This window comes from Mirounga leonina, unplaced genomic scaffold (genome assembly GCF_011800145.1).
Source record: "Mirounga leonina isolate KUSES-001 unplaced genomic scaffold, KU_Mleo_1.0 Mir_53, whole genome shotgun sequence".
Classification (NCBI taxonomy): Eukaryota; Metazoa; Chordata; class Mammalia; order Carnivora; family Phocidae; genus Mirounga; species Mirounga leonina.
In genome coordinates, this window is record NW_023270807.1 from 36,924,501 (window position 1) to 36,996,589 (window position 72,089).

The 72,089-nt window shown below is 35.9% G+C and overlaps 1 long non-coding RNA gene across 1 annotated transcript; it reads left to right on the forward strand.

Moving 5' to 3' along the window:
- Positions 1 to 20,937: 20,937 nt before the first annotated feature.
- LOC118000685 lies at positions 20,938 to 24,658 on the forward strand. The gene is made up of 3 exons (XR_004676523.1): positions 20,938 to 21,032; positions 23,347 to 23,416; positions 24,621 to 24,658. It is a non-coding gene; the product is annotated as an uncharacterized LOC118000685 (long non-coding RNA).
- Positions 24,659 to 72,089: the final 47,431 nt, after the last annotated feature.

A 72,089-nucleotide genomic window follows, 5' to 3' on the forward strand; every position in this document is an offset into this window, starting at 1 on the left:
TTGAAAATGTCAAGTTTTATTGAGAATACAGCAACAGGGACACAGTCAAACTGTGAGTAAGGAGGAAAATTAATGAAGATATTTTGGAATGTAATTTGCAGTATATATGAAAAAAATGAATAGCATAGAATTAATCCCACAATAAAAATTCACACATCTGCAAAAATATATGTTAAATGACATCCATTCCACTGCTGCATGTGTTATGGGAAACAGTGAATTTAATTAAACCTTCACTAATGTCCAAATGGTAAAAAACATTTTAGCATATTCATACTATGAAATATTTTGTGTCCCTTATGAGATGAGATCAATCTAAACTTACCAAAATAGAAAGATATGTATGTCATATTACATGAAGGCATAGCATGCATACAGTGCTTTAATTTAAATATGAAAATAAGTCTATGCCTGAAGATAAATCTACACGTATAGAGAGGCCTGGGAAAAAGCACACTCCATCCCTGATGGTGGTTACATGTATAAAGGGGAGTGACAAGAATAGTTGGTAAGGGAAAGGATCTCATTTTGCTTTACTTCTATACTGTTTAATCTTTTTTAAGGAGAATGTTTTAATTTTAAAAGATTAGTGCAAGTTATGCACTGAGAAAAAAATATCTGTCCTTGGTCAAAGCAATTGCATTTGAAACAAGAAAAAGACTCTTTTTTTTTTTTTTAAAGATTTTATGTATTTATTTGACAGAGAGAGAGATAGCAAGAGCAGGAACACAAGCAGGGGGAGCGGGAGAGGGAGAAGCAGGCTTCCTGCTGAGCAGGGAGCCCAATGTGGGACTCAATCCCAGGACCCTGGGATCATGACCTGAGCTGAAGGCAGACGTTTAACAACTGAGCCACCCAGGTACCCAAGAAAAAAACTCTTAATTAGAGAGAACAAACTGAAGATAACCAGGGCGGGGTAGGAGAGGGGGTGGGCAGGGGGATGGGTTAAGCAGGTGATGGGATTAAGGAGGGTACTTGTGATGAGCAGTGGGTGCGGTATGTAAGTGATGAATCACTAAATTCTATATCCAAAACTAATATTAGACTGTATGTTAACTAACTGGAATTTAAATAATAACTTGGATAGATTTCTCATTAAGGAAAAAAAGCAATTGCATTTGGATATTCGACTACTCATTGTTATGAAAATAAAACTCAAATATTCTCAGGGCGCCTGGGCGGCTCAGTTGGCTAAGTGACTGCCTTCAGCTCAGGTCATGATCCTGTAGTCCCGGAATCGAGTCCCACATCGGGCTCCCTGCTCGGTGGGGGGTCTGCTTCTCCTTCTGATCCTCTTCCCTCTCGTGCTTTCTGTCTCTCATTCTCTCTCTCTCAAATAAATAAATAAAATCTTTAAAAAAAAAAAAAACCTCAAATATTCTCATTGAGTTAGCTAAATATCTACAGTGTATATTTTGGAATTTGGACTTCTAATAGTTCTTTGCAGAAAAAAAAAAGTTCAATTGTAAATTTAAGACTCCCACTGACAAGTTTCTGGAGACTCTATTTTTCTTTCAGGCAGTCAGTCTTGATTTTATTGATCTTTTGACTGACTTACTAGTCTTAACCAGAAGGAACCAAAAAATAAAGGTGTAACTGGTATCAACAAGATAGAGCTGACATATTTATTGGTGTAGGTCACACAAAATCTGTGAATCACTTGTCTCTTTGCCTGACAAAGAAATTCCTACTTAACTTGTATTCTTGTTTCTGAGACAAGAGGTATGATATTCTGTACATATGGATGTACACACATACACATGTGTCATACACAAAATTGCTCATATAAAGAACTTGAAAATGCACATCTGAAACGTCTGGAAAAATAAGATTCTATTCTGTGCTTATCAGTGTGCTAACATAATAGATCTGGACCTAGACTGTAGAGATTGTGTCCTCTCCTTGAGTTGTAGATAAAGAAATGAGACAAGGAATTTAGGAGGTTTGTTCAAGGCCATGTTAATTATTGGTCTATGGGCTGGATAATACCCTATGTCTTCCAATGTCTATCCCAGCATTTTAATGATTCTAGCCATTTTTCTTAATGATAATGGAAGACATGATTTTTCTTTTGTTGCAAAGATCATTTTTATTTCTTTTTATAATTTTATTTTCTTCCAAATTTTTGTTTAAATCCCAGCTAGTTAACATACAGTGTAATCTTAGTTTCACATGTAGGATTTACTGATTCATCACCTACATACAACACCCAATGCTCATCACAAATGAGTGAAATCATGTATTTGTTTTTCTCTGACTGACTTATTTTGCTTAGCATAATACTATTTAGCTCCAACCACTTCCTTGCAGATGGCAAGATTTCATTCTTTTTTTTATAGCTGAGTATTATTCCATTGTATATATATATCGTATTTTTTTTATCTATCCATCAGTCAATGGACATTGGGCTCTTACCATAATTTGGCTATTGTTGATAATGCTGCTATAAACATTGGGTATATGTACCTTCAAATCAAATTTGGTAAATACCTAATAGTGCAATTGCTGGATTGTAGAGTAGTTATATTTTTAACTTTTTGAGGAAGCTCCATACTGTTTTCCAGAGTGGCTGCACCAGTTTGCATTCCCACCAAGAGTGTCAGAGTGTTCCCTTTTCTCTGCATCTTTGCCAGAATCTGTTGTTTCCTGATTACTTAATTATTAATTTTTATAATTACCAATTTTAACAATTAATAAATAATTATTAAATAATTAAATTTAAATAATTAAATAATCATTAAATTTAAGTAATTAATAAACAATTATTAAAATTGTTGATTTTATTATTAAAATTTATTTATTTATTATTATTATTAAAATTATTAATTTTAGCCATTCTGACAGCTGTCAGGTGGCATCTCATCATAGTTGATGAGTGATGTTGAGCATCATTTCATGTGTCGGTTAGCCATCTGGATGTCTTCTTTGGAAAAATGTGTATTCGTGTCTTCTGCCCATATTTTAACTGGATTTTTCGTTTTTTGGGTTTGAGTTCGATAAGTTCTTTATAGATTTTTGATACTAACCCTTTATCAGATATGTCATTTACAAATATCTTCTCCCATTCCATAGGCTGCCTTTTAGTTTCGTTTTTGTTTCCTTTGCTGTGCAGAAGCTCTTTTTTTCTTGATGAAGTCCCAATAGTTCATTTTTGTTATTGTTTCCCTTGCCTCTGGAGACATATCTAGTGAGAAATTGCTATGGCCAATGTCAAAGAGGTTATTGCCTGTGTTCTCCTCTAGGATTTTGATGGTTTCCTGTTTCACATTTAGGTCTTTCATTCATTTTGAATTTATTTGTGTGTATGGTGTAAGGAAATGATCCAGTTTCATTATTCTGCATGTTGCTGTCTAGTTTTCCCAGCACCATTTGTTGAAGAGACTGTCTTTTTTCCACTGGATATTCTTTCCTGCTTTGTCAAAGATTAGTGGACCATACAGTGTGGGTCTATTTCTGGGTTTTCTATTCTGTTCCACTGATGTGTGTGTCTGTTTTTCTGCCACTACCAAACTGTCTTGATGATGACAGCTTTGTGTTATAACTTGAAGTCCAGAATTGTGATGCCTCCAACTTTGCTTTTCTTTTTCAGGATAGCTTTGGCTATTTGGGGTATTTTGTGGTTCTATACGAATAATAGGATTCTTCTAGCTCTGTGAAAAATGCTGGTGCTGTTTTGATAGGGATTGCATTAAATGCGTAGATTGCTTTGGGTAGTATAGACATTTTAAGAGTATTCATTTCTCCCAACCCATGAACATGGAATGTTTTTCCATTTCTTTGTCTCATGTTCAATTTCTTTCATAAGTTTTGGAGTACAGATCTTTTACCTCTTTGGTTAGGTTTATTCCTAGGTATCTTATGGTTTTGGTACAATTGTAAATAGGATCGATTCCTTGATTTCTCTTTCTGTTGCTTCATTATTGGCATATAGAAATGCAACAGATTTGTGTCCATTGATTTTGTGTCCTGTGACTTTACTGAATTCATGTATCAGTTCTAACAATTTTTTTGGTGGAGTCTTTCAGGTTTTCTACATAGAGTATCATGTCTTTTGCAAATAGTGGAAGTTTGACTTCTTCCTTACTAATTTGAATGCTTTTTATTTCTTTTTGTTGTCTGATTGTTGAGGTTAGGACTTCTAGTACTATGTTAAATAACAGTAGTGAGAGTAGACATAGCTGTCTTGACCCTGACCTCTCAGTTTTCCCCCAATGAGGATGATATTAGCTGTGGGTCTTTTGTATATGGCCTCTATGATGTTGAGGTATGTTCCCTCTATCCCTACTTTGTTGAGGATTTTTATCAAGAATGGATGCTGCACTTTGTCAAATGCTTTTTCCATACCTTTATTTTATTAATGTGGTGTATCACGTTGATTGATCTGTGAATATTGAACCGCCCCTGAAGCCCAGGAATAAATCCCACTTGATCATGGTGAATTATTCTTTTAAGGTACTATTGGATTCAATCTGCTAATATCTTGTTGAGAATTTTTGCATCCATATTCATCAGGGATATTGGCCTGTAATTCTCTTTTTCAATGGGGTCTTTGGTTTTGGAATCAAGGTAATTCTGGCTTCATAGAATGAGTTTGGAAGTTTTCTTTCCATTTCTATTTTTTGGAACAGTTTGTAAAGAATAGGTATTAACTCTTCTTTAAATGTTCGATAGAATTCACCTGGGAAGACATCTGGCCCTCGTCTTTTGTTTGTGGGAAATTTTTGATTACTGATTCAATTTCTTTGCTGGTTATCAGTCTCTTCAAGTTTCCTATTTTTCCTATTTCAGTTTTGGTGGTTTATATGTTTCCAGGAGTTTGTCCATTTCTTTTTTTTTTTTTTTTTTAAGATTTTATTTATTTGAGAGAGAGAGAATGAGAGAGAGCACATGAGAGTGGGGAGGGTCAGAGGGAGAAGCAGACTCCCTGCCGAGCAGGGAGCCCGATGCAGGACTCGATCCTGGGACTCCAGGATCATGACCTGAGCTGAAGGCAGTCGCTTAACCAACTGAGCCACCCAGGCGCCCCGAGTTTGTCCATTTCTTCCAGATTGCCCAGTTCATTCGCATATAACTTTTCTCTTATATATTGTTTGAATTTCTGCAGTGTTGGTTGTGATCCCTCCTCTCTAATTCATGATTTTATTTCTTTAGATCCCTTATCTTTCCTTTTTGATAAGTCTGGCTAGGGGTTTATCAATTTTATTCATTTTTTTTTCAAAGAACCAGCTAATGGTTTCATTGATCTGTTCTTGTTTTTTTTGTTGTTGTTGTTGTTTGTTTTGTTTTGTTTCTAGATCATTTATTTCTGCTCTAAACTTTATTATTTCTCTTCTTCTGCCTGCTTTAGGCTCATTGGTTATTCTTTTTCTAGCTCCTTTAGGTGTAAGGTCAGGTTGCATATTTGAGATTTTTCTTGCTTCTTCAGGTAGGCCTGTATTGCTATATACTTCCCTCTTATGACCACTTTTGCTGCATCCCAAAGGTTTTGGACTATCATGTTTTCAATTTCATTAGTTTCTATGTATTTTTTTATTTCCTCTATAATTTCCTGGTAACTCTTTCATTCTTTAGTAGGATGTTCTTTAACCTCTATATATTTGTGGTCTTTCCAGACATTTTCTTGTGGTTGACTTCGAGTTTCATAGCGTTGTGGTTTGAAAATATGCATGGTATGATCTCAGTGTTTTTGTACATGTTGAAGCCTGATTTGTGACCAAGTATGTGATCCATTCTGGAGAATGCCCCACGTGCACTTGAAAAGAATGTGTATTCCACTGTTTTAGCATAAAATGTTCTGAATATATATCTGTTAAGTCCATCATGGTCAGTGTGTCATTCAAAGCCATTGTTTCCTTGTTGATTTCTTGCTTAGATGATCTGTCCATTGGGGTAAGTGGGGTGTTAAAATCCCCTATATTATTGTATTATTATCAATGAGTTTCTTTATGTTTGTTATTAACTGATTTATATATTTGGGTGCTCCCAGGTTGAGGGCATAAATATTTACAATTGTTAGATTTACAATTGTTAGATCTTCCTGTTGCATAGACCCCTTTATTATGCCCTTCTTCATCTTGTTACAGTCTTTGGTTTAAAATTTAGTTTGTCTGATACAAAGTATTTCTACTCCAGCTTTCTTTTGACATCCATTTGCCTGATAAATGTTTTTCCATCCTCTCACTTTCAATCTGCAGGTGTCCTTAGGTCTAAAATGGGTCTCTTGTAGGCAGCACACAGATGGGTCTTGTTTTTTATCCATTCTGCCACCCTGTGTCTCTTGATTGGAGCATTTAGTCCATTTACATTCAGAGTGATTGTTGATAGATATGAATTTAGCGACATTTTATTCCTTGTTTTGTCTTTGTTTCTGGAGATTTTCTCTGCTCCTTTCTAGTCTTTTTTCCACTCAAGGAGTCCCCTTTAATATTTCTTGCAGGACTGGTTTAGTGGATACAAACTTCTTTAGTTTTTGTTTGTTTGGAAAACTCTTTATCTCTCCTTCTATTCTGGATAGGCAACTCTGTCCCCGGGGCTACTTGCCTGCCTTCTCTTAAGAGCAGTGCTCTCAGGGCTCCATACCAGCCATGCCATGGACCTCTAAAACTCCAGCTTTTGAGCACTGCTGGTTGCAAAACTCATGAAAATCAGTCCCTCTAATTTTCCCAGTCAATGGCATTGAAGAAGTGTTTTCCTTGTGAGATCCCCTGCATGTTCCTCTCTCTCTCTCTCTTTCTCCCTTCTCCACGACCAGGCTCCCACCCCTCCACAGCACCTTGATCCACTTCTCTCCCAAACCTCATCTCCACACCTCCTACCTTCCACAATGTGGCCTCCTCTCTTCCTCTAGTTGTGTAGTTTGTCAGTCCTCAGATTGATTTCTTGGGTATTCAGAATGATTTGATATCTATCTAGCTGTGTTCAAGGGACAAGCAAGCCCAGGGTCCTCCTACTACTCCACCACCTTAGCTCCTCCCCTGATTTTTTCTTAATGAGAGGGTTCCACTTGTGCTAGGTTGAAAATAAGGTTGTCTTGAATATTAACCTAATATACATCTTGGGAGATCCCTGCACCTACAGTAGTTTTTTTAATACAACTGTATGAGAGTTTTTTGCTATTGAATAATTTTAGAAAAGAGTATGAAAATTATATTTTTGGACTATTCTTTTTCTGCAATGCTATGTACATTGTATAGGCTATTCTAAAAGATAGAACATGTATGTGATTTGTGGTGATTTTTAAAAATTGTATTACTATTACTTAATCAACTTGATTAACCTGACTTTCAGCCATAATTTTTATTAGAATGTCTGAATCTCTTATCCACTTTCATTCAACAATATCTATTTATTCAACAAATAATATTATGTGTCAGGCAATTGTCTTCTAGAAGTATAACAAATAGACAAAATTCTTCACTGTCTAGAGATATACTCATCTTTCATACTTCATCTAAATCATCAAATTTGTAATGCCACAGGTCAGCTGTACCTTTTCCTGCCTACGCTTAGTTTCGTAAAATTTTGTATATCATTCTATTATAGTAATTATTATATTAAATGCATTTGTACACTTACAGCTCTTTTCCTTCTTTTAAAATGTGAATTCCCCTAGGGAAGCTTATGTGTTCATCTCACTCATTCCCTCTTTCTAGTACTGTTCCTAGGCTCTTCATGATTCAGTTTCTGACTTACATAAGATTTTATCTTTGCTAAAATAAAGGTGTAACAATCAACCCCTTTTTCTTGCTTGAGCTATTTAAGACATTCCGTAGGGCAGAGAGCATGACCTTGTGACATTCAGTCGATACTGTGTTTCTCAAAAAAAAAAGAATTATGTTGTGCTTCATATTTTCAATAAATATTAACAGTGTTGCATATAAGATATTTCTTATAGCCCATAAATGGAGGAAGAGTGTGAGACTGGAATATATCACAGGGAGCAATGGGGGGCTATAAGGCTAAGTGAACTAAGACTATTTTTAAAAATTAGCTCAGAAGGTAGGGATTAGGCCAGAAGTGACTCTAGGGGCAAAGGAAAATCCAAAAAGAAACTGAAGTGAGAGTGGAATGGAAGGGGAAGGGATAACAAAATTGGATTCATGTTTGCCTGATGACATCAGTGAAGGTTTTTAATTCCCGATCTCTTACCTGAAGAGGTAAGAGTAACAACAATTGCAATAAAGATAAAATAACTTTAAAATATGTCTTCCTGAAATCTTCCATGTTAATATGTTGGGTGTAAAATCAGTATTTGGTATTTGTGTTAATGTTCTTTGTTAATTAAAATCTTATGTAAACTACAGTATGTATAATTTTAATACTTCAGATATTCTTATGATAGTGGAAAGGTGGAATGTGTTAGAAGGTGATATGTTACTTGAACAAGAATGTGATGAAACAAACTAGCTAAGGGGATATTTATTACAGCCCTTATATGGGTTTTCCTTTTAGGGAAAACCACTTTTATATTATGTGTGTATTATTGCTTTAGTATAAGTAATGGTAAACTAACACAATTTTCTGACACCAAAATTCTCTGAAATCAATCTATGTCCATAAAGTTCCTTCCCCTCAGACACAAAAGACTATGGACATTCTATAAAAACAAACAAGATGATGTCACTTTAGATTCTGCTGGGCCTATTTCCATCTGTCCCATGCAATTCTGAATCCACCTGCACTAATGTCATGCTTTTGGTTTTGCCCAGTTACTTTTACTAGATTTTGCCCCTAGGAGCAGCATTTTTTAAGATTGTGCCTTGGTTGACCTTGTTTATTGCTGTATTGACCCAGGTAGCTCTACCTTGTTCAGTCCTTCAGTGTTCAAGTTCATTTTTAGTATCTCAAGTACTGTCTTTTGTGGGGGGCACTGAGCTTAGAAAAAATGATGATACGCGGCTTCCTTTCAAGGCTTCTGCTAAATGTTTCTTTGGCTGGGTCCAGAGTAGCAGTTAGTCAAGGCTAATTAAGGCCCACTATTAATATCCTATTCAATGTCCACATATTTATACTTGGGATTTATACTCTGATTTGTGGCACTCCCAGTCCTGCATGAGCTCCAGAAGTTTTTTGATTTATTGCATTCTTGTGGTCCTTCCCTGGCATTGGGAAGTGTCTTCTCACTCATGTTCAGATCAATCTACCAAAATCTCCAGGGGACTTTTAAGATCTTCAGAGCTTTCCATCTGGCTGGCAACTCCATCCTCTCATGTTTTCTGTCCTACAAATCTATTCACCTTTGTTCTCCCAGATCCCTAATTATGCCTTCACAACTTTAAGTGACTGCCAGACATTATCTGGGTTCATCTCTATTTGTGATGTCTGGAAACTTTTTCTAGCATTAAGCTATTGCAATCATTAGGCTCAATATTTTCATTCCTCTTCTCTAAGTATCACAATTCTGTGCATCTTGTAACCCAGTACCTTTAAAAAAAACCCATATTATTTCATATATTTTACCTAGTTTACTAGTTATTTTAGAGCAGGAGGATAAATCCAGTCTCTGTTGGTCTGGCACAGGTGGAAGCAAAATTTGCCTTCTCTTTTGTTAACATAACCCCCAATTTTGGATATGCCTAACTATGCTAAACTTTACTCACTTTTGTACATAAAATTAAAAAGCTGTGTTTTAAGAATGCTTACTCATTTTTTAAATTTTTTACTTTTTTATAAGGGGTGGGTAAAATAATATAGTGATTTTTTTCACCCTTTTGACCCTGTATTCTGTTAAGACTTATTTAATTTTACCTGTAGGTTCACGCCCTTGCCACACTCTACAGTCCCAAAAGGAGGAACTGAAGAAATTCTATGTTGGCAGCTCAATAGTCAGCCTCATGCAAGTGCTTTATGTATCAGCTCCTATTCTTCAGTGGGTGAAGGACTTACCTAAGCTAAACTAAATACTTTCTAATACAGACCCCATTGCTCTTATTCACTACCCACCCATGCATTCATCCACTGGACACACAGTTTTTGAGCAACTCCTAGTCATCCAACAATGTGCTGGGGACAGAGCAGGGAATAAGGCAAGATCCTTATCCTCGTGACATTTGCATCATAGTGTGAGGAGCAAATGAGCATGGACAGAAAAAAAAACAATCAATAAGAAAACAAATAAATGATCAAGATTGAGAAATACTGCAAAGAACATAAAAGGGGTGACTTGAAAGAGATTGAGGAAGGCCTATCTGAAAGGTGACATTTGAGCTAAGACCTGAATGGCAAGAAGGAATTGGTCATGAAAATATTCTTATGAGAGTCAGTTAAGTGCCCACCTCTTTTTTTTTTTACATTTTTTAAAATTTTATTATGTTATGTTAATCACCATACATTACATCATTAGTTTTTGATGTACTGTTCCATGATTCATTGTTTGTGTATAACACCCAGTGCTCCATGCAGAACATGCCCTCTTTAATACCAATCACCAGTAGTGCCCAGCTCTTGATTTCAGCTCAGGTCATGATCTCAGGGTTGTAAGATCCAGCCCCACATGGGGCTCCATGCTGGGCTTGGAGATTCTCTCTCTCCCTCTCCCTCTCCCCACTCCCCACCCCGCTTACTCATGTGTGCACAGTCTCTCTCTCAAAAAAAGAAAATTCTTATGAGAGATGATTCCTAGTAGAGACAGTAGTATCAGCTAGACACCTAAGGAAGCAATGAGCTTGATAGAAGAATGAAGATAAGGTGAAGCTTCATGATCATGGATTTTCTCCCTGCTAGAGTTCTGCCTATTGCCTTCTGATGCACACCTCAGAGACTATAACTTGTTACAAGCCCAGACTATCCCATGGGCTCGGGAATTGAAATACTAATCACAATTAAATGCAGCCCTCTGTTTACTCATGATGCTTTCTACCACCATTTTAGTATATTCCTCATGATTCTAATTCTGGTCAGTTGTTTATCTCTTTGCTCCCCAACAGTGCTGTGAAATCCTTGATTCTCAAGGGAAAAGTCTGTGTTATTCATGTTGTGCTTTAAGCCCTAGTTGGCTGCCACAGTATTTGTAGCTCATTAAGTACCAAAGAAAATCTTACATAATTCATTATTTGATTTTACAATCTACTGATATTAATGGCAAATAATAGTAGAAGGGTGTTGGGAGGAATTGGTGGCTAGTACCAGAATATATAAATGAGCCAAATGCAAAATTGTAAACTAAATTGAGATACTACAAAAACTTATATTACAAAATCTGTATCCCTTAGTTAAGTATATCTGAATTGCAGTAATATGAAAGGGTAACCAAGAATAACTGAACTGCCACATGTGGGAAAGAATTTGCTCATTACAAAAACATTTTGTAAGGCATTGCTAAATTTATAGGGTACATCTTGGTACAGAACACAGTCTTGTGACTCCTTGCAGGAAATTCTTAGAATATCCAGACAAAAAACCTTAAAGATAATCAAATATATAAAAACATATCTCAAAAAGGAATGTGATTCAGAAAAATAAAATAATTACTTGGAAAAGAGACAACATCCTACCCCTTTACCAAGGAAGGGATAGTGGAGTCTGCCCCTGCTGGATTTCTGTTGGTTAGGTTCTGTTGATTGACTTCAGCTAAAATTTCTCCAATTGTTAATTCACTTTGTTTTGATGTATATGCACTTACTTGAATAAAAGACAAGGGATGTTGCTTAGCCAAAAATCACTCATTAAAACTATATCCTCTCCAAGAGATTTTCACAATTGTCACAACACTTTTCTCCATACATTCATATTTTCTCTAATAGCACCCATTGTTGCCAATACTTTGAAACTATGCTTATTTTGAAATCAAATAATAATGGACATTTTACTTCAACTAAAACACATAAACAAAGTGTGCATAAACTGGCATGTCTTTAAAAAACAAGTCTATTTAAGTATCCTAGGCTGGTGGAGGGAATTTTGGATCAATGTCAGAGAATAATATATTATTCCCAAATCAGCCATGGACAACATTGTATGATCTTGAGAATATGCTCTCACTTTTTTTTTTACTTCAATCCACAAAAAGTACAATATACTGTGCATGTTTCAATTTTATTGTGTACTTTTACTGAGGTCATTAATAAAAGACCAAAATTGCTATAGTACCAACTTAATAAGGCACATAATAATAATAGCTAATGGAGATTGAATGTTTACAATGAGCTAGGCACTCTGATAAGAGTTTTGCATATCTTACTTCATAAACATATAATAGAAAGGTACTTTTGTTACCTCTAAAATTCACAAATGAGGATACCATGGCTTAAAGTATATTATTAAGTTGCCCAAGGTCATGGAACTAGTAAATAACTGAGCCAAAATTTCAGTCCAGTTGTTTGATTAAAGACATGCTCTTAACCGCTCAAGTAATGTGATTATACTAGATTTCCACTGGCTTTATACGCTTGTATCTAATCTCCCACATAGCACATTGCACATATTTGCAGGAGAGTTTATATGATTTGAAAGTATGGGAAGTAGCCAAAAAAACCAGAATGCTTCTCTGTGTGTAGCTAACTGATCTCTTCAGAAATCAAGAATGTTAGCACCCTCTAATCACCTTAAGCTTACTGGCCCTGACAACAGGAACAGATGGCCTGCCTGGGATTACACAATAGCACATAAACATTCTGGCAGGAAAGAAATGAGGATATATGAGTGAAAGTAACATCGCCATCACTTGAGAACCAACTCTACTCTTTTTCTTTCTCTTTTAGCAATTCCTTTGCTACATGAAAATATCATGCATGATATTTTCTGACATATTTGACATATTTTGGTAATAATCATCTTCATAAAGAAATGTGTGTTTAGATTAATTGAGGTGTGATGAGAATTTGTTTGATAAATCAAGTGCTTGTTATGTGCCCTGGCTTGTGAAGTGTGTAAAGCATTGGAATAGATGAAGGAGAAAGAATATAAATCTTCCTCTGGAAATACTGAAAATGTTTAAATATGATTTTTTGCTAAGGATAGGCATACTCATGCTTTACATCAACATCCATTTGGATAATATATGCCAACATTAAAATACAAAAAAAAAAAAAAATCAAAAGGACTTCTTTGGAAATGCCTACTACAAAATCATTTCCTTTTTTCTCTTTCTCCATAAAGTCCCACAACTCCTCAACTTTCAAAAGCAGCCAATTAATGTGAAAGAGGTAGCCATTTCTAGCTGAAGTTCATCATACTGTATCAATTATTTTACCTCCAGTTACTCTTTCATCATCATGAAGAAAACTAAATATGTATAAAAGGAAGTCATTCCTATTTTGAAAGAACAAATGGAGTACTTTATTTTTCATATTTCATCCACCTTTTCTTGCTACTCAGAACAAATGTTATTATCCAGTTGATCAGAATCTATTTAATTTTACCTTATTGTTATTTAAAAGTCCCTCAGGACTCTTACATCTTCTCTGTGAAAGGAGAATCAAAACAGAGTCAAATTTCAATGACAATTCTAAAATCTGCACTTCTTTTCCAAATAGACCTAAGAAATGAACAAGGAGAGGGCAATGCCAAAGTACACTGGGAAATTTGGTAGAGCACCCACCACTTCTGCAGTAATTAACTGAGATTGTAGAATAATAGTTACAGAGAATAAGAATGAGACATATTAACTTCCTTTTCACCAGTCTAGCATAAAACTTTCTATTTCATGTAACTATATTTCAACTCATTGTTTCCTTTTATTATTTCAATTAAGCTTTCAAAATGTTCAAGAATATTATGGGCATATTAAAAGTGTGTTGCTTTATGATGTTCTTTTTCATTTGAAAATTACTACCATGCATATTTGAACTTAAGCCCCCAAACCAAATCTTCTTGAACTGGAACAATTGGGGATGAATAAAATGCAGTGTTGTAATTATTTGGTTAATTGTTAATTTAGGGATCAAAAGTCAAATCCAAAATGTTATCTTGACTTTCTGAAAGAAATACACTTCCCTTTATCTAATTTTATAAGAAAACCTCTAATAATTTTTAAATAAATTAACATGAAATGAATTTAAAGTAAAGCTAGATAATCAAAAATAGGAAAAATCTTTCTAAAATTGTATAATCATACATTTTAAAAAGAATGAAGCCAGAGAATAGCACATAAGAAACTTTCAAGAATACCTAGAAAAAATTAGCACTAATATTAATATATCAAAGTATTACTAGTATTACCAATACAATGCATTACTAAGAAAACTATGTTAAGAATTTCATAAACACAGTACATGTTTTACAACAATATTACTGTATTTGGTATTTAAAAAAAAACCCAAAACTTGAAACATCCCTTGTAATAATTACTAGGTCAATTATCCTCAAATTATTCCCTAATGTTAGTCAATTCCAACAAAATCTCATTACCTTAGAGTTGTCTGTCTGCTGTATATTCTATGGCTTTTGGCAAATGTATAATAACAAGTACCCACTATAATAGTACCATACAGTCCTAAAAAATCTCATGTGCTACAGTTATTCATAACTCCCTACCTCTCCCTAAACCCCTATCAACCACTAATCTTTTTACTGTCACCATAGTTTTGCCTTTTCCAGAATGTCATTATAGTTGACAAGTATAGTTTTTTCAGACTAGCTTCTTTCAATTAACAATAGACATTTAAGATTCCTTCATGTCTGTTTATGACTTGATAGCTCATTTCTTTTTATCACTGAATAAATAGTCCATTGTCTGAATTTATTCATCCATTCACCTACTGAAGGACATCTTATTTGCTTCTACATTTTAGCAGTTATGAATAGAGCTGCTCTAACCATTTGTATACATATTTTTTGGTAAACAAAAATTTTCAACTCATTTGAGTTAAGACTTAAGAGCATTATTGCAGAATCACAGGGTAAGAGTATGCTGGGTTTAGTAAGAAACCACTGAACCGCCTTCCAAAGTGGCTGTAACATTTTCCAATCCCACCAACAATGAATTAGTTTCTGTTGCTCTACATCCTTGCGACCATTTGGTGTTATCAGTGTTTGGGGTTTGAGCCTTTCTAATAGTTGTGTAGTGGTATCTCGTTTTAATTCCCAATTCCTTAATAACTTACGATGTTGAGCATCCCTTCATATGCTTATTTTCCATTTGTGTACCTTCTTCTATAAGATGTCTACTCAGATCTTTTGCCCACTTTTTAATTGTCACTTCTTTTTTTTTTTAAAGATTTTATTTATTTATTTGAGAGAGAGAATGAGATAGAGAGAGCATGAGAGGGGGGAGGGTCAGAGGGAGAAGCAGACTCCCCGCCGAGCAGGGAGCCTGATGCAGGACTCGATCCCGGGACTCCAGGATCATGACCTGAGCCGAAGGCAGTCGCTTAACCAACTGAGCCACCCAGGTGCCCTTAATTGTCACTTGTAATACTTTTCTTCGTCTTTTGCCTTCAGCAGTTTGACTATAATATCCTTAGGTGTGATTTCTTATATGTATTCAGCTTGAGGTTAGCTTAACTTCTTGAACCTATACGGATATGTTCTTCACCAACTTTACGAATAGTGGATACTATTTCAAATATTTTTTTTCTCCCTAATAGTCTCTTTCTCTCTCTCTCTCTTATTTAATTCAGGGACTCTAATTATGTATATTGAAGATTTTTGAAATTTTCCCACAGAACTCTGGATATTTCTATTTTTTTTTCTCTGCATTGGCTAGTTCTATTCATATGTCCTGAAATCTTTTGTCATTTCAAATCTGCTATTAAGCCCATTCAGATATTTCAGATATGGCATTTTTTTAGTTCTAGAATTTCCATTGGCTTCTTATTTAAAGTCTTTATTGATGTTCTGATATTTCATTTCTCTCATGCATTAGAGGCAAATTTTCCTTCATATCCATAATCATAGATGCAATAGCTCTTTAATAATCCTTGTCAGCTGGGGTGCCTGGCTGGCTCAGTCATTAAGCGTCTGCCTTCAGCTCAGGTCATGTTCCCAGGGTCCTGGGATCGAGGCCCCCATTGGGCTCCCTGCTCCACGGGAAGCCTGCTTCTCCCTCTCTCACTCCCCCTGCTTGTGTTCCCTCTCTCGCTTTGTCTCTCTCTGTCAAATAAATAAATAAAATCTTAAAAATAATAATAATAGTAATCCTTGTCAGCTAATTCCACCATCTCATCTCAGGTTCAGCTTTCATTGATTGTCTTTTCTTTTGAGTATAGATAATCATTTCCTTTTTAAAAAATATATGGGAGGGTGTGGTAGATTTTATCCTGAGTCTTGTGAATTATACATTATAGACACTCTGGATTTTGTTATATTCCTTCAAAAATGAAATTTTTACAAGGAGTTATCTTGTCTTAGCTCAAATTCAGACTGCAGATAGTTTTCCCTGTGGTTAGTGACTATTGTAATTTTATCTCACTTCCTATAGCCTCATTGGGCTGCTTGTAATCTATCTAGTACATGTGTAGTTTAGGGGTTACACAAATAATTTTGGTCTTCCCTCTTTGTCCCTGTACTTTCTATGATCTCTGTTCCTTATTTTTCAGTTTTTGTGGTTGCATCAAACTCTAACCTCTGGTTTTTCAAGACTGGAATAATGAAAGTTTTTTTTAAATGTCTTTTAGCCACCTAACATAGCACATACTAGAACCTTAGTCTAAAAGGCATAAAAGTCCACATAGTACAGTTTCCTAATTCCAATTAATGACCCTAACAAATATCTCCTTTCTTTCAGTCACTCTCTAGTGCGCATAAATATTTTCTGTTGTGTCCAGAGTTTACAGTTTTTATCTGTGGGAGGTTTGATACAATAGGAGCTATTCTTCCATTACAGGAAACTGAAAACTTTGAAGCAATGTTTTTGGTAGAAAAAAAAATTGCAAATGAGTCAAATTCTATCAGCAGAGACTTGGTTACATTAACTGTGCCATAATCACAAAAAGAGTGTTGAACAGCACTAAAAATGAATGAACTACAGCTACATTCCATGATGTGGATGAATATTAGTGCATTACTTGATGTAGAACATATAATGCTACTGCAAATATAACATATGGTTATCTTGATGACTACGCAGCACAAAAGTTTAATATTGTTCCCTTTAATACTGCCATCAGTCTAGAGCAGGGATCAGCAAACTTTTTTTTGTTAGGAGCTAGATAGTAAATATTTTAGACTTTATGGGCTATAGTCTCTATCCCAACTACACACCTCTGTTATCAAAGCATGAAAAGAGCCATGACACTATATCTATGAATGGGCATGGCTATGTTCCAACAAAACTTTGTCTCCAAAAATAGGCAGGGTGTTAGATTTGGTCCATGATAGCTGCTACTCCCTCATCTAGATAATTCTCAAGGCTACCTTCCCTTTCTGCAGTGGCTCAGATATTGAGGATGGTTTAATATCACACCATCTCAACAACAAGACTCCTCCAAGATCAGATAAAAAGAGAGCATTACAGGCAATTGTATACCAACAATTATTATTGCAGCCCAGAATAACACACACTACTTCTGCTCAGTGTCTGTTGGTCAAAATTTATTCTATGACCTTAACCAACTATGAGAAAGCTGAGAAAGGATGAGAACATTTTTGAACACTAGAAATGTCTAATTTAATATAACATTGAATAAAAATGCAAGTCCGAGAAGATTATATATAACATAAAGAACATATTATAAAGTAAAACCAGTAAAAGTAAACCATATAATAGTTCCATGTTTAAAAATATCTAATGATAATAAAAGGCAAAAAAAGCAAATATGGAAAATTCAAAATTAGGCTTGGTGCTTGTCTTTTGGAGGACATAGAGAAAGAATACATAGTCACATTAAACTTTTGGTGTTACTTTAATTCTTGGACTGAGCAAGGTGCTCAAGAATATTTATTACTATGAAAGAAAAAATTCCATTATGGAAATTACCAATTCAGAAATTACATGTATAATAGTTAATTTTATGTGTCAACTTGACTGGATCATGGGATATCCAGATGTCCAGTTAAACATTTTTTCCTGGGTGTATCTGTGAGGGTATTTCTAGAAGAGATTAATATTTTATTTGGTAGACTGAGAGAATCAGATAGCCCTCCCCAGTGTGGGAGGACATCATCCCATCCATGGAGGTCCTGAATAGAACAAAAAGGCAAAGAAAGGTTGAATTCATTCTCTGTCTGATTGCTTGAGTAGAACACCGATTTTATCCCGATCTTACCCTGTTCTCAGTTCTCAAGATTCAGACTAGAAACTATATTGTCAGATTTTGGCTCTTAGATCTTCAAAGTATATCACTGGCTTTCCTGGATCTCCATTGTGCACATCTTGTGATTTCCTAGACTCCATAACCTTATAATAAATCTGTTCTTAGATACATATGTCCTATTGGTTCTGTTTCTCTGGTGAACCCTGACAAATACAATGTTACTTCTTCCAAAAAGTAAACCTTCAAGGCAAGTTATATCTTTATATTACATGCTTTCATTGCATATTACCTGTCTTCACTGTAATTTAAGAAGTTTCTGTGTAATTATATTTGTTAGATAACCATTGCCTCCACTACACTGAAGGCTCCATGAAAAAATGACGATGTCTGTCTTGCTATTATCACCTCAATTCCCCCAATAATTTCATCACAATCGATATTCAGTATATATATTTTTTTTCTTAAGATTTTATTTAGTATTTATTTATTTGAGAGAGAGAGAAAGAGCATGAGCAGGGGAAGAGCTGAGGAAGAGGGAGAGGGTGGAGGAAAGAATCTCAAGCAGACTCCACACTGAGTGCAGAGCTTCACACAGGGCTGGTTCTCAAGGCCCTGAGGTCATGACCTGAGCTGAAACCAAGAGTGGCCGCTTAACTGACTGAGCCACCCAGGTGTCCCTAGTATATATTTTTAAATGAATAAACTTGAAAGCAAAGAAGCTAAAATGAAAAAGAAAATTACCCAAATACCTCAATTCCTCAAAACAACTCTTTATAAAATGTAGGGTATTTCAGTTTAGTTTTTTGCTATGAATTTTTGCATTTTTACATAGTCACAATCTCACATTTACTTTCATTCGGTTTTTTTTGGTTGTTGTTTTACTTAACATGTCAGCATAAATAAGTCTTTTCCACATTAATATAAACTCTATAATCATAATTTCATAGGAACACACAATATTCCATTCATAAAATTTTCCATAGTCAGCTTACCCATTACTCTAGTAAATAGTGGAGATGTAGATTTGTTATTATTACTGTTTCTGTTGTTACTACGATAAGAAATATGACAATGAATATCTTTCCTCTGAGAGGTTTCCATGGATATCAAGTTTTTCTCTTAGGCTATATATCCATTATACAAATTTCTGGTAGAATTTCATGATAATTTTCTAAGTTTTTAATGATTATTGGAGAGGTAATATTTACCCTTGATTTAATTTAAAATAATGTTCAATTATAGTCTAATAACTAGATTAAGCACTTATTAGAATGAAAGGTTTCGAAGTTTTGTTCTTGTTATTTTGTACCGGGATATTTTGTGAGGGGTTTTCCTTTTTTTTGTTTTTTATTAGTGGATACTGCAAGTCTATACAAAAGGAAGTTACTGAGACTGCAGAGAACTTGTTGGACAGAAAGCCATGATAAATTTTAAAAAAAGATTGTGATGCTTTAGGAAGGTGGTATTGAAAGGCACAACTCCAGCTCGGCTGAGCAAAGCCCTTAAGGATAAATGCAAAATACGAGGGAAGAAAGAGTTATTTCCAAGAATGTTTATGTAAGAATGAGTTAAAAGATAGCCCCAAGCTATATGCACTGTACCTACTATTTTCCTAAGTAGAAGCACCCCAAATCTAGGTAGTAAGTGTTCAGTGTGTGCTTCCAGGAATATCTCTATGGACTGCAGACCTCTTATTTCAGCCCATAGCTGCTCATTTCCAGAAAAAAATAATCAATCCATTTTCTTTAAATGCTAAATGGAAGAAAATAAATCTGAACAGTGCAGAAGAGTAGCAATAAAATGCTTGACAAAGTTTTTTTTTTTAAGATCAGAGAATGTTGACACAAATTTGAGATGTTGCATAATCATTAGCTGTTATTTCTTAAACTCATGAAGAGAAGAAATAGAGATAAGCTTTAGAAGTTGTAAAAGGAAAAATATAACATATTTTGAAATAAACATATATTTATATGTTTAATAATGAGAATTAGAGTAGCTTACTTCATTTTAATATAAGGGAAAACATTAGAACAGAAAATAAATTTCATTTTATAGAGACATAAAAACACATGGCTTTGTGCTCAGGTCAGACTTAATTTAATGTCCTCCCATTTATACAGAGCAGGTATTTAATGGAGAAACAGAAATTGAAATCAATCTGGCTCTTGTTTGTGGTTTTAACCAATATCTGTTATCCTCAAAAAGCTAAGAAAAAATGGTCTATGCTAGTGGTTTTCAAATTATGAGCAGCATAGAATTCTTCCTTCAGATTAAATTTTACTCTAAAGACCAAGATTTAAAATGGTTAAAAAACATTGCTTCTCTAGTTAAACCTGGTGTGCCATGTCCTGGCTGTGGCCTCCTGGACCCTCTACCACACATTCAACAACTGCTGAGGGCCCTCAGTGCCCAGGATAAATTAAGCCCCATTGTTAGTCTGCACAATCGTTTGTAAAAGGTGATTGAAATGTGGATAGGGCATGGAAGGAGAGATATTCCTGCCACAAAACTTTATAAAGATCCATATCAATGACAGCTACTCTTCCTCTTTTTAAAGATGGTTATGCAGAATACATTTTAATGAAACAATTATCTCATATTTTTTTCTGTTTTAAATCAATAACTACTCTTTGATTAACATGCACCACACTCACCATGTTTTTGGTTTTTTTTTTTTAAGATTTATTTATTTATCTGAGAGAGAGAGCAAGAGAGCAGGGAAGAAGGCCAGAGAGAGTCTTAAGCAGACTCCACGCTGAACGCAGAGCCCGAAGCGGGGCTTGATCTCAATATACTGAGATCATGACCTGAGCCGAAACCAAGAGTCTGGCACTCAACTGACTGCACCACCCAGGCGCCCCTCATCACATGTTTTTTACACGTTATTGCTGAAACTACAAGGTAGGTATTTCCATTTCTAATTTGTGTTCATAAACTAAGGCTCAGAAAATACAAATCTGTAAGTTCAAAAGACTAGTGCAAGATCCATTATGCAAAAGTTGGTCTCTCCGATATAGAAACATGGGCTCTTTTCTATATAACATTTTGCCTTCTAATGAAATTTTACCTCTAGAAAACTCTTAAAATCACATCTTGTTACTTTTAGTCATTAATAAACAATTTTATCTAACATAGATACACTGAAAGGTAGACCTTTTTTTAAGCTTTTGAGCAATGTGATAAAAAGATGCTTATAATGTCTAAATTGTTGAAGTAAAAAAAAATGATTAATTGAATTTTTCATGAGAATTGAGATTCTTTTTCCAATCACTGACAGAAGACCCACTCAGAACTTAACCATGGCTAACACATCAAATGATAGAGGCAAAATTTACCACACTACTAGAGTTAATTGGTAAATCCACTGAAGAGCTGCTTGTTTTGCATTTTGATAACCTGTCAATACAATGAATAGATTTTTTAAAAATCTTTTTTTTGCATATTATGATCATCTAAAAGAAAGTTTGGATTTTCTTCATCCCATTTTGAAATCACATTTAATTAATTATATCATGGCAGTAGTTAAATAAAAGAATCACACATTGCTATGAATTCTCACATGTTTTAGAATTTAAACAGAATTCCTTAGTAATGATATGAAAAATAATATTAGTATTAAGTATGTTTATTAAAGCCCTGCTGATCTTGCAATAATTTTGCCCTTTATAGGATATTTGAATTCTTATTGGAGCATAGAGAACAGGACAATAGACATGAAACAGTGGACACAATTGAAGAAGGTTCTTGTGATAATATCAGAAGGAGATGCTATAAATGTTATGCTTTTCCCAAAAGGACCTATAGGCATTTACTAGAGCATTTATGTAGCAGGAAATGGAAAAAATCAGATATTTCATGGACATTTGGATTATTACTCCCTCTACACTAATACTAATCCCTGGGAATCTAGAACACTTTAGTCCATTGACCCAAGTGGCAGTTTATTGGTATCAGGTGATAAATGGAGACTTGACTTATATGCATTTATAGGCCTTTTGAATCAATTAAGTGGTGGTTACTCTGGTTCCCAAATTAAGAGGAAAATAATATAATAAGCAACTGAGAGAATTTCCATAAGAACTCTCTGTTCTGTGACTACTAGTGCTGAAAGAGCCAAGTGAAGTTCCTGATCCTCATACTTTGCATTAGTAGTATTCTCCAGAGACACAGAACCAATAGGATGGATGGATAGATGGATGGATAGATAGGTAGATAGATGATAGATAGATAGATAGATAGATAGATAGATAGATAGATAGATGATAGATAGATAGATAGATAGATAGATAGATAGAAAAATAGATAGAAGAGGATATTTATTATGGGAATTGGCCCAGGTTGTTTTGGAGGTTAAGAAATCTCACATTCTGCTGTCTGCAAGTTGGAGAGCCAGGAAAGCTGGTGGGATAATTGTCTCAGTCCAAAGACCTGAGAACCAGAGGACTGCTAGAATAATTTCTGGAATCCAAAGTCCCATGACCAGGAGCTCTGATGTCTGGGAACAGGAAAAGATTGAATTCCCAGCTCAAGAAATGAGAGGAAATTTACCCTTCCTTCACCTTTTGTTCTAACTGGGCCCTCAATGGATTGGATGACGCCACCCACACTGGTGAGGGCAGATCTTCTTTACTCAGTCTACTCAGTCAAATGCTAATCTCTTCCAGAAACACCCTTACACACATACTCAGGAATAATGTTTTACTAGCTATTTAGGCAACCCATTACCCAGGCAAGTTGACACATAAAATTAACCATCATATCCTCCTTTCAAAAAAGTAAAACATTAGCAGTATCACATGCTTGGTTAAGTCCTGGAGATTAGTCCCATCAATAAAGACAAGAGATAGAGGGATGGCGGTTATTCTAAGCACATTATGATTTAACATGCTTTTTGTCCTATGCAGAAGATAGGTAGATCTCTAAGAATTAATGGGTTATTATAAACTCAATTAACTACTGATTCCAATTGCTAATGTTATTCCACATTATATTCATTATCACATTATATTCATAATGTGTCTTCCTAAGCATATCAAGAAAACTCACAGCAAATTATATGCAAGTATTGATCTGGAATATGTTTTTCTTCCTCCATCCCAGAAATCAACAAAAAACAGGATTTGTGTGCATTAATTTCATAGGGGTAAAATCACATCTTTATTAACTTACTTCAGTGGCTTGGTACCACTCAAGACCTTTTTATCCTCTTCCCAAGGCTGCATCTTGATGACAGCAGGCTCATAAGACCTGGTGAACAGAAAACCGCAGATCTGCCAGATGACTTGGTAAGTTGCTTTCACCAGAGGGTGAGAAATGATTCTTATTAAATTACCGGGGCCTGATTCTTCAGTGAACTTCTGGGGAATTTAGGAGTCTTGAAATTTCAAGTTCCTTCCAAAAGGAAAGACAGTTTGCTTCACCTTGCACTCTTTACCAAAAAATTTAAACACAATGTGTGATCCATCCTTTTGTATTTTACAGGAAAAATATTATTGTTTTGGGTGTGTTGCTCTGATTCATTTACTAAGTAGCTCAAAATTCTAACAGTATGAGAGAAAAATAGAAAAAAAGAAGATATTTTAACTGATTTAGGCTGTACACCTATAGCTCTTTCACTAGGACCTTATGACATCAGGAATTCAGTATTGTTCAAAGTATCTGTGTCAGACCTGGATATTATGCAGTGGTTGTGGTAAGCTGTAACACAGAGAATCCTGTGGTTTTGAGGTAAAACTAGGACTTTATTGACAAGTAATTATTTTCCTTTAGAGAAATCATTATTGACTTGTTGCTCCTTGCCCTGGTAGAGGTTGAATATCTGATTATAGAACTAGATGGCCAGGTAATCTGACCTGTCCATCATGAACTGGGTGTTCCCAGATGTTAGAAACCAGAAAAGTCATGCATGCTCCTCAGAACTAAATCATGAAATATAAATGTGAACAGAATCTGAAAGCGCTAGTGTATTACTTTAACAAGCAGTTCACATTACCCCTACTGCAATGGAGACTCTCCATACTCTGGTGATTTTCAGTCAACCTCTTTCCCAAGCCATCTTACTGCTTGGCTAATGGATGCCATGACAGGGTCAGAGGTGATGTAGCAACAAGTACTTCCCCATTCCATGGCTCACTGGCTCCAGCCTCTGCTGGAAAATATCTAATTTTCCAGCAATAGTGAAAAGAGACCAAACCTAAACTTAGTATTCCCTAGAGGTCCCATCAGCCACCTGATTGTGGATTGAAACATTAAACGTCTTCATCATGAAGGGAATGATAATTTATCCTAATTGTACTAAATATTTACCTTGGAGTTAAATTGTCCTTCCATCTGACATGCTTTTTCTGAGCTTACTGAATGCCTTATTCACAATATTGTTTCTGACCAAAGAACTAATTTCACACAAACAAAATTAAGGCAATAACCTGACACTCACAGAAATTACTGCCTTACCAGGTACCTTATCAATCAAATCATTTGTGTTTACAGGGAGTTGAAATTGTCTGAATGGAAGTAAGATAGAAGAAAGCATCTAATAAAATTAAGATGCTGTCCAGTGTGAAGTATGTATATTCTCTGAACCAAACCCGGAATACAGGAAACAAAGAATAAAGGTATGTGTAGAGCTCTCACTCTCATACATAGTGAATCCCTCACAAGTTAATGTTTCCCATTTATGTCTCTGGGTCCTGCCACTTTGTCTTAGAGATCTGCCAGGAGATTTTAGAACACAAAATAAGTTATTCCATGTGGGGACTCTACAATGGTTTCATGAATTAGAGGCTAAGGTTTCATTTGTCCATTTCAAGCTCTTCCTGCTGTAGGACAAAGATGCAAAGTAGAGGATTATAGATGCCGATCATCAAGGGGAAACAAGTTTGCTGGGGGAAGGGTATAGTATATTTAGAAACCAAGGTCTGTCCTAGGGTGCCCCTAATCTGGTAGTAAAACTTATTGAAGGCTCCAGAAACTTCAGAAAGACTACAGAAACATCAAACAAGATCACCAACTAATTCTATTCCTGAGAAATAGTAGTTTGATTTATCTCATTATGAAATCAACCTCAATTTCCTGCCATACTGGCTGCAAATAAAGTGTTGAATAATTAATAAAGAAAGAAAGCAGAAATATCAGGGATGGCCTTCTGACAATTGTAGAAATATAGTGTCTTCATCTGGGCACCCTAGGAAATACACCAAGGGAAAGTTTATGTGCTAATGTTTTAGAGATATTCAATTCTGGGGAGGCGATATTGAAGGAAGAAAGAAAGAGGATAAGGAAGGAGGGAAAACAAATACTGGGTGGTGCATTTCTTAGCTTTTGCAGTTTAACAGAACACAGCTGGTTTCTTGGTAAAGAAGGGTTTTGGAGAGGCCATACGAAACCACCACCTCTAGTCCATTGTGGTTGGGAAGGGGGAGCAATAAATCTGCTGTAGTCTTCACCATCTCCTGGTTTCCACTGCTCAAAGCCCAACCCACAGGAAGGTTCAACCCCTCTATTCCAGGTTGTGTCAGCTAGCCCCTCTGGGTTGCCATAGGGAAACTCAGAGCCTTGGGGGTTTCATTTGGATGGACCTGGGCACTGAAGCTGCTTTCAGTCCCTAGCACTGCAGATTCAATGGAGCCTGGGCACAAGCCCAGCCCTTGACCCTGCAGGAGGCTGAAACTATGTGTCATGTTGGGATATGAAATGAAGTTGCAATAAGGAAAACTTTGTGACCTGCTTTAGAGCTGCTGTATCCTGAAGCCAGGCAGGCCCCCAAAACCTGGAGGACAGGAAGGTCAGAGTGGATCTGGTCTAGCACACAAACGTGATCTTGGACTCATGGCTTCGGGTGTCTATCCATAGCTTTCATTCTTTCAGTGTCATGAACAGATTAATATGATCTTCATGTATATTTCTTTTCTCTCCTTTCCCTGTTCTTTTTATACATAGAGTGTTATTGGTGGGGGTTAGCTTTAACAATTTAGTTCATAGTTTACAGAATATCAAAAAGCTAAAACTCAAGAAAGAATAAAAATACTATGAAAATCTGGACTTGAAGGAGGTTGCATTGACTGCTAAAACGCTTGTTAGTTACCTTTGGAGACAAAGGAAAGCAAAATTTTCTTGGTATAAGTAGTAGCTGCATTATTTGGAGTACATACATTGTGTTCAAGCCTGCAAGAGGGAGGGAATATTTTGAATTGGACAGGTAAAGAACTGACTCTAGTAAACATTTTTCTTATATTTTCCAACAACTTTTGAACACCTCTCACTTGTTCAGAGTATCTTCTATGTTAGATTCTTGCATTCCTAACATAAAACCCAGAAACCAACCTTCCTAAAGTCCCCTGCAAGTAAGGTGCAAGCATGGGACATACTCTTCTCTGATGAGGCACATTCTCAGGAGGCTTTCTAGGCAGAGCGTGAAGGAAAAAGGAGCTGCCATATGGAATCTAATCTAGCAAGCAAGCATGATAGTAAATCAGCTGTGGTGGCATACCAGTGGCCTTGCCTCATGCCAGCATTTCAAACTATAGTGCCCATGATCAACACCAAATTAACAAAGGAGTTGCCAGAAGAATGGTATGACCGAAAAATGTGAGTGTTGTTCTCGACTGAGAGCTTGACTTCCTGACTATCCCACAGATTTTGTGAGCTCCCAATATTCTTTTGAAAAAGCAAGTTTTGCCATTCGTACTAAGCCTCAGTATAGTTTTGTTATAATTTTTTTACATTACATATACTCATTTTAGAATCATTTGATATTTGCCTTGGTTTTGTAACTAGATATAGAAACCTTATATGTTTCAAGCTGAGTTTCTTCCTTTGTCAAAACCATACCCACATGCACACATGCATACACACATAGGTATAGTGACAAAAAATTTATCTAAGTATGTTATGAAGTATCAAATATGCTGAAAATACAATTTAAAAGCTCTCAACTGTGAAGTTCAAGTTGGATGGAATTTATAAGCCCAAGAGCTACCTGACCTACCATATGAACCTTCAATAATCAGATCACAGAATATGAAGACACAGCTGCAATTCAGTGCTATGTTAAGCAGAAGCAGAAATTACTATTCTATAGCATTTCGTGGTAAGCACCACTGCAGTGTGAAGGCAGATAGCCCAACTTTTGTTTAAAGTGAAATTTAAAATGTATATTTTGAGGTATACACACACCTGAAAACAGAAAATCTTTAAATTATACTGAATTAACTGCCGTTATCCAGAAAAAGGGTATTTCTAATAAACTAATTTTCCAAGCTTAGAAATATACTCAATTAGAATTATATCTTAAGAGAGCCTAGTTTGTATTGCCTCCAACTTTACTGATGGAAGCCTTCAATTTCTCCAATTGAATTTTTCCTTGAATAAAATGTTAATTTACAGTATTTTCAACCCTCAGGGAGACTGAAATAGAGAACTCCCTAATAATATGTAGAAGAGGAAATTTGTTATTTAAATCTGAATTTCATGTACTAAACAAATTTATATTTTCTTTTATTCATAGCTAAACATCATTTCAAAACCATTTGATTTCCCATCAGAAAGTCATTGGGTCAACTAAATAGAGAACTTTAGCAAAGTGATAGACATTACTCATTACAGGTGCATTCTATCCCCTAACCATCATGTGGTAGATGCTTTTTTGAGAAAATAAAGCCATATTAGAAACACAACAGTAGCCAGAAGAATAAAAAACAAACATCATACTTCTGCTTTAAAAACATATATAACATTTTCAGATTATAGAAATAATACATTAATGTAAGACAAATCTGAAAGAGATCACTTTTAACAAGAAAAAATTATAATTGTACCATTCATAGTGCATTGGTAATACTCTAGTTAGGTAAACTTCTGGTTCCTTATAAATATAAATATATGTGTATATACATTTTGGATATATATTTGCATGTATACATTTTTGAAAGATTTTATGTATGATATGTATACATGTATATAAAAATTTTTACATTATAGCATGAATTCTTGCCTGATCTAGAATATGTACCTTTTAGTTCATTGTATGGATACACTATAATTTACTGAACTGTTATTATTGGACATTTATCTTGTTGCTGATCTGTATTATGATAAATAATGCTAGAGTACAGATCCTGTTACATTATTTTATGTTTATTTTTTGTTTTATGTTTATTCTTATTATTAGAATAAGATTCAAAGTACTCAGAAAGAAAGTGGACAATTTTATGTTTTTGAAACTGTGTACCATATTTCTTACCAGAAAGGTTCTAGCAGTTTACATTCCAGTAGCAAGGTATTACAGTTCCATTTTCAGTACAACCATGCCAAAAATAGGTATTTTAATTTGTTTTCTAATTTAATTGTTGAAAAGTACAAACTGTTTTAATTTGTATGTTTGAAACTAGTTATTCTAATGTCAAAATTTAGGGATTTTTATTTCTTCCCTTATGAATTGCCTTTTACAATTTTGATCAGGTTTTTGTCATTTTCTTATTAATTATAAGAACAGCTCTATATATTAAAGATATTAATAGTTATCATGTATGCTGTATAAATTTTTTAGATTTTTTATTTCTTTTCATCAATTTTTATAACATCCTGAAGAAAGTATTTTAAAGTTTTAGCTGTCAATTTTTATTAATTAATTTTCATGGCTGTTAGGTTGAAAAAATTAGATCAAAAATTAATTATACTTACCTCTACTTTCTTATGGTTTCACTTTTTGCACTTAAATATTTTATCCATTTAAACAATATTTTGGTGTAAAGCCTCAGATAATTTTCTAAAATAATTAAAGAATTGCCCAGATCCAGTCATTGATGGATCCTTCCATTTAAATGTTAGATTTATAATACAAATATATTTGAAGATTTTTTAGCCTGTTCCACTATTTTGTCTATTTGTTCAGAAATACTATATCATTTTAATTATTATTTCTCTATAATAATATGTTAATGTCAAAAGAAAACATCTATCTCCTCAATTTTTTTCTCAGAATTGTCTTAACTCCTCCTACCCATATTTTTTCCCAGATGATCTTTAAAAATCACCTACCCAATTCTCAAAAATTTTATAGAATCATCAGTTACATTGACTTTCATTGAAATCCCACCTACATGTTTCTACAGTTTGTCAAGATGTCTTCAGTAAGTTTGAGAACAATTTTTCGTATTTTCACTTTATATAGTCACGCACTTTATTTATACCACGTGTATGTATAGTTTTTATGTGTGAATGTGTATTTATTTTATACATATATAGTCGGATTACATATAAGAATATGGGTGTATATAGAAGAATATATGTATGTATATGTGTGTGTCTATCTATCCCATTCTTGCATTAGTAATTTTTAGCATCTATGCATGTAAAATTTTATCAAATAACTATTTATTTTGAGAATGATAATGAAATTTGACTCTATTAACATGTTGAGATTTTGCATTATAATTATTTCTAAAATGTGCAGCTAGATTTAATTTGCTTGCACATTATTTAAGATTTGTCAGTTTTCGTAAGAGATTGTTCTATAGTTTTCATTTGTTTTGAGCTCCGATATCTGCTTTATGTTAATTTTGTAGAATATTTTGTACATATTCCTGTTATCTTCATATTCTAGATGAGTTTGCATTTCATAAGGAATATCTTTCACTTCAAAATTTTTAAAGAACTCATTGGAAAAATCTTCTTACCCCAGACTTTTTCCTTTCTTTGTTTTTTTTTTTTTTAAACTATTTTCTCTAGTTGCTGAATTAATTTTTTGAGGTAAATTTCTTTCACTTGCATTTAAAAGGAAAGCTGTATATTGGCTTGGTACAAATATTTTGAGGCACATTTGAGGGTGTGTGTGTATTTAAAATTTATTCTGTTCGTGTGTATTTTAATTCTTTTGTCTTCCCTTGTTTGTCAAGGGCTTAATTATTTGAATACAGAGTATAAAACAAAATAAAAATTCAACTGCTTTACCACTAGTGTCACTCAAAGGCATATTTTTACTGCCTTCTTCAATATCCCATCAAAATATTCCAGATTACTTTTTATAGAATATTTTATTTACACCTTGCTGTGGCTGCTTTTTGATTTTTTAGCATACACTTTTGCTTTATTTTTTTTACACAATTTATTTTAAAAAGTCAACTCTGCTTCAAAACTGTTTCATAACATAATGTTATTTTCTATTTTAGAATTGTTTTAAATTACATACAAAGAAAATTTTATTCTTTGCAATAGAATTATCCCATTTTAAAGCAATTATTGTATTTTCACATGGTAGTTTTGGTATCTCCATGGAAATAGATGTAGAGAACAACCCCACAGAGAAAACATTTTTGCTGACATATATCAAATAAGAAGGAAGACAAGAACAAAACGAGAATAATCTTTTCTTGATCAAAGCAAAACTGTGAGGACAAAAAAAAGTACTTTAAGGCAACAAAGGAGTATGTAAAAGAAAATTCGCTTCCATGATTTACCTGTAAAAAGTGAATACTCACTTCCGGAATGATCAGCCAGCCAGTATACTGTACATGTAAATTCTCTTCCTGCAAGCATAGAGTGGGACAAAGTAATGGTTAGCAAAAAAAACCACACTGAGGTGGTCCACTTTCGTTTCAATTCCAGCCAATCTCTGTCATTGTACGCTTTTTCCTGACAATAAAATGGTACCATTGTTGCTTAAATTGCTTATTTTACTTTTCATGGAAATTTCCTATTAATCCATAATTATGATAAAATTGTTATATTATAAAATGGTTTTATTGGGACATTTATTTATTTATTTTTAAATATTTTATTTATTTATTTGATAGAGAGAGAGAGAGAGAAAAAATGAGTGGGGGGAGGGGCAGAGGGACAGGGAGAAGCAGCCTTCCCGCGGAGCAGGGAGCCCTACGCTGGGCTCCATCCCAGGACCCTGGGATCACCAGAACCAAAGGCAGACGTTTAGTGACTGAGCCACCCACGTGCTCCAGATTCATTTTTGAAAAGATTTGACACATCTTACGTTGTGAACTCTTGCTACCCTATTCTGTACCTCTACACTGAAACTTTGCTTTCTTCATATATAATATTCATATTTTCATATTTTTCTAAGGACTTGTTTCTTGTTCATTCATTTTTTTTTTTTAAAGATTTTATTTATTTATTTCAGAGAGAGAGGGAGAGCGAGCATGTGGGGTGGGAAGGGTGGGAGAGGGAGAAGCAGAGGGAGAGAGAAAAGCAGGCTCCTGGCTGATCAGGATTAGCTTGATGGGGGGACTTGATCCCAGAACCCCGGATCGTGACCTGAGAAGAAGGCAGTCCCTTAACCAACTGAACCACCTAGGAGCCCCTGTTTCTTATTCGGTCTTAAGTGAATCTCTGATGGGGTTGACGCAGAGCATGAAATCAGCGGTAATCCCTGGCTTGCTACAATGTCACACAGCAGCCGCTGGGGGCAAGGGAAGGTTCGGTTTCGGAGAAGGGCGTGGACCTTTGGAACGCCGAGGCACGTGTGAGCACTCTGCCACGGGAATGCTGCGGGGAGTTGCCTTCCCCAAGCTTTCCTAGCGCAAACAGCCGCCTGGGATCTAAGAGATGTCTGCATTGTCCCTTAGGCTATGCTTAGCAGAACTCATAGAACATGCAGATTAGCACATCGTATCTTTCCCATAAACAGATCCTCCTCCTTCCAGTATGACCCCTTGTCACACATCACGTGCCTGAGAAACAGTGATAAGGATTTGTGATTATCCTGAAGGACCAATAAAGGCGGGAGTAAAGAAGAGCAAAGGGTCTTCTCTGAGCGTTGACCCCGTTGCCTTCTCCTCTTTCACGGCAAAGTCTGGAGTCATCTCTCCATCGGTCGGTACAGGGATTGCTGGGCATGCCCGGCAAATCCATGCTAAGGAGTCAGTGTCTGCTTCTCAGATGTTTGAGTAATATCCCAATATGACAGCGGACTATAACCTATTTGTATGGCCTCTTAATGATTGTTCTAGATTTTAGATTATGGCTGTTGTGTGGATTATTTTATTTTATTTTATTTTTTTTAAAGATTTTATTTATTTATTTGAGACAGAATGAGAGAGAGAGAGCACATGAGAGGGGGGAGGGTCAGAGGGAGAAGCAGGCTCCCTGCCGAGCAGGGAGCCTGATGCGGGACTCCATCCCGGGACTCCAGGATCATGACCTGAGCCCAAGGCAGTCGCTTAACCAACTGAGCCACCCAGGCGCCCAAGTGTGTGGATTATTTTAAACTACAGATGCATGGAGGCCACTGGGTGGCTCTATCAGTTAAGTGTCTGCCTATGGCTCAGGCCGTGATCCTGGTGTCCCGGGGTCGAGCCCCACCCTGGGCTCCCTGCTCGGCGCTGAGCCTGCTTCTCCCTCTCCCTTTGCCTGCCACTTCCCCTGCTTGTGCTCCCTCTCTCTCTGTCAAATAAATACATAAAATCTTTTAAAAAAATAAAAAAATAAACTACAGGTACAGGCAGGACAGACGAAATCAGTGAATACAGTAATCACCCCTCAGCCCTGGGGAATACATTCCGAGACCCCGGTGGCTGCCTGAAACCACAGAGAGTATCGAATCCTATATATACTTTTCTTTTTCCAATACATACATAACTACGATAAAACTTAATTTATAAATTAGGCACAGTAAGGATTGCAATAATAACTAATAAAATAGAACAATTATAACAATACACTGGAATAAAGATTATGTGAATGTGGTCTCTCTCAAAATATCCTATTATACTGTACTTACCCTTCTTTTGATGATGTGGATGATAAAATGCCTACGGGATGAGATGTGGTAAGGTAAATGATATAAACATTGTCACTTAGCCCGTGTTAGGCTACTGTTGACCTTCTGACAGTACCTCAGGAGAAGAATCATCTGCTTCTGGACCTCTGTTTGACATGGGGAGACTGAAACGCGGGAAACTGAAAAGGCGGGAAACAAACCCAAGGGAGTCTGAAATTAGCAGGAAACAGAAGCCGCAGGAGGCAAAACCGAGGATAAGGTAGGACTATTGTATTCTTACTCTATTTTAGAGAGCTTTTAATTTAACATAGAACTTTACTGAGATTCCTTATTTTGAATGTCAAATGTGATAAATTTTCAAAGCTTTCCATTTGGTTTTCTCTTTGCATTTAAGAAATATAAGAACCTGAGGTGCTTGGATGGGTCGGTGGGTTATGTGTCAGACTCTTGGTTTTAGCTCAGGTCAGGATCTCAGGGTGGTGAGATCCAGCCCCATATCAGGCTCAGTGCTAGGTGTGAAGCCTGCTTAGGATTCTCTCTCTCCCTCTCCCTGTGCCCCTCCCCTTCCCTGCTCATGCCCTCTCTCTCTCTTTAAGAAAAAAAAAAAAAAAGAAATAAAGAAAGAAAAAGAAAGGGAGGAAAAAAGGAAAAAAAGGTAAAGAAAAAGAAAGAAGTGTAGAACATGGAAAAGAAAAAAATTAAAGAAAAACTGGCATTCTATTTTTAATCCTCCAAACTAAATCAGTGCTAAACCTTCTTTCTTGTGAGTTTAAATGCATAATATGTAGCATACTAGTATCATTTATTACCAACCCAAGACACTTTTGAGAGTGAAAAGGAATGCTTTAATAATCACCCTAAGATTATCCCAGGCAAACCAGAAAATGTGTTTTCCTTCAATATATGTTTTTCTTTTTAAAACCTTAATTTAGTCCCCTTTTTATGAAATACTCTAAAACTGATGAAAAAGGTCCTGGAAAATAGTACATGATCTTATTGTTTTCTTTCCTTACTTTTTAAATTTTTCTTGAGTTTGCAACCTTTGCTTCCTTAACATGTTCCTGTATCACTTCTTATAATGTTTTAGATGCATAAAATACATAGAATTAAAGTAAAACTAGTTGAGATGCAGGCATTAAAATATTAGAAAATAAATTTAGTATAGTAATATATGTGCTGCATTATTGCACAATATTGCAAGATCTAGTGGGTAGTCTAGTATAATTTTGAAGTAGTTATAAGTGTAACAGTATTTTCAGTTTTATGTTACAGAAAAATATAATTTCAGTTGGTAACAAAATCACAGCTACTGCTAATATCAAAATATGTTGTCTCAATTATAAAGAAAACAACCTAACTTTCAATTAGAGATTAGTGAAAATATACATTTCTTCCCTTTCAAATTCAAATACTAAATGAGTAAACACAAGTTAAGGACACTCAGTTCAGAATAACTACACGAGAGCTAAAACGGTGAAAGAAACTGTTTTACCAACCAGATTCTAACAATTGTAGTGGCCTTATAATTTAACCTTTCTATAGCCTGTATCTTTGCTTTTCAGAATCACAGAAAAATAAGCAAAAATTACATGTATATGAATTTTCTCTAATACTTTACTAAGCTATTAGACTTATAGCAGTGTTCGAGAACTGCATAATTCTGAAAATTAATTATCAAAGTTGCCCAAGTAACTTAATTGTCACCTCTTGTTTTTAGAGATAGTACCCCTTATTTACTACCCTGCAATGAAGTGGATACAATTTTTCCTTATTCTTTGTTTTTCTTAATAAGCTACAGCTATTATAAAAGCAGTTAATAATAGAACTTAGATCTATATCAATCAGTGCTTCAAGTTTTTCAAAATATGGCACAGTTCTCTGAATTTAAATGACACATGTTAAACTTTGCTCTAATTAGTGAAGCTGAACCATTTAAATCAAATGGTGATGAACTACAATGGATCAACTTTGGAAAAGGTCACCTTTCAAATAAAAGTACCCTGGCACTTCTAGTAGGATTTCTTTAAGGTCAAAGATGCTCTGGCTTATTTTCAGAAATGTTTTCAACACAATTAAGAGATGGACAAATTTTTTCACCCAATCAATTTTCTCAGTTTGTTTTCAAATACAAATTAAACCTCTTCAATCTATCAGCTTTTTAAGAAGTAAAATGATGAAAATTCATTTGAATGATTCTTTACACAATGCAAAGAATGGAGAAGTAATTAAACTGCATACCCTTTGCCTAACTACATACTCCCATTTGCCCCCTCTTTCAAACTAGCTTTAATATATGCTACCTATATAGAAAGGTAAAAATCAAAGGAAGGCAACAACAAAAATACTTTGGCTAGTAATCACTATTTCTCAAGAACCTAGAAAATATTTCCTCTATGCAGCCAATGGAACAAATTGAAAAGCCCACTTTTGGCCAGAGTGCCCTATGTTATTAGAAACAGAAAACAGTGCTTATTTAATGGAAAGTAGAATATGTCTTTTTATTTTGCTTCTTATTAGTGGGTTTAGCCATATAAGCTTTTAACCAAAAGTTAGCCTTCTTTTTTTTTTTTTTTTTTAAGAATTTAGAGAGCTATTCAACCTCTGCTGGCCCCCATCAGAAGCCATCTTTTCCTCTTCAGTCTAGGGAATTGACTGCATGGCCAACACAACCACAGGAAAGTCAAAGAAATAGCTGGTGCTCAGGAACAAGGAGCTTGGGATTCAAACACCAACAAGACCACCTTTCCATCTGTCTCTGATTCTCTTTGCTTATCATATTTCTTCTTTTAGACTGGCATCATCCCAAAGGTAGATCTAATGTCTGGAAACATAGGACTTTGCACTTCCCATAGTTTATGATTCACATTTTTGTGCCACCAGGTAATTTAACATTATCTTTTGTTTGACACAGTTCTAGCTCAAAATTTTCTGAGGAAGGGCATAGGTTAGCCTAGCTTTGGTCAGGAACCAGTTGCTGTGCAAATCAATTTCAGCCACCTAGACAAAGCTCCACAAATGGCCTCTCTCTCAGGAAGACATGGTTCAAGTGTAGAAAGAAGCAGTTGCCAAAAATAAGCGGTTGCCCTTAAATAGGTGAGCAGTGCTTCAGAAGATAACACATGCCCACTGTAAGATATGCAATGTAAAAAATAATGATTTAATAGTGGTAATTTGGGATTTTTGAAAAAGCAGACTATTATATATTATCAAAAACCAAGAGAAGGGAATAGGAACATAAAGGTCTAACAACTTTTATTCTACATAATGAAGTAAATAAAAATAATTTAATTAAAATAATACAGGTTAAGACTTTTTAAAAATAAAAAAACTAAGGTAATAGATAGTTTTAATAAACTAAGTTCTATTTATAACTTGCTTATAAGAGACACAACTACAATAAAATAAGTAAATGTTAAAAAAATGAAATGATAGAGATTTATCAAAAGAAAGCAAAAGTAGGAATACTATTTTAGAAAAAGTAGAATTCAAGAGAAAATAAGTTCAATAGTTGAATAGATTTTAGAGTGATTGTATACCATACAAAGGTAGAACTCATCATATAACATTTAAGGAACTTTACATTCCAAATAAAAATGCATCAAATTATGTACAGTAAAAACTCTTAGCAAAAAATATTAATAGAAACTGAGAGATTTAACTGTACCTCAATAAACCTTTGGCATTATATGCATATAAGAAAGACATAAAGAATATAAATAATATAGTAAACTTGGAAAAAACATAGTAAACTTGGAAATTTGTATTTTACAAAACTAAAACTTTTCAAGTAGCCACAATCTAAAAAGAGTGAGCGGCACATTAGGCCACTGGAGCAACATTAGCAACTTTCTAAAAAATATCACATGATATTTTTTATCCTGGGTGGCTCAGTTGGTTAAGCATGTGACTCCTGATTTCAGCTCAGGTCTCAGGTTCTTGAGTTCAGGCCCTGAGTTCAGCTCCTCGCTGGGTGTGGGGCTTGCTTAAGATTCTCTCTTTCCCTCTCCCTATGCCCCTCCCCACCCTGCACACACTCTCTCTCTTTCTCTTAAAAAAAAAAAAAAAAATCACATGAACGATAATATATCCCCATGATGCAATAAGCCAGAAACCAATTGCAGAGGGTTAAGAAAACATAACCATTAAAGTTTAGAAATAAAATATCTTAAATGCTACTGTACTAAATAAAACTCAAAATTATGACTCCAGACTTTTACAAAATAACTAAAATTAAAATACTATGTTAGATCTCATGGGAGATAAAAACAGCATACTCAAAATGAAGACCTTCAGTATTTTTATTTTATTTATTTATTTATTTATTTATTTATTTATTTATTTATTATTTATTTTTTAAAGATTTTATTTATTTATTTGACAGAGAGAGACACAGCGAGAGAGGGAACACAAGCAGGGGGAGTGGGAGAGGGAGAAGCAGGCTTCCCACGGAGCAGGGAGCCCGATGCGGGGCTCGATCCCAGGACCCTGGGATCATGACCTGAGCCAAAGGCAGACGCTTAATGACTGAGCCACCCAGGCGCCCCCAGTATTTTTATTTTAAATGGAAATAAAAAGTTAACTGAATATGCAACTCAATAACTGAGAAAAATAAGAAATTTAAATAAAGGAGGAAATAATAGAAATCCCAGAGGAAATCAGTAGATTAAAAGTAGAGACAGAGTACAAATAAAAAATAAATACAAGAGATTGTACTTTTTTTAAAGAGATTGTACTTTTAAAAAATGAGTAATAACCACTGCCAATTCTAAATAAGATAAAAAAGAAACCCAAGAAAACAAAATTAGGAATGAGACAATGATGAAATAAACAATATAAGGATAGCATTTAAAAGAGCATATGAGGTGAAATTTATGCCAGTATTTCTCAAGGCATGATTCTTAACTCTGCAGTTTAGGACTTCTGGAATATTACTTAAAGATGCAGATGTTTAGGCCTATCAGAGTTACTGGACCAGAATATTTAGAGAATGAGCCAGGAATCTAATTTCTATCAAGTATATTTTATTAATATTAAAATTTGAGATTTATTCCTCTTTACTAATAAATACTTAAATTCTTACTTGTTTGTCTCTTAAAAATTCCATTATCAAAATTGACAAAAGTGATAATGGGTAAAAAATGAAAAATGTGTGAAAAATTATCTTTACAAAAGATGTCTGAATCACATGCCCTTAGAATTGATAAAATGTTGAATAAATAAATCATTAACTGCTCCAGAGCATAAAAAAGATGGAAGGCACCCAAATCAAGTTACAAAGAAACAGATCCCTGATATCAAACGAGGTAAAAACATCATACCAAGCAACTCCAGAGACCAAGTTCATTTTAGACTTTAACACAAGAATCTGGGGCTCATAGGTGGCTCGGTTGGTTAAGTGTCTGCCTTTGGGTCAGGTCATGATCCCAGAGTACTGGGATTGAGCCCCGCATCAGGCTGGGTGGGGAGTCTACTTCTCCCTCTGCCTCTGTTGTTCCCCTTGCTTGTGCTCTCTCACTCTCTCTGTCAAATAAATAAATACAATCTTAAAAAAAAGAGACTTTAACACAAGAATTCTAAATTCTTTTTTTGTTCGTTTTCAATTTTTTTTTAAGATTTACTTATTTATTTGAGAGGGAGAGAGAGCAAGCCGAGGGAGAGGGAGAGAGAGAATCCCAAGCAGACTCCCCACTGAGCACAGAGCCCCAGTGTAGGGCTCAAACTCATGACCCTGAGATCATGACCTGAGCCAAAACCAAGAGTCAGATGCCCAACCTGAGCCACCTAGGTGCCTCAAGAATTCTAAATTCTTAAGAAATAAAATTCAAGAGCACATTAAAGGAATTATCCATGACAATAATATGGGCCTTGGAAAAAGTGATAATAGAATAAAATATATCATTTTAATTTATTACATGAACATATTGATTAAGAATTTCAACACTTCCACACATCACCATGGGCTCATCAGGACAAGTGCATTCCTTAATTTCCATCACCTATTTACCCATCCTCCCATGCTCCTCCCCTCTGGTAATCATCAGTTTGTTCTTTATAATTAAGAGTCTGTTTCTTGATATGTCTCTCTCTCTCTTTCCCTTTGTTCCTTTGTTTTGTTTCTTAAATTCCACATATGAGTGAAATCATATAGTATTTGTCTTTCTCTGATTGACTTATTTCACTTGGCATTATCCTGTCTAGCTCCATCCATGTCATTACAAACAGCAAGATTTCATTCTTTTTTATGGCTGAATAATATTCCATTGTATGGATATATACCACATCTTCTTTATCCCTTTATCAATCAAAGGACATGGGCTGCTTCCATATCTTGACTATTGTAAATAATGCTGCTATAAACATAGGGGTGCAAGCATCCCTTTGAATTAATGTTTTTGTATTCTTTGGGCAAATACCCAGTGGTGCAATTGCTGGATCAAGGTATCTAATTTTAACTTTTTGAGGAATCTCCACACTGTTTTCCAGAGTGGCTGCACCAGTTTGCACTCCCAACACTGCATGAATATTTCTTTTTCTCCACATCCTTGCCAACACCTATTGTTTCTTGTGTTGTTAGTTTTAGCCGTTATGATAGGTATGAGGTGATAATATCTCATTGTAGTTTTGACTTGTATTTCCCTAGTAGTGAAATGATGTTGAGCATCTTTTCATGTGTCTGTTAGCCATCTGGATGTCTTCCTTGAAAAAAATGTCTGTTCATGTCTTCTGTCCATTTCTTAACTGGATTATTTGTTTTTTTAGGTGTTGAGTTTGATAAGCTCTTTTTATATTTTAGATATTAACCCTTTATCAGATATGCCATTACAAATATCTTCTCCCATTCTGTAGGTTGCTTTTTAGTTTTATTGCTTGTTTCCTTCACTGTGCACTTTTTTGGCTTTTCTTTCCCTTGCCTCAGGAGACATATGTAGAAAAAAATTGCTACGACCAATATCAAAGAGGTTGCTGCCTATGTTCTCCTCTAGGATTTTGGTAGTTTCAAGTCTCACATTTAGGTCTTTCATCCATTTTGAATTTATTTTTGTGTATGGTGTAAGAAAGCGGTCCAGTTTCATTCTTTTACATGTTGCTGTCTAGTTTTCCCAACACCATTTGTCGAAGAGACTGTCTTTTTCCCATTGGTATTCTTTCCCGCTTTGTTAGAGATTAATTGACCATATAGTTGTGGGTTTATTTCTGGGCTTTCTATTCTGTTCCATTGATCTATGTGTCTATTTCTGTGCCAGTAGAAAAGCATAAAACCCACAAAGAAATTATATGAATGAGACATTGATGTATGAAAATTTTTCAACTTACATAAGAATCAAAGTATTACCTATTTTTAAAAAGATGATAAAGCTGTTAAAACATGAAAATAAACAGTATCACTGTCTAACTGGCAAAGATTATGAAGATGAAGAATGGTAAAAGCCTGCCATAACCACCCCAGACACAAGCTTGAAAGAAGGATATGACAATTCTGTAGAAGCATGTTATCATAATCTAACAATCATCTTATTAGACACCCATGTAAGATCTCAACTCAGAAGGAGTCAGTTGAAAGTGGGTACCTGGTGTAATCTATCATCGGGAATGGTGATAGTATAGATTTGGCATTCTGTCTGTGCTGTGCTGAGCTGCCTCCATGGTTTGTTTGCTGGAACAACCCCTGTGGTATAACTGGGGAATTGTTCCTCTCTCCATAATCTCTGAGATTGATTCGCAGTCGCTTTTTATTGAAAACAAGCTTGAGTGAATTCTATTTGTTGCAACACTAAGAACACTGATGGATTCAGAAGTGGATACGAGTTTTAGTTGCAGACAACTGATACTTTAAAGGAATACATCTGGGTTACTTTTCTGGTTTGATCAGTTCTGAGGTAGTAAGATTTATACTATAAATTTATACTATAAATTTATAACAGACTCTGGCCTGACAAATAACTCATTTATTATCAACTATGGTCATCTGGCATTAAGTTTCCATTGATGACAAGACTTTGAAGAGCCCAATGTCCATTTCTATAAGATAATATGATGAGCATGAGCTATGAGATGGACCAATGGCTTCTAATTGCACTAGAAACCTACAAAAATAAAATTCAAAGTTCTAAATTTTTATTCTGGGCAGAGTCAGAAAATCAGGGATTTTCAGTGACTGTGCTAAATGAATTTCTTATCATTTGCAGCCACAGAGCTGAAAGTGGAAAAAAAAAAAGTTAACATACAACCCTATGGCTTGACAATTTACAGCATCAGCTGAATTGCAACTTTGCCAAATCTCTTATGTAAATGTCAAAAATGAATAGGGCACCAAGAATTGGAATTAGGACTCATGGAAAGATATACATGGTTTAAAGTAGTGGTTTTTGACTAGAAGTGTTAAGCTCAAAGGCTTCCATAAGCATGTGGAGGTGCTTTTACTCGGGATGCTACTGATTCTTATCACTTAGGTATAGTGATTTTAAATGCCCTGAAAATGTGGAGAAACCCTGCACAGAGAAGAATTGTCTCATCTAAGATGTCCATAGCATTCCAATTGAAAAGCATTAGCTTTGAGTAGTAAGCAACCTCCAGTCTGACTGAGCCTCCTTTACCAGCAGAACTACCTCCTGGCCTCCTGGCAAATGTAGTTGTTCCAGTCTTGCTTGAAGACTTTTTAACAGTCCTACCAAAACATTTACCTCGAAAAGTGGAACAGGATTAAGTCTAGCCACATCATCAGGAAAAATATTAACAGTGGTTTAAAACAAAATAGAATTGTTGTCCCTTTCATAAGTAATCCAGAACTTGGAATATGTCCTTCAGGTCCCAGGCTAGCATCCCAGGCTGCAGCTTCCTTTCTATGCCCCATCTTTAGTGTACTGTCATATTGTCCTATCTAATTCTAGTCAGCAGGAGAGGAAGGAGGATGACGAAGAGTGAACCCTTCTTTCTTTAAGGAACTTCTTAGAAAGGCCATTCTTTATGCCTCTAATTGGCAGGATTTGATCAGATGACAAGCCCAGGTGCAAAGGGGGTTGGGAAAAGTGCTATTTTACTTAGTTCACATGGTTGTTCATCTCAAAAGTGAGTTCTGAGAATAATGCGGAGAAGGAGAATGAATATGAATGTGGTGGTATACAATTAAGAAGTTCTGCCCCACAAGAGCAATCCAATATCCTCCATGCCCCCTTGCAGGTTATCCTTGATTATAGACTCTGGGATGAAAAGATTTAGGCACAAAGCAAAATTCAATATGTTGCTAATTGACATGAGTTAAGCCTTAGATAAAATGTGTTAGAATGGATTCCAAGGGTGCTCAACAAAGGGTGAGAAACATTGTTGTATCTGACTGAATTTACTGATATAAATGTATTTACCAGAAGGTTTGGACTCCATATGCTAGTTGAGTACATGGAAGTAGTTTTAACTTGCTCAATTGTTTTACTGAAATATATACTTCATAGTGGACTAGATTAAGCAGGTTTGAGATGCAAGCCATTCCTTTTTTATACTAAAGATAAAGGAATCTAAAGGTTGATGGAGAAAAAAAATGTAAATTTATTATGTGAAATATACTGTTATTTTGAAACTAAGAGTACTAATTTATGCTGAAATTGGTACCAGTAGTAAGCCAGAAGATAACCTTTCACTATAATACTGAAAAAGACATCAGATATTGAAGGTTTCTAAATCTTTGATAAGTGTTGTAGTGGATAATTTTTGGAAGATAAGTATACTGGTAAAAGTTACTGATATTAAAATGGGCTCCTTAATTTCAAAAAGAATGAAGGCATTCTGCACTGGCAGAGGCCAAGTTGTGCTATTTAATCAGCAGACCAGAAGTGGGCATGCTTACTGTAACACACAGCAAAGTAATTATCACACAGTGGTAATAGAATGGTTATAGAGATTATTGAAATTATTATTAAGCATGAAATTTATAGGTCCAAATAAATACAGAGCCAATCAAGGTCTATGTGCTTTGTATAAGCAAATACATTCTAAGACTGATAACAGAGATGTAACATTAACACCATAACAATAGAGTTACAGCTTCTTGCTAATGCTAGATCTAGGTTAGTTGAAGACTGAGAGTCCCTTCAATATAGTAAGAGAAAGACTTGCAATAATAGCATAGTCTATATGGTAAATTTTTCTCCTAGGCTTTTTAAATGGAATTTCTGTCCTGATAGTGGGGTAACTATGAAATGGGAAAAAGGAAATACCCATATTATTCCAAGGTGCTTGGAATCAATGATTACTGCTCAAAGTGGGGACTGAAATGAGCTGTATCATCTATCTGTTCAGTTATGTGAATCATGAGTAGGGAAAACCCTACCAAACTGGTGAAATGACATGTAAGAGTCGTTTTCTCATGTTTTTTTATGTAATGACAAGTTCAGAAGATAGCAGATCAGAGTGCTGTACTTCTGGGCACTGCATCTACACTCAGACAAGAAGAGGCAAGGAGGGCAAAAGATAAGGTCAAATATTTCCTTAACAAGAATTTTTCAGATTTTTTCAGGAGTCAAGTCTTGTTCAGTTACTTCTGATTCTCATTAGCCAGACTGTGTCACATAGTCTTAGCTGCAGAAGGGTTAGGAATTTGAGTACAGTATGTCCAGCCTTTAGCAGAAACCAACATGCCTGAATCTGGTTTAAATGGATATTCAGAGAGAAAACCTTCCTGCTTCAAATGAAGATTGATCAAATTCCATCTCATTTGGGGACCAGTGGGATCCCAGACCCATGTCATGTTATAACCCTAATTTCTGAGAATGTAGTATAAACAGATGAATTTAGGAACTGGCATTTACTAATGAAGTAAAGGCTATTATGGTAGAGCTAGCTAAGAAAAACCTCTTGAGCTTTCCCTTCTGACCAAAGTAATGAGCCAAAAACAATATCAGATCTTTGGGGGAATCACCACCAAAGACTGAAAAAAGCAGGAGTGATGATTCCTAACATATGAACATTTAACTTGACTAGCCTATGCAGACAGAACACACTTGGAGACTCTATTTGATTATCATAAGCTTAATCAGGTGGTGAATCTAATTGCAGCTGCTGTTCCAGATGGAGACTCTTTCTTGGAGCAGATCACCATAGCTCTAAATATCTGTTATGTATTTATTGATCTGCTTTTTTTTAAATTTCACTTCTATCCCAATTATCAGAAAACCCAAGAAGTTATTTGCTTTCACATGGACAGCTGCATACATCCAGCATCCTACAGCAGGGCTCTGCCAGCTTATTATAACTGAACCACAATTTAGCACATAGAAACCTCAATTATCTCACCTTCTCCAAGGCATCATCCTGAATCTACTTAAGTGATGATATCATGTTCAGATAAAATGGTAAAATGAAAAATGGAACTCTAGATGCCTTTGTAAGGCACATGTAAGAAAGCAGAAGGTAAATGGCACTAGTAACTTAAGTAAAGCTAATGGCCCAGAAGTCCAAGACAATCGGAAAATCCCCTTTTTCTTAGCCCATGCTCTCCAAAAAGGAGAGTAGTGATTCAAGAAAAAGAAGTGAGAGACAAAGGAGAGTAAAACAGGAAAGGAGGGAGAGCCAATTTATTGAGTCTGTCTATACCACCTGGACCTTCTGAGTTATGGACAATGTACCTCAGAACCATCCACCTAAGGGAAGGCAAGAGAATGATTTCTTCATCAGCTTCATCTTCCATTGGTCAGTTTGTAATTCTAAGTTGTAAATGCATGAAACCTGAATGGATTTCCACAGGGTCTCATACCACATTATTAGAGTTGCTCCAGGACAGGAAATAAGAAATATATAGTACAGTTAGACTTTCTGTGGAGCTATAAATTATGCCTCAAAGTTGTCTCCTTGAGCATGTAATCTAGCATCACGTAGCCCTAATTAGTTATAAGCTACCCATGGGACATTAATTCCTTTGCACTTTCACATTGTACATGCATATTTATGCCAAGTGAGTTTCTGCAGGTTTCCCAGGCTAATGCATCAGAAGAGTCCAGGATTAAGATTCAAGGTCTAGGCATTGCAACTGAGGCAAGAGAGTGTTCTCTGCAACTGGTTTCCAGAGCAGTATCAGGAGCAAAAGTAGACTGAGAAAACCGTGAGGTGGTTTAATTAAAGTTTTAGATAAACCCTCCAGAAAGCATTTGCTTTGCACACTCTAACTCAAAGTAGGAGACATAGCATTGGTAAAACCGTTTGGATTTTCAAGGTTACAAAAACTACATTTAGAAGTCCTGTTGCAACCCATTTACTGACTGACCCAAAGGCTGCCAGTTTGACTCGGTCCTAAACACAAGAAGGCTCTCTGGTATGATTGGTATGACTCAACCGCAGATGCAATGTTCGTGAAATATCTATGGCAGATTGTGAAGCTGAAATTAATGACTTTTAAAAACCTCAGTAGGAAATTTATAGCAGATGTCTCTAAAATTTGGAAGTAAATACTTTCCTCTTGAGAGACAGCTTTGCCTTGCTTCTGAACTCCAATAAAAACTGAATGCCTAACTCCAGGAGTAAAGGCAACTATAAGTCTGAGCAGCCTTTGGTGGATGGGCTATTATCTGATCAAGTCCTGAAGTTGTGTCAACAGCCGCATACTGAGTGGACTTCATGTATCAGAGACTGAGGGCAGGTAGGTGCACAACTCACTTTTAAAAGCAAGTTTCTGCTACACACGCCGTGCCTACACTTCCACTGCCATACCTACCTCAACCCTTGGCTCAGTCTCATGGAATTCCCTATAACCAGATGCCTCAGAAGAAAACATTTGAGCCTGTTCTACAGATTTCTAGCAGTACACAATGACACTTGAGGGAAGTAGATTTCTGCGGAGAAACAATCCCATTCACGTGACCCTGAAGGACATTGGAGATAGGAAATACAGTAAGCAGACATTCCAACCCAATTTTTCTTGGGATTCATTGATTTCTAGAAATGACTAATAGTTTGGTAAATTATTAAGAACTTAGAATGAACAAGATTAGAGGAGTGGAAACAAGGATGCTTGAGGACAGGTTATGTAAATAGAATGGATCGTAAATGTAAGAGTATTTTTAGCCAGTGTGGATATTTGCTAAAAATGTTTCCACTGCAAATGAAGTTCTCATAATCAAGTGGATATGATGATCTGCCCTGTGGATGTTAATCTGCCTCATTGTGCAGCCAACTCAATGATTGTTCATTAAGCTTATTAGCAAGGAGTACATGTTGGTAAGAACAGATGTTATGCATCGGCTCAACAACATGAATTTCCCCTCTCCAAGACTCACCTGGCTACCAGTAGGGTTGAATATTCAGTTTGCCAGTGGCTGTGTCTGACCCTGATTTTCTGATAAGTAACAAACCCTGAAGGGATCAGTCAGCCAGGTAGTGAAATATTAATTATACAAGACACCTTTTTTTTTTTCATAAATGAGGTAGCAGTTTGTCCTCACTGGAATAGACACTTCATATGAATTTGAGTTTTTTCTCAGTTTGCCAATCTTCACTCAATTCCATATCAAACACTGTAATATCCCATGCAATATTTTTTGACCTAGGAATTTATTTTTCAGCAAAACAAGTAGCTAACATTCTACCTTTAACATATTTTTTTTTTCTTATTTCACTGCTCTCAATGTTAAAATTTTATTTTCTCCCTAGGATACGTCCTTGCTATCTCTTTAAGAGATATTTTCTGGAATCCAATATGTTGTTTAACAAAATATACAGATATGATAAAGGAACGGAGCATGTTAAAATATATGTTAGATTTCCTTGGCCCATTGAAAATTTATCTTTACAAAGGTAATGAAATGTACAATGATAAGATTGTAGGGAGTCCCAGAAATATCTTAGCTATCTCCAAACCCCAGGGTATTGTAAATTCCCCACTGGGATTCTGATACATAGGCATGAATCTCCCCAGAGATCACAAGCATATTTTGAATACCATTTCTTTAAGATGGTTTCTATGGTAATGTAATGGATAGAGCCATAGAACGATCCAGATGCTATTAAATATGTGATTTTTTTTTTTTACAGATGGCACATCAAAGACCATTAATATCAATACATAGCTTCAATGTCATCTCTTAAAGAGGCATACAATTTAGCATAGCACCATTGGTTTAAAACTCCTGCAAAATCTATATGTTATCTTCAGAGAATGTTTATTAACCGTAACTGCTAAAAAGGAAAAAAAAATCAAAACTTTTTCTCATGTCCATTATTTTTAAATTCACAAGACATATTCTCTTCTCTCTCTCTCCACCCCCACACCTGTGTGTGTGTGTGTGTGTTTGCACTTATGTGTGTGTCTGGAGAGTTGAGGGACATGGTATATCAAAGAAGGTGAAAATTGCTTGTGCCATATATTGGTGAAACATGTTGATTTGATTATGCAGAACTATTATTCGTCTCTATCTTCTCCTAAGAAAAACTTGCAACTGTTTATTCTTTTGTAATGATTTCACACTTTTATAAGCATAGCGTGCCATCCATGTGCTTTAACTCTGAGATTCATATGCTATTTCTAAAACAACCATATGCATTTGAAGCATATATTAAAAAACAAAGTAGGCATACTCACGTTTACAATTTAAACAACTGAATTTTATTGCTGTCCCATCACTATTTCTTCATGATGCCAAACACCCAGTTGGTTCAGTGAATTATATATACACTTACACATATTTACCTGAGTGGCTGGTATTACCCAAGACTTTGTTGGATTGTTTTATTAGTTTATTACATTAATAGACAAAAGGATAACTTTTTTTTCACTTCAGATTGGTTATTAGTTCATTAGATACATGATCATATTTCTCTTTCCCTAGGACATCCACAGAACAACAAAGAAACCAGATCTTTTTTTTTTTAAAGATTTTATTTATTTATTTGAGAGAGAGAGAATGAGAGACAGAGAGCATGAGAGGGAGGAGGGTCAGAGGGAGAAGCAGACTCCCTGCCGAGCAGGGAGCCCGATGCGGGACTCGATCCTGGGACTCCAGGATCACGACCTGAGCCGAAGGCAGTCGCTTAACCAACTGAGCCACCCAGGCGCCCCAAAACCAGATCTTCTAAAAGGAGTCAGAACTGGAGGTGGCTAGTTGAGATGGGAGAGTTGTAGCTGGAAAGTGAGAGGAGAACCAGATTATATTCCCATATCTTATTACTCAAGAAATTTATATTTATAACTAGGCCCCATTCTGTCTGCTGATACACAGCAAAGCCAAACATTGAGATATCAGGTTTGCAACAAGGAAAGGATTTATTCAAGAGGCAGCCAAACAGACATGAGAGGACAAGCCTCAAATCCGCCTCCCTAAAGGGGGAGAGAACAGATTTTTTTTGGAAATCATAGGGGTTGAGATTACATACATACTGATGAAAATGACAGGGAAACTTATAACTAACTATTCATGAGGAAAGATGGAACATATGCACTGAATGAACATATATGTAACACACATCTCATGTTCACTTTGGGGTGGAGACTTAATGTCAGAACAAGGTAAAATTCAGCCCCTGAAATTAGGAAGTTATCTTAGGACAAGGATAAGGGGCTATGGGCATGCCTCAAGAACGGGTACAAACTAGATGGGGGCTTGGGTTCGTTATCTCATTTGCTTATAGGCTGGAACTGTATCAATTGACCTTAAGTCCAGGCTTCTGCCAAGGCAGCTAGTGGATTTGTTAGTGGGGTCTGAAAAGACATGATAGTTTTTCTCTGAAAAACAAGCTTTAAGTTTTCTGCTAGTTTCGACCTCATCAATCATATGGGGCACAGTTTCTTTTCCACTTCTCCAAAAATAAAGCAAATGGACTACTGAATGGTAGTCGACAAAGAGAATGTCCATTCATTATATCACATGTGGCTTTGACTTGAGAGTTACAAGACCCTTAGGCGATCCTTGTTGAAGAAGTTTGCTAAACTTCCACTTACATGTTTGGCTCTGTAATTTTATGACTATTTTCATAGCAAAACTATGTGTTATTGAAGATTCAATAGCACTGTAAAATTTTATTATTGGAAACAAAGTTTTCATCACTATTGAGAGTAACAAATATATAAATATATCATTTTGCATGTAAATATTAAAAACTTTTCAGTGTCTACTAAGTGATACTAGAGGTGCCAAAGTGAACAGAATAAGTAAAATCCCTGCTTTCATTTTAATTTAGAGAGACAACCAAACTTCAAATAGATAATCATATACATTTATCCATTAATAAAGGATACTACAGTTACTCTTTTGTTTCTGATTTTACTTGAGTCTTTTCTCCTTTTTTTCTCAGTTAGCCTGGCTAAGGGTTTGTCAATTTTGCTTCTCTTTCAAAGAAACAACTCTTAGTTTCATTTATTTTTTCTATTGTTTTTCTGTTCTCTATTTCTTTCATTTCTTCTCTGATTTTTATTATTTATTTTGATAACTTTGGTTTTATTTTGTTCTTTTTCTAGTTCCTTGAAGTGTAAAGTTAGATTGTTTGAGATTTTTAAAATGTAAATGTTTACCACTATAAACTTCCCTCTTAGTACTGCTTTTGTGGCATCCTGGAAATTTTAGTAAGTTGTATTTTCATTTTTGTTTGTTTCCAAGTGTTTTTAAAATTTCTTTTGGATTTCCTCTTTAATCCAATGGTTGTTCAAGAGTGTGTTGTTTAGTTTCCACATGTTTCTGAATTTCCCCATTTTCTTTCAGTTATTGATTTCTCGTGTCTTTCCACTGTGTCTGAGAAGATACTTGGTATGATCTCAAACTTCTTGAGATTTTTAGGATTTGTTTTGTAACCTAACATGTGATCTATCCTGAAGAACACTCTCTGTGTGTTTGAGAAGAATGTGTATTCTGTAGCTGGGAAGTTCTGTATATGTCTGTATGTCCATTTGGGCTATAGTGTTGTTCAGTTGTTTCCTTATTGATTTTCTGACTGGATGTTCCATCCACTATTTTTAAGGAGTATTGAAGTCTCCTACTATATTTATATTCCTGTCAATTTCTACTTTCAGATTTGTCATATTTGTTGTATATATTTAGGAGCTTTGATGTTGGGTGTATATGTAATTGTTATGTCTTGTTGAATTGACATTTTTTATCATTATATAGTGACCTTCTTCGTCTCTAGTGACATTTTTTGAATTATAGACTATTTTGTCTCATATGAATATAGCCACCTGCTCCCTTTTGGTTACCATATGCATGAAATATCTTTTCCATCCATTCACGTTCAGTCTATGTGTGTCTTTACATCTAAAGTGAATCTCTAGTAGACAGCATATCACTGGATCTTGTTGTTTTGTTTATTTGTTTGTTTTACAAATTCAGCCACTCTGTGCCTTTTAATTGGAGAGTTTAATCCATTTACACTTAAAGCAATTATTAACATGTAAGGACATACAATTTCCATTTTGTTAGTTGTCTGTCTGTTTTGTAGGGTTTTTTTTGTTGTTGTTCCTGTCTTCCTCTCTTGATGTCTTCTTTTGTTATTTGATGTTTTTTATAGTTATTTTGTTTGATTCCTTTCTCTTTATCTTTTGCATACTTTATTTTTTTTTTAAAGATTTTATTTATTTGAGACAGAGAATGAGAGAGAGAGAGCACACATGAGAGGGGGGAGGGTCAGAGGGAGAAGCAGACTCCCCGCTGAGCAGGGAGCCCGATGCGGGACTCGATCCCGGGACTCCAGGATCATGACCTGAGCCGAAGGCAGTCGCTTAACCAACTGAGCCACCCAAGCGCCCCGGTCTTTTGCATACTTTACTATAGGTTTTTGTGTGTGTGTGATTACCACGATGATACAGAAATTAAAAGAATCATAAAGAACTACTGTGAATGATTATTTACCAATGAATTAGGTAACTCAGAAAATCAGATAAATTCCTAGAAATATACAACCTACCAACACTGAATCAAAAAGAAATAGAAAGCCTGAACAGACAATAACAAACAAGGAAATTGAATAAGCAGTCAATAATCTTTCCACAAAGAAAAGCCCAGGACGAGATGGCTTCACTGGCGAATTCCCCCAAAAATACCAAGAAGAACTAATACCAACCCTTCGTAAACTCTTTCAAAAAACTGAAGAAGAGGGAACACTCCCAAACTCATTTCATAAGGCCAGCATCACCTGATTCCAAAGCCAGACAAAGATATCACAAGAAAACTATATGCCAGTAGCCCTGATGAACATTGATAAAAAATTCTCAAAAAACACTAGCATGTTTGGACACCTGGATGGCTCATTTGGTTAAGCGCTTGCCTTCTGCTCGGGTCATGATCTCAGGGTCCTGGGATCGAGTCCTGCATCAGGCTCCTTGCTAAGTGGGGAGCCTGCTTCTCCCTCTGCCTGCCACTCCCCCTGCTTGTGCTTACTCTCTCTCTCTCCCTCTCTCTCTCTCTGACAAATAAATAAATAAAATCTTTAAAAAAAATACTAGCATGTTGAATTCAACTAAACATTAAAATGATCATACACCATGATCAAATGGTGTTTACCCCTGAAATACAAGGATTGCTCTATGTACATAAATTAGTAAATATGATACACCATGTGAACAGAATACAAGACAAAAATCATATGACCATCGCTATGCACAAGAAGGACTTAACAAAATTCACGAAACAAAAACTGTCAACAAAATAAATACATAAGGGACATACCTCAACACAATAAAGGCCGTATATGAAAACCCACAGCTAACATCATAATCAATGGGGAAAAACTAAAAGTTTTTCTGCTAAGACCCAGAGTAAGGCAAGATGACCACTGTCACTATTAAACATAGTAGTGGAAATCATAGCCAGAGGAATTAGGCCAAAAAATGAAATGAAAAATGAAAAGGCATCCTAATTGGAAGAGAAGTAAAATTATTCCTGTTTCCATATGACATAATTTTATATGTAAAAAACCCAGAAGACTACATACACACAGGCACTATATGGGCACGTGGGTGCACAGACACACACACACACACAAACCCTGTTAGAACTAATAAATGAATCCAGCAAATCTGCAGGATGCAAAAATCAGTGGCATTAGTGTCTACTAACAAACAATTTGAAAGGGAAACTAAGAAAACAATCCCATCACATTAGCAAGAAAAGAAATAAAATACTTAGGAATTAACCAAAGAGATGAAAAACTTGTATATTAAAAATTGTCAAACATTGGGATGCCTGGGTGGCTCAGTTGGTTAAGCCTCTGACTTTGGCTTGGGTCATGATCCCAGGGTCCTGGGTTCGAGTCCCGCATTGGGCTCCTTGCTCGGCGGGGAACCTGCTTCTCCCACTATCTGCCACTCCGCCTGCTTGTGCTCTCTCTCTCTGACAAATATATAAATAAAATCTTTTAAAAATTGTGAAACGTTGTTGAAGGAAATTTAGAAAGACACAAATAAATGGAAAAATATCCATATTCTTGAATTTGAAGAATTAACATTGTTAAAAAATATCCATGCCACCCAAAACAACCTACAAATTCAATGCAATCCCTATCAAATTTCCAATGATATTTCTTCACACAAATAAATAGAAAAAAGCAATCTTAAAATTCAAATGGAAGGCAACTGGGATCTAGAAGAACAAAGTTGGGGGCATCACACTTTCTGACTTCAAACAACAGTTGACCCTTGAATAATGTGGGGGTTGGGGTGCTGACCCCTCATGCAGTCAAAAATCCATGTATAACTTTTGACTCCCCCAAAATGTAACAATTAATAGCCTACTGTTGACTGAAAGCCTTACCAATAACAGTCATTTAACACATACTTTGCATGTAATATGTATTATATACTGTATTCTTATAATAAAGTTAGCTAAAAAAAATGTTAAGAAAATCATAAAGAAGAGAAAATACATTTATAGTACTGTATTTAAGAAAAAACATCTGTGGGGCGCCTGGGTGGCTCAGTCAGTTAAATGGCTGCCTTCAGCTCAGGTCATGATCCCCGGCTTGCTGCTCAGTGGGGAGTCTGCTTCTTCCTCTCCCTCTGCCTGCCACTTCCCCTGCTGTGCTCACACACAATCTCTCTCTGTCAAATAAATAAATAAAATCTTAAAAAAAAAGGAAAAACAATCTGCTTATATGTGGACATGTACAGTTCAAGTCCATGTGGTTCAAGGGCCAGCTGTATACTACAACATTATAATAATCAAAACAGTATGCTACTGGCAGAGTAAGAGACATATAAACCAGTGAAACAGAATAGAGAACCCAGACATAAACCCACACATCTATGGTCAACTGATCATCAGCAAAGGTGCCAAGAACACGCAAGGGGAAAAACATGGTCTTCCAACAAATGGTCTTGAGGAAACTGGATACCACATGCAAATTAATGAAATTGGGCCCCTTTATCACAACATATACAAAAATTAACTCGAAATGGATTGAAGACTTAAATATGAGACCTGTAAAAGTCCTGGAAGAAAATGTAAAAACCTTCTTGACATTGGCCTTGGAAATCATTTTTTTTTTTGAAGATTTTATTTATTTATTTGAGAGAGAGAGAGATGGCGAGAGAGAGTACGAGCAGCGGGGAGAGGGAAAAGCAGTCTCCCCGCAGATCCAGGAGCCCAATGTGGATCATGACCTGAGACAAAGGCAGATGCTTAACCAACTGAGCTACCCAGGCACCCCAGAATAATTTTTTAAATATGACACCAAAACGTAGACAACAAAAACAAAAATAGACAAGTAGCATTGCATCAAACTAAAAAGCTTCTGCAGAGCAAAAAAACAATCAACAAAATTAAAAGCAACCTGTGGAATGGGAGAAAATATTTACAAGCCATATATCTGATAATGGGTCAATATTCAAAATATATGAGAAACTCATATGATTCAATAACCTCAAATACAAATAACCCAATTAAAAAATGGGCAAAGGACCTAAATAGACACTTCTCAAAAGACAAAATACAAAAGGTTAAGTGGTATATGAAAAGGTGTTCAACATCTCTACTCAGAAAAATGCAAATCAAAACCACATAAATCAGCACAGCCACTATGGAAAACAGTATGAAGATTCCTCAGAAAATTTAAAAAAGATCTATTACATGATGCAGCAATACTATTTTGGGGCATACATCTAAAGGAAATGAAATCACTATCTTGAAGACATATGTACACTCCAATGTCCATTATGACATTAGTCACAATATGAAACAAATATAAAAACAACCTAAGCATCTGTCTATGGATGACTGGATAAAGAAAAGGTAGCGTATATATTGTTCAGCTTTAAAAATGAGGGAAATCCTGCCATGGGCTGCAGCATGGATGGGGCTGGACAATATTATGATAAGCAGAAAAGCCAGACACAGAAAGAGAAATACTGCATGGTCTCACAAACATATGGAATCTAAAATAGCCAAACTCTTAGAAACAGAGTAAAATGGTTATTTCCAGGGGCTGGGATTAAAAGGAAATGTAATAATATAGGTCAAAATTTACAAAGTTCCAGTTATGAAGATGAATAAGTTCTAGATATCTAATGCACAACCTGGTGAGGATAGTTAACAATATGTTATTGCATACTTGAAATTTGGGAAGAGGATGGATCTTAAATCTCTACACACACACAGACACATACTAGTTAACTCTGTAGAGATAATGGATATATTATCTGTCAACAAAATAAATATATATTACATATATATTATGCATATATGTACAATATACATACACTTATGAATGTAGTGATTTTTTTCACGGTGTATACATATATCAAAACATCAAGTTGTACACCTTAAATACAAAAAATTTTTACATACCAAAGATATCTCCATAAAGCCAATTTTTTAAAAAACTCAGAATTCTAAGAAAGGTTTATTGGTAAGCCAAAAAGAAGATATACTATAGAAAAAATAAAGCAAGGGGTTAATGTGTGACGTGGTTCTGAGCATAAAGGTAATTTGTAGTTTAGAGCCCATATTTATGGCAATTAGAAACTTCAAAAGGAGCTCTGCTTTTGTTCTAATATTACTTTCTTATTTAATGACAATATTACTTTGGTATCTTAAAAAAGTAACATATGAAGTTCACATATTTCAAAATCTTCAGCAAATTGCAAATATGTCAGCAAAATACCAAGATTCAATGTAAATTGGCCAAGAATCTGATCTACTGCTCTTTTTTAACTCTGCTCTTTTACCCCAGGCTGAATTCAATTTGCCATTAATTGCATTCTGTCGACCTTTCAATTGGATCAGGTAGCCTTTATTTGGTGAGCCAGGATGCTATTTTGTGATGCTGTGCACTGTGTTTACTACTTGCTACTTTCCACCCTAAAGGCAACTGCAGTTTCAGGAATGAGTTGACATATCAATTAGTTTGTAATCAGTGTATAAATTCCTTTGAGTATTTGAGGCCAGTTTCTAGTCTTACTTAGCAAGTTAATAGAAAGTCCACCTGAAAGGTAGATCCATAAGGCACAAAATAAAATGAGAATCTTGACCTCATTGTAAACTGGGAAGTACCTATTGTCTCCAGCCTAGACCCTTCTGACTAGATGTCTTCTCAGAGGAAAGCATCCACAGTATCTCCCACCGACAAGTCTGGAAGTTGAAGTAATGGTATACTTGGTTGATGCCTCCAAGGGAAAACCAGGGAATCTCTGCTTATAGGTATGTGGCATATGTATTCTGGTCCAGGAATTACCAAGCAAAGAACTCATCACCACCCAAATCAGAGGTACAGCTTGGAAAGGATATTAAGTTTACCAAATTTAGTTTCTGTAATACAGGTGTTTTGTGATGTTTTGATCCAGTGTTGAGGACCTGGCTGGAGGCCAGTCAGTTCCCCTTCGTGGGCAACTATTAATTCCACACCCAACTGCATCCCTAATGGGTTTCTCAGACTCTGAGCCACTACACACCCACCCTAATGGCCCCAGGACCAGGTACCAGACAACCTTTTGCCCCAGAGCCCACTGGAATTATGCAAATTAGCCAATCCTTACCCGTCCTCACTCTTTCCTTTCTACAGAAAGTGTAATTAAAGGTGCCTCCTGACCCACCCCTGCTTTCCCTGAGTGGCCCTGTGTGGTGTGCTGCGTTCTCCCCAGGAAATTGATTAACAAAACTGTAAAAGTCCAGTTTCTTATTCTTGAGCTGCATCTGTCTTCACTATACATCACTCAAAGTAATATGGCTAAAACTACCCCTCATCTTCTCAAAGGGAAGAGAAATGTGTGGAAAAGGGAAATGAATTTCCTGGCGTCTCAGAGTTCTTGGCAGAGGAGGGTCCAAAATTCAAGTTTCTGATCACAATCTCATAAACCACAGTTCCTTTCCTTAGACTTCACATGAAAAGCAGAGATTACCAGAGAATAATAAGATAGTACTATCCCTAATATACTGAGCAACTGATGCAGGCAGGCTGGGTCTGAGGACCCAGAGGGGGTCCCACGGCACAAGCCAAGAAGATCCTTGGCTATAGCAGGATTGAAATCAAACACAAGCCAGCAGAAAGTGAAAGCAGTTCATTAAAGACATAGAAAGCAGATACAGAGCATCTGGGAGACTCCAAAAAGAAAAGGAGAGTCTTTGTTTAGGATCTGAGGTTTCTACTGAGGATTGTGGTCTGGTGTACATGTCCCCTCACATCCAGGAGCTTGTTATAACAAGGGCAAGGGCCTAGGTGTCCCTTATAAATCAATTACTCCTTGGAGCTAGGGGTCCTGGAGTCAAGATGTTTAGTGCTGGTGGTTTGGAATACATGTATGATAGCTTCGTCTGGTCATTCTCACCGGGCCTTCCTTAGATGTTATCTGTTGTGCTGGAAGACTCTAAAGAAATCATTAACTCCTGGGCACCTGGGTGACTCAGTCCTTAAGCGTCTGCCTTCAGCTCCGGTCGTGAACCCAGGATCCTGGGATCGAGCCCCGCATGGAGCCCCGCATCAGGCTCCCCTGCCTGGCGGGAAGCGTGCTTCTCCCTCTCCCACTCCTGCTGCTTGTGTTTCCTCTCTCGCTGGCTCTCTCTCTGTCAAATAAATAAATACAATCTTTACAAAAAATCATTAACCCCTTGTCCTTTACAAGGAGGATATTCACTATTTGCGCTGTGAGGCATGTGTAAAGTGGGGGATGCAGGTCCTAGCAAGAATAGAAGCAGGAAAAGGAGCAAAAGCAGATTTTTACAGAGTTCTTCAGTTTCCCTGTCTCACAATTACTAGAACTAGCTTACTATGTTTGGCACTGCACATACCCAACAGTTTTTCAAGGTGTTTATTATAAAACTCAGTTTGCACTTGAGAAAACTGGGACTCACAAAGAGGAATTGGCTAATGCCATAAAGCCACTTTCTCGTTCATCATATAAGAAGCAATTCTCGGTCACAATTCAAATGTTGAAGCTTCCAAGTCAGTGCAATAGTCCCTGCCTTCCTTGAATGATATGAAGCTCGTTAAAAACAAAGATTCCGGGCGCCTGGGTGGCTCAGTTGGTTAAGCAACTGCCTTCGGCTCAGGTCATGATCCTGGAGTCCCGGGATCGAGTCCCGCATCGGGTTCCCTGCTCGGCGGGGAGTCTGCTTCTCCCTCTGACCCTCCTCCCTCTCGTGCTCTCTGTCTCTCATTCTCTCTGTCTCAAATAAATAAATAAAATCTTAAAAAAAAAAAAAAGATTCCTCTTCCTACACTAGTGGATGAGAGAAAATCAAGGCAAAGAAGAGATAAATGATAGTTGTGAATTATTTATTTATTTATTTATTTTTAAAGATTTTTTATTTATTTATCTGAGAGAGAGAATGGGAGACAGAGAGCATGAGAGGGGGAGGATCAGAGGGAGAAGTAGACTCCCTGCCGAGCAGGGAGCCCGATGCGGGACTCGATCCCGGGACTCCAGGATCATGACCTGAGCCGAAGGCAGTTGCTTAACCAACTGAGCCACCCAGGCACCCCAGTTGTGAATTATTTAAAGATAACGAATCCACAGAGGGAAATAGCATAATCTTTTTCTTAAAGATTTTTATTTATTTGAGAGAGAGAAAGAGAACACAAGCTGGGGGGAGAAGAGGGGAAAGCAGACTTCCTGCTGAGCAAGGAGCCCAGCCAAAGGCAGACACTTAACCGACTGAGCCACCCAGGCACCCTTAGGAAATAGCATAATCTTAAATGAGGAGAATATGTACTTTCTATCCCTCCCTCTTTTCCTTCATTTACACATATTCTATGCTCTATTTCTTTCATATTTACTGAATGCATACGATGTGCTAGACACTGTTCTAAGGATTTTGCATACAATCGTCACAACAACCCAATGAGTTATTATAATTAACCCATTTTACAGATGAGGAAATGGAAGCACTGAGCTACTAAGGTAAGCAGTGTGGCTCCAGAGCCTGCCTTCTTGGCCACTGTATTAAACTTCTCCTCTCATATGATACATGCTTAAAAATCTACTGTACCCATGCATTTCCTCCAGTGAAGGTACCCCACTGAAATATCAAGGAAAACCTAGAAATTGTATACAATTCCAATCCATCCGTCCACGTGGTCTTTTCTATAATATCCCCAAGCTTTGTTTCTGCTCACTGAAAGTTAGGGTAGAGAAAAGGCTATTCCTGGGCTGTTAATAGAATCTGAGCTCTGACTGAAATTGAAACCCGGGGTTTTTCTGGGGAACCAGATTCCTGAGGTTCTGAGGAAGGGGGAGACTAGCTTTGGAAGAATATATTTTCTCTGCTGTGATTCTGTAAGATCTATCTTGCACATTCCAAAGCTAAGAGTAAAATCAAGCTGTACATCTGGGCAGTTTGGACTGTGGCACATTTGTGGGTATTTGACTTTCCATAGAGAACGTAATGAAGATTTAGGGAGGAAAGTGTGTGGTATCGTGGAAAGAGGTATCATGGCGTGGAAGTCAGGAGCCAGTTTTGGCTATGTCCACTTAGCTTTATTCTTCAGCTTCACTTCACTTATGCAGGCTGCAGTTTTCTCCTCTGAGTATTTAAATTGTTAAGGCACAATAAATTATAGAGAGTTCTGGAAGACTGACAGGCAGAGTAACCACTAGGGGACCTAATGGCTATGGGAAGTATCTCTTTGGCCTAGAGGAGAAGTGGAATCATGCCAGAGAGGGAAAGCAGGTGATGAATACCAGGAGCAAAGAGGCTTTCCAGGCGTTACTTGGACGGAGCTGTGTGCAATGCCCAATCAATTAAGTAAGTGTGAGTCATCTCATGAGGGGAACTCTCCTATAAATGCTCTTGCTTCTTCCCTCTACAGCTTTCAGCCTTTGCAGGGGCTAATAGGAGTATCTTAATACCAAATGAGAGTCCTCCACACCAATAAAAAGAAAACAGTTTTCTGCAAAAATACTTCAGCTCTGTCTACACACAGATATCTCTTCAGGGCAGGAGTCAACCAATGACAGCCCACAGACCAAATCAACCCGCTACCTATTTTGGTGAATAAAAATTTGGGTGAACATAGATACACCTATGTGTTTACCAATTGCTTCTTTCCACAGCAGAGTTGAGAAGTCGAGACAGAAACCACATAGGCCACAAAGCGAAAGTACTTACTGTCTGGCTTTTGTCAGAATAAGTTTGCAAAATCCTGCTTCAGGGAATCTTAAAGGTAACTCCAGCTCAGAAAACACCTCCACTCCCTGTCTTCCTGAACTGCCAATGTGATCAGTGGCATCCTCTCAATATTTATTCCCTCATAGTCCAAGGGTATCTTCAAGATCAAACAGGCCTCAAGGGAATTTATGTTCTTTCTACTACATCAGGCCTCTAACAGCCATGTCACCTGATTATCCTTCTCCCTGCAGTATGCACACAGCACTCACATTTCCAAAATCACCTCAGCGCTGGCAAGAGGTGCGGGGATGGGACTTACAGAAAAGCAAGTAATCACAAAACTATCCCAGATGAGCCCGGGATAGCACCAAAAAATTATGCAAATTTTCATCAACATCTCCAATAACTCATTTTAACTATTTTGGTGGAATATTGGCAGATGGAAAGTAATCTGCTTTTCCAGCATTTCACTTGACGAGCAGTCTTGTGACAAAATTGCATAAAGTGGCTTAATTAGCAGAAGTTACTGTATTACAATACATCAAACTTTAGGTAGGTAGATTAAATTTCTACATTAAGAATTCCTAGGACACACTGGTTAGGAAACCCCTTCAAATCATCAACAGCTACAGGCTGATGCCCTATTGCCTTTCCTTAGAATACTTTCACTTCATGCTGGCTAGACCCTCTGCTTCCTAGGATTCCATCTCAGACACAAGATCTTAGAAGACACCAAGAATCCTTTCAGTTCTTCCCTAATCAAACATTCATTAACTCTTCTGCTCTTTAAACACTACTTTCAACTTCTTTTCTTTCACTCATTTCTGTCTTGGCTAAAATTCCCCAGGAAAGCAACTAATCTAGCATCTGATGTTGCCTGGATAGTTGTCTCCTTACCCATGGGCTCTCAAACCCTGGGACAAAGAGCATTCTACAAATTCATCCTGATGTCCTTGGCAAAGATACACAAAATCCCTTTTATTATATATACTCATCATCTTGTATTTTCCATCCTTTTGTTCAAACTTTCATCTCCTCTGGAACATTATGGCATAGTCAAGTCCTAAGTGATTCTTTTTTGCAGTATTTTTCAAGTTCTGGATTAACAGCCTGCTAGTTAGGGCATAAGATCAACTTAATTGATCAAAATAAGCCTTTTTTTTTTTAAATGAAGTCAAATGGAATAGATGCAAATAGAGTGTGTAAGAAAATATTAGAGTGCATCACATTTATTAGCATATACACACTTTTCTCATTGTACAGATATATTCTATAATACATATTATACATAAACTTTGTATATGTATGAACCATACTGTAAAATCAATTTCTTTCTGTGGGTTAACATAAAAAATATTTGTAAGTTACTGTTCGGATGTCTTTCCTCTTCTCCCCACCCCATTTTTCAGAATTCTTCCGTGAGTACATGACTGCATTTGGAGTTGTATTAGATGTGCCTTTCACTTTAAGAATCCAGATAGTTTTTGAGAACCGAAATTGCCCTCTAAGATTGCTTTGCTTGTTCTTTTCTTAATTATTCCTTTAGATCAATTTAGCTGGATAATTGTTATCTCATTTCTTGGCCCAAATACAAAAAGAAACTTTTACATTGTGAAATAAAATGCCACTGCAGCAGTAGAAATTTAATTACTAATTAATGTCCTTAGTTATATCTGTAAATTGATCATTTAAAGCCTATCTTACTGTAACTCTGAAAATAAAAATTGTTTTAACATTTATAACTTTCTGTAATTCACAGTGCACAGACTTATCTAGATCATTGTTTTTCAGCATCTTGGTAAATTGTTCTTTGAAATTGAAGTAATATATTTGAGGGAAAAAATTAAACAAATAAAATTCCTTGAGAATGAAAAAGAGCATTGTTTCCACTGAAGTGGAAATCTACTCTCACTCTCCCGCTACTATGGAAAATGGCAATGACAATCTCAGTCAAGTGAACTTCATTACATTCTGATGAAATAATTCGTGGTTCATGAGGCACCGCACAACTAAGACCCTAGCTTTTACCAATACCTTTCATCATTTGCTCCTGTAACTCTACTAAAGAACTGACTTGTGTATTTCTTAATTTGCCAATACATGATGGCTTTTCTATCAATTAAGAAACTCAATTTTTTTTTCAAATAGATTACAATGTAATCATGACTTTTCTCTTTATATTGTCGAGACCCACATTTGAAATTCATAAGTGGCAGTATCATATCCTCTTGGATGTAACTTGAACTAGATGACAACTGGGGTCCCTTTCAGTTTGAAAAATCCTTACCCTGGCCCAAAAGACACTGTGTGATCTGGCTCTGCTTGTCTCCCTGAATCTGATGCCACTCCTTTCTGCTCCAGTCACCAGGTTAGCCACCAAACCCAAAAGAGATCAAGCTGTTCCCTGTTGAGGCCTATGTTCTTCCATTCATCTAGAACATTCTTTCTCTGCTCCCACATGCTAGCGCCTACAGACCTCACCTAAAAGCTCACTCCTCAGGGAGACTTTCCTAATAATCCTTATTTAAGTGTGCCCCATCCCACTCTCCAGCATATCACCTTGTTCATTACTTTTCTTCCATGTATCACAATATGGTTTTGTTTCTCCTTATTTAATTCTGTCTCCCTGGAATATAAATTCCGTAAGGACAAGAAGTTTTCTGTCCCACTTTATCCTTTATAATTCTCACCACAGGACAGTTTCTAGTACACAGAATTTCAATACATTTTGTTTAAATAAGTGATTGAAGGAATCAATTGAATTCTTTCAAATTAATTCAACTTGTCAAGCTCTTCAAAAATAGTGTTAAAAGTATTTTTTCTCTCGTGCCTGTCTCCTGCTTTCAGATCCAGATTGGATGCTTTGTAATTAGGCATACTGTAGGGAACGAATTTTGAAATTGTCTCTCCATCCTATAATATCCAATGATCCAACGTCAAATCAAGAGCTGGTGATTTCCTCATTCATTTCCAGGTCATCGTGTCCCTGATTTTCTCCTTTTGTTGACTCACTTTGAATGTGGCCTCCCCATTAATCAATGTATGCATATATTTGGTGAGCGTTTGCTATATGCTGAGCACTATTCTAAAAGCAAGACCTAGAGCAGTTAAGAAAACAGACAAAATCTCTGCTTCTGCGAAGTTCCACTTAGGTAAATTCCTACACATAAACTCACTTGAAGAGTAAGAGTACAGTTCATTTGCCTTTATTTCCCTCAAAGTGTCTGGCATGTTGGCTTACACATAATGAGTGATTAAGAAATACTTTCTAAAATAAAATAACAAGGGCGCCTGGGTGGCTCAGTCAGTTAAGTGACTGCCTTCGGCTCAGGTCATAATCCTGGAGTCCCAGGATCGAGTCCCACATTGGGCTCCCTGCTTGGCGGGAGGCCTGCTTTTCCCTCTCCCACTCCCCCTGCTTGTGTTCCTGCTCTCGCTGTCTCTGTCTCTGTCAAATAAATAAATAAAATCTTTAAAAAAAATAAATAAAAAATAAAATAAAATAACAAAATGTAACAAAACAAAACCTAGGACAATACTAATCCTACAGAAGGTGATCAGACACTCTCAAAGAGTGCTTAGAGGGCCATGGCTCAGAGAACACATAGGATATTATCTTTGACTTTTTCCATTACTACCTCACCCTGAATTCACCCCTTCCCAACACACAGAAATGTTACGCATCTAATCAGGTACAGGGCCCTGTACATTCCACTTCCTGCAGCTTTCTTTCTCTGTTCTCACTGCCACCACCCAAATTCTAGACTTTTTTTGGCTTGTTCTCAGACAATCTCAGTAACAATAATGTCCATTTGCCTAGTTCTTTCTCCTTCTAACCCATTTTATACTAGGTTGCTAGATTAATGTTTCTAAGTCTTATTGTTAATCATTTCAGTAATTTTCCCAAATGTCTTCAGTATCTTTCCACTGCTCATCAAATTATACATGCACCTTATTCTGTTGGTCAACAATCTCTATAGTATAATCTGAAATGACTTTTTGAAACTTACATCCCATCATTTTACTTTGAATTATTGATAACCCAGCCAAATAGAACTATATTCCCCAAACCTTTTGTAACTGACCTCTCATAACACACATTTAAGTACACATGCACATTTTTAAAAATTCCTATTAAAGAGGGGTGCCTGGGTGGCTCAATTGGTTAAGTGTCTGCCATCAGCTTGGGTCATGATCCCAGGGTCCTGGATCAAGCAGTGGGCTCCCTGCTCAGTGGGGAGTCTGCTTCTCCCTCTCCCTCTGCCCCTCCCCCTGCTCGTGCTCTCTCTTGTGCTCTCTCTCATGTGCACAATCTCTCTCCCTCATAAATAAAATATTTAATTAAAAAAAATCCTGTTGAATAACAGTGACTGTTCATTAAGGAAATACACACCCATGCCTCATTATGGAGTTTATATCCCAGCTCCATGTACTGCCACCTGTGTGGCCTTTGACAAGTTACCTAATCTTTCTGGGCCTAAATTTCCTCCTCTATAGCAGGCCATAATAATGTCTGCCTCACAGAGTTGTTATAAAGATGAAATGAATTGGTATACACCAAGCTCCTGGAATACTGACTAGCACAAAATATACTCTCAACAAACAATACCTACTATCAGAATTCTACTAATTTCTCCAGGAATAGGAAGCCCCTTTAGACTCCCTCAAATGGATTTGGTTTTTCTATCTTTGGACATTTTCTGGTATTTTGTTGACCATCTTTTGCCATTTAATATGTTCTCTCACATTTTTGAGATACTTGTAAGTATGTCTGATTTCCTTCAATTAAAATGATAAACCACTTAAAAGTAGATAATCTGTATAATGCATATTTTACATACAAATAGTGGCTGGTACATACTTGGAGATTAAAACAATTTTTTAATGAAGTGAATTTCACTATAATTAGACAAAGCAAATGTATAACTTGTTTAAAAACATTTGGTGTCCTACACCATATCTACAAATGTCTTATTTTTTTATATCTATACATCTACAAATGTTTTAGATCAGTGGTCATCAAAGTTTGGACTAGGGATCCTTAAAATAAAACTATTCTCATAATCTATAATACTAAGACATTTGCCTTTCTCATTCTCATTCTCTTGCAGGTATACTCTAGAGTTTCCCAGAAGCTTCATGTCATATAATAATTTGATAATATAATAGATTGAATGCAGAAGTAGATACAAGAAGCCAGCTGTCTTTTTTATAACCAAACATTTTAAGAAGGATTTATATCTTTTGAAAAACCGTTCTTCAGGAGAAAACAGAGTTCTATAATTTGGCTAATTCACAGGCTTGAAAACCCATCCTCTGGTAATTACCGTCCACAAAACACAAAGGCTTTGAAGACAAAGCTGAGCAGAGGGAGAAGCCCTCCGGGAATTTATTTCGGCATTAGTCGCAGGTAGAGAAAAAGGGACATGTGAAAGAAGCAAAAGATTGTGGAAAATAATCATTGACATTTCAAAATGTTCTACTGATACTCAGGTTTTCTATTGCTAGGTCACGTTAACTCTAGGAGTCTCTAAGGCATTGTGCGCAGTGGAAAAGGAGCGAGTTTGAAATCAGAAGGTGTAAGTTTAATCTTGGCTCTGTTTATTACAAGTCCTTTAGGGTCTCATTCTCTACCTTTTATTGGTAATTGAAGATAATAATAAGAACTGCTTCCACTTATAGATTATTTACTCCCTTCTAGAATATTTAGTCTTCATTTAATTGTTAAAGCACAACAAAAAATAAGACATGAATTACTAATATTCTCAATTTACAGACAAGGAAATTTATTTTTATAAAGACAAAGTAATGTGCCAAGGTACACAGAAGATAAGTGTCTGGGCAGATTTAAATCTGGATAGTCTAACTAAAAAATTCTTATTTTTAAACAGTTTATTATAAAACCAAGTGAAGTTATTTGTGAGAAATTACTTTGTAAGCTGTAAAAAGCTGTCTAAGTGATAATTATTATGACTTTAAGTGTTTTGTTTCTTTTTTGTGATTTTATTTCCTTTCAGAATATAAGTTTATTGATATGCTAGCAATTTTTGTTAAGAGATAATTTGCATGTCATGTAAAGGATTTTGAGGAATCCTCCAGAAAAGAAAGAAAACCTTTTTGTGTATGTGAGACTAATCCTGAATTTCTCAAAATCATTTCATAATGGAAAACTTTTTCCATAACATTAATTTCTATCAAATCATTAGTATACTGCAGAATACACATGCTGACCTAAGCATTTCCCCATGTTATTAAAAACTTTCATAAACACTGTTTGTAATGGATGCATACATTTCCTCAAAAGAATATAACATGATTAGCATAGTCATCTCCCTATACCGGAATAGAATTTGTTCCCGAGTTTCAGCTTCTATAAATAATGCTAAGGTGAACATTTTTGAGCAGTTTTCCTCTGTATGGGACATAAATTCTTCTAATAGTTTTTCAGCTCAACGTCAGATTGATTTGTAGCAGTGGATGAGAGTGCTCATGGCACTATGTCCTTCCTTGCCAGTGCTGATTAATCTCATTTTAAAAACAATTTTCCTTAATCAAATAAGGAAAAGTATGAACTTACTATTTTTTCATTTTAGTTTTTCTCAAGTTTTGAAAAGCAAGTTATTTTATTATATTATTTTTCCAGCTTTATTAAGGTATAATTGACAAAAAAATTCTAAGATATTTAGGGATCAATGTGATAATTTGATATACATATATATTACAAAAGGATCCCCCCATTGAGTTAATTAACACATACATCCCCTCACACATTTACTTTTTTTTTGATGAGCACACTTAAGTTCTACTCTCTTAGCAAATTTCAATTATGATACAGTGTTATCAACTATTGTCACTGTGCTGTGCATTAGGTCGTCAGACCTTATTCATTTTATAACTAAAAATGTGTACCCTTATACCAACATCTCCTTATTTCCCCTACCTCCCAGACCCTGACAACCGCTTTTCTACGCTCTGTTTCTATGAGTTTGACTTCATTTTTTTTATTATATATGTAAGTGTACTATTCAGTGTTTGTTGTTCCCTAATTTATTTCACTTAGCATAAGGCCCTCCAATTTCATGGAAGGCAAATGTCACAAATGGCAGGATTTCCTTCTTGTTTAAGGCTCAATTACATTCCCTTTATATACATACCACATTTTCTTTATTCATTCATCCATCGATGGACACAGATTTTTTTCCATATCTTGGCTATTGTGAATACTATTGTGATGAACACGGGAGTACAGATATCTCTTCCAGATAATGGTTTCATTCCCTTTGTATATATACCAAAAGTGGGACTACTGGATCATAAGGTAGTTCTCTTTTTAATTTCTTGAGAAACCTCATACTGTTTTCCTAGTGGCTATACTAGTTTAAATTCCCACCAGCAGTGGACAAGTGTTCCCCTTTCTCCACATCCCCACCAGCATTTGTTATTTCTTGTCTTTTTGATAATAGCCATCTTAATAGATTTGAGGTGACATCTCACTGAGGTTTTGATTTACATTTTCCTGATGATTAGTGACATTGCACATCTTTTCATGTACCTGTTGGCCATCTTTATGTCTTCTTTGGAAAAATGTCTGTTCAGATCCTCTGACCAGTTTTTAATCGACTTGTTTGGTTTTTATGCTATTGAGTTGTATGTGTTATATAGTTTGGATATTAACCCCTTATCAGATACATGAGTTGCAAATATTTTTCTCCCATTCAGTAAGTTGCCTTTCATTTTGCAGATGGTTTCCCTTGCTGTGCAGAAGTTTTTTTAGCTTGACATAGTCCCACTTGTTTATTTTTGCTTTTGTTGTCTTTTCTTTTGCTGTTAATTCCAAAAGAAGATTGCCAAGGTCATTGTCAAGAAGCTTGCTCCATTTTTTCTCCCAGGAGTTTTATGGTTCTAGATCTTATGTTCCAGTCTTTTAACAACAAATTGCTAAACAGGTAGAATTTCATTGTAAGTGCTCACTGGTAATTGGATTAAGTGTTCTGACATTTAATATTATTTTTGTAAAAGACACAATTTAGCTGCAGAAGCTGAGTGCATGGTCACACACACATACACATAATAGTGTAAAAGTTTTTGTTTGGCAAGGAGAAGGAGAAAGGTTTTGTAAAGTGACTAAAAGGACAGAGAAGAAAGAGGAAGGGGATGGAGCATCTGATTCTCCTGGCCTTTTGGACTGGGATTGAGATCCTATGAATAAGAAAACAAAGAATGAGAAGATGTTGAAACTGCTCACTTTGTGTAACTGTACATATGCTCAGCTATGTTTAGGGCTCATATCACAAAATGCAGCATGAGCTGGAGAGGAAGCCTCTCGGTCATAGAATATAACCCAGCTTTGGCTGAAAACTGGAAACTTGACCAAACTTGTAATTGCATCTCCTAAAAGGGAGTGTCAAGGCTATTTCAAGTTATTCCTTTTGCCACAAACAGGAATATGTAGTACATGGAACTATAGAAGTTTGCTGTTTGCTGTGGAGTTTCACCAGTAAGATCATCAGCTCTGGAGTCAGCCTGTCTCAGTTCAAAACTCGGCTTTGCCACTTGGTGGCTCTGAAAACTGGAGCCCCATTGTGCTTCAGATTCCTTACCTGTCAAAATGAGGGCACTAATAGTACCTATGGTATGTGGTTATTGCAAGGATACGATAAAATAATCTATAATAAGCATGGCATAATGCCTCACACATAAGTGCTCAATAAATTATCATCTATAGTGACTCTAGCTGACAAAATGGCCTTGCATACATAATTTTTAGGTCTTTCAGGGCATTATAAAGTAACTGAGGGAAGATAAGGCTGAGGTCCTGGCTTCTTATCATCAGGGACTGATAAGCCAGGAGACTTGTGTTAGTGTTCACAGGAGTTAAAAGTTACTGTTATTGTTAAAAATCATGAACTACAAAGAACTCAAGGTTGAATAATTCAAGACAGTAGTCCAAATTTTTAGTTCAAAAATATTGTTAAATCCCAAGGCTTTCGCTTCTCCTTCTCTATAATGTTTATCCTTCAAAATGGAATGTACAGAGTAAGAATGAAGATTAGCTATGAATCTGGATGATGTAAGCATAAAGAGCATCAGAATGGAAGTCAGGAAATGTGGTTTCTTGTCTCCATTATGTAGGCAACCTTGGGGTAAGTAAGTCATTTTATAGCTCTGAGGGTCAGTTACATTAGCTGAAAAATAATTATACTGGAATATATTTTCTTGTAAAATGGAAAGTATTGTAAAAAAAAAAATCTCTGACTTGGTTATCAGAGAAACAGATCTGAATCTTGGCTTTACACTTTCTGGCTATGTGATCATGAGAAAGTCACTTTACTTCTTGGTCATTTCCCTCCATGGATGCACTTCACTTCTCTATCTCAGAATATTGAGGAATATGGAAATTATAATGCCTTTAGGTTGTTTGTTGACATACCATCTCAAAACAAATTAAAACATGTTGTAAGTAGAGGTAATCAAACAGTCACGGAGCAAATTTTTTATCTTTGATTTGACTGAATATACCATGTCGGATAAATCTACTTTAATTCATTTGCTGCAGTTCCCATATTAAAGATGAGAAAGTTTTTAAACTGAATATGACCTTTGAGATCATGTACATCAACCCCACTATTTTATATATTAGAAAACTAACCTCAAAATCACGGTCAAGGAGCTAGGGGAATTGTATTCTTTTTCATCTCAGTTCTATCTAATATGACCAAATTCATCTCTTCAAGACCCATCTATGTTATGTAATATAAGTTAATTCTTTTAAAGAACTAGGTAGTAATTTAAAAAAGATACTCAATATTTTGATTGATGGCTTAGAAAAATTTACATGTCTTAATATTCTTTATTCTTATAGTTCAGGTGAAATCTCATTCATTTTTAAACACCTCAGTAAGTCAGCATGAAAGGAAACATTCTCCTTTTCCTATGTTAAAAATGTAGAAATAAACAAGTGTGCCTGTATCATGAGATAGAATCAGGAAAGGAAGTATTTCCACAGAATCTAAGACAAACATGAAAATTAAAACAAACAAACAAACAAACAGTTGGTCATATATAAGTAATTACAAACCATTTTAATGGAGTCTTCTTAAACTAGTTCGCCTACTGTCAAAAACATTTAAATTAGCACAGGACTCTCACCAGACTTTCCTATCTTCACTGAAGTCAGGACTGTAATATATCTGTGATTAAAAGATCAGGACTACCCTTTGATAAATAGAAAATGGTATAGAAACTTTTACAAAACATATCATAGTTTATCTGAGAGGTGTTTCTATAATAACAAAGTTAGTATAAGTACCCCAAAAGGTGATGTAGTTCTGCTGGGTGTGAAAATTACCTGCAGTCTGTGTGTGTGTGTGTGTTGTGTGTGTGTGTTTTAAGAGAGAGGGAGAATGCAAGTGGAGGGGAGGGGAGAGCAGAGGGAGAGACTCTTAATGGATCCTGACATGGGGCTGATCTCACGACCCTGAGATTATGACCTAAACCAAAATCAAAAGTCCCAGGCTTAACCAACTGAGCCACCCAGGCGCCCCTACCTGTGTTTGTAAAGTGATAGAGCCACTGAGTTTATGATGACTTACCTCTCATTTCAAAAGTGCTTCCCCCAAATTCTGAGGATTATGTAGCCTTACTTTCCCAGTGTTTTAATCATCTCTCTCTCCCACCATTTTATTTATTCTCTTTCTACCATAGGAACAACAGGCCCCATTTCTAACTGTGCAGGAATTGGAGGCCCACATCAAGCTGTGTGACATGCTTGAATGACAAAGTAATGGAGTGATCCCAGGGACTCTGGAGTCATGGCAGAGATATTTATTGCTTAGCAACCCCAACTGATGTCAAGAGTTTTGCTAAATGCAGATGGTAAGTAGGACTGTTGAAAATCAAAATTGCTTTGCTCTAATTCTTTTAAATTGTTTTCAATAAAAAATATTAATTAATTTACCCATTTATTTGTTTTATTGATTGATATAACAGCTTTCTGGCCAAGCACTAAAGTGGCAATTACAATTGCTGATCACACTAAAGGGCCATAGAAATACAAAACTTAAGAGAAGAGAACTCCCACAACTTCTCCTAGAGGATAATCATTTACTTTTCTGAATTGATATTAAGTGCATTTCTCTAAACATTGTTGCTACTCAGAGTCTAGGAAAGTAACAAATGACGGCAGAGTCTTTGGAAGCACATTGAAAATAATGGCATATTACTTAAAAACTATCATTTATCAACAGTGTAACACAGTCCAGATACCATATTTACTATTACATGTTTGAGGCCTTTCTTTGCAGAAAAAGTAAGTAACTGATTGTATTCTCATTCATGCTAAGTAGAGTCTCACAGGCTCTTTAATTACTTTTAAATATGCTGTAGGGAGCTAAATATAAAATATGAAGCATTTCTTTAAATCAAAAGTATGTATCCAGTTTATGTCACTATAAAAATCATACCTGCTGTTACCAGGAATTACTACTGTGAAAACATGCTTTACAGGTTTCCACATAGATATAACCAACAATAAAAACTGAAAAGAAAAGCTTATTGACATTTTGGATATAGCTCCTTAAAATGAAAGCCCAGTATGAGGATAGTATTCCTTTCCCAATCATAAACATGGGCATTTTTTTTTCTAGCTAGCAGGATGCCAACATTAGGAAAACAATAGACAACTCTCTCAGTAGTCATCCATATGGTATAGGCCAGAAGTAAAGGGAGACATTTTATCTCACAAATTAGATAGATCCTAATGATCCTCAATGCTCAATTAACAAAAAATGATTTATTTAAAAAATTAGATGCAACACTTTTAGAGAAAGAGGCAAATGAAATAAGACCAGATTTTCAGGAGGATTTTTTTCCTTTTTTTCTTTTCTTTTCTTTATTTAACTATTTATGTGTTTGTTTGTTTGCTGAGATTTTCATTTTTTTTCTGAGTCAGTTTCAGTAGTTTGAGTGTCTTTCCAAGAATTTGTCCATTTCATCTAGGTTACCTAATTGCTGTTATAAAATTGTTCTCATATTCTTTCATAATTTGTTTTACTCCTGTAAAACCATAACATTCCCTTTTTCATTCCTGATTTTATTAATATGAGTCTTCTTTATTTCTTGATTATTTTGCTAAAAGTTGTCAATTATATTGATCTTTTCATAGAACCAACTTGTGATTTCATTATTTTCTCTATTGTTTTCTATTCTTTATTTCATTTATTTTTACTTTAGTTTTCATTTTTCTTCTTTTTGTTCTAGATTGTTTTATTTTTCTAGTCTTATAGTGGACGGTTAAGTTATTAAATTGACATCTTTTTTCCTTTTTATTGTATTTGGGGGGGGCAGAGGGAGAGGCAGAAAGAGAGAATCCCAAGGAGGCTCCATGCTCAGTGCCGAGCCCGATGTAAAGTTTGATCTCACAACCCTGAGATCATGACCTGAACTGAAATCAAGAGTCAGATGCTTAACCAACTGAAGCACCCAGGTGCCCCTTTCTTCCTTTTTGATTTAAGCATCATAGCTACAAATTTCCCTGTAAGCACTATTTTATCTGCATTTCATTAAGTTTCAATATGTTGTGCTTACAATGTCATTTATCTCAAAGCATTTTCTAATTTCTCTTATGATTTCTTTGATCCACTGCTTATATATAAATTTTCACATATTTGTGAATTTGCCAAATTTCTTCTGTTATTAGCTTCCAATTTTATTCAATGTGATCAGAGA